General features: G+C 44.3%; 3 protein-coding genes and 1 long non-coding RNA gene across 6 annotated transcripts; 1 reads left to right on the forward strand and 3 right to left on the reverse strand.

Moving 5' to 3' along the window:
* Positions 1-537: 537 nt before the first annotated feature.
* On the reverse strand, positions 538-11800 carry LOC136505699 (uncharacterized). Of its 2 annotated transcripts, XR_010771281.1 has the most exons (5): positions 11738-11800; positions 11497-11663; positions 10888-10936; positions 1492-1769; positions 538-729 (listed from the first exon to the last, which is right to left on the reverse strand). It is a non-coding gene; the product is annotated as an uncharacterized lncRNA (long non-coding RNA). The 2 variants fall into 2 exon arrangements; XR_010771282.1 differs by lacking the exons at positions 538-729; positions 1492-1769 and adding an exon at positions 10210-10615 and having other exon boundaries at positions 10847-10936.
* On the reverse strand, positions 4573-10081 carry LOC136506077 (E3 SUMO-protein ligase SIZ1-like). Its single transcript, XM_066501204.1, has 9 exons — positions 8936-10081; positions 8726-8813; positions 8267-8474; positions 7988-8120; positions 7247-7334; positions 6760-6835; positions 6524-6597; positions 5252-5359; positions 4573-4785 (listed from the first exon to the last, which is right to left on the reverse strand). The coding sequence occupies exons 6-9, from the start codon at positions 6794-6796 to the stop codon at positions 4768-4770; spliced, it is 237 nt and encodes a 78-aa protein (XP_066357301.1). The 5' UTR covers positions 6797-6835; positions 7247-7334; positions 7988-8120; positions 8267-8474; positions 8726-8813; positions 8936-10081; the 3' UTR covers positions 4573-4767.
* Positions 11801-11984: 184 nt separating the features above from the next.
* LOC136505698 (probable alpha-galactosidase B) lies at positions 11985-19679 on the forward strand. 2 transcript variants are annotated; one of them, XM_066500848.1, is made up of 14 exons: positions 11985-12258; positions 12741-12888; positions 13002-13252; positions 14457-14631; positions 14768-14829; positions 14913-15076; positions 16123-16220; positions 16867-16925; positions 17014-17148; positions 17234-17481; positions 17556-17715; positions 18072-18153; positions 18220-18261; positions 19204-19679. In XM_066500848.1, the coding sequence occupies exons 2-14, from the start codon at positions 12813-12815 to the stop codon at positions 19419-19421; spliced, it is 1770 nt and encodes a 589-aa protein (XP_066356945.1). In that variant the 5' UTR covers positions 11985-12258; positions 12741-12812; the 3' UTR covers positions 19422-19679. The 2 variants fall into 2 exon arrangements, with proteins under 2 accessions (XP_066356945.1, XP_066356946.1); XM_066500849.1 differs by having other exon boundaries at positions 11988-12258; positions 12995-13252.
* Positions 19680-38290: 18611 nt separating this feature from the next.
* On the reverse strand, positions 38291-40722 carry LOC136505978 (zinc finger BED domain-containing protein RICESLEEPER 2-like). The gene has a single exon (XM_066501106.1). The coding sequence runs from the start codon at positions 40720-40722 to the stop codon at positions 38476-38478; it is 2247 nt and encodes a 748-aa protein (XP_066357203.1). The 3' UTR covers positions 38291-38475.
* Between the last annotated feature and the right edge of the window lie 31367 nt (positions 40723-72089).

A 72089-nucleotide genomic window follows, 5' to 3' on the forward strand; every position in this document is an offset into this window, starting at 1 on the left:
AACATGTCTATTGGGCTGTTGTGCAGGGGCCCAGGAAACACAGCGCTGGACGTTCTGACACCTGCACTGTAGCATTCCCTATTTTTATCTAGCTACTAAGGCAGTTTTGTCTCCTCTTTGTGTGTAGCTTGGTGCAACTTTTATACTTGGCGCTTGCCACTAACAAATAAGTACCCTTATTTTTTTTCTTAATTTAATAACAGAGCTTTTGTTTTTTTCGAAAACAGGTACATTTACAATTTACGATTTTTTCATAGTGGATTTCACACAAAATTATTTGGTATTTATTTATTTTTATATGCTTTTGGTGTACCTAATTTTAATCTGTTCTGTTGATATTCAGACTAGATCGAGTAAAGCACACACATAAAGTAAACTAGCAGGAACCCCGCGCGTTGCAGCGGGCGCCATACAGCAAGTTCAAAAGAAAAGAACCCAGTTATGTGTTAGAATTGACAATGGGCTGAACAACATGATTGAAGTAACGGCATGCTGGTGTCCAAAGTTTATAAATATATAAAGAGCAAGAGTGGGCATTACACATAGTGAAATTGTCCTGATAAAGTGCTGCATGATTTGCTTTCATAACATGCGTGCAAATTGTATGACGAACTGAAGCTTACACCAAAGCATACAGTAAGATCTGGGGATAAACAACAATCTTGAAGACTTGCCTCTATTCTTTATCTCATTCGTTGGCCGCCACCAGAATTCACTAGTCCCTAGTATCTGAATGTATGAAAAGACAAATTATATTGAATATGTATGCACTAAATATGAGGAATATAAGAAAAGATAATCGCTAAGGATAACATGTTTGTAGTAAGAAAAAAACAAAGCGGACTAAAAGAAAAGAGTAGAGCTACAACAACAGAGCCAGACCATTCCATCCACCCAGGTGGCAAGCTTAAAAGGTCATACAATGTCTGGTAGGCGAATTAAGCCCCTATAGAACCTATATTTATATTTTTAAAAATGGCATTTGTTATTATGGGTTCAGTACTGCAGCATAAGGGGTCCATGGCATTATATTACAGAGTCACATGAAGTGTCCAGGCATAGGTACTTGTTGGGATAAGGAAAAAATACAAAGAAAGATAAATAGGCTGCATTTGGCATGGGTTCAGTGTTGCAGTTGTTTGGGAAATGAGCCCAAGGAGCGTGAACTGACTGAAAATAATGTGATCAGTAACCCAATGGGAACTAAATAGTAAGTAACGAAAGAAAATAAAAATAATACAGTATACACAAAGATTACTTGGCCCATTTCCCAAACAATCAAGACTCAAGTTTTAATGTTGGGAGTGCATTAGGATGTGAGCACATGGAAACGGCAAGTAGATCATACAAAGCAACAATACGTATGTAGAATTCTTTCTCAAATGAAAGGCATATGCTGATCCCTATGCCTGCTGGGTTATATGTAGAATAATTAATCAAGGTACATCTGATTAGGTTGACTAAGAAAAAAAGCAACCGCTATAGGTTTACCTTTGGAACAGGTTGCAAAAGAATGCCACTGACAAGGAAGTTGGCATCGTTGCTGCCAAGATTACTCCCATTTTCAATGCACTCCTTCATAAATATCTTGATTATCATATTAATCACTGCAGTGCACTAATAATAAGGAAGTTGGCATCCTTGCTGGCAAGGTTATTCTGACTTTCAATGAACTCCTTAGCAAATATGTTGATTATTGTATTTATCACTTCTCTGTAAGCTTTGGTCTTGAACATGAGACGAAAATCGTGTTGTTGGTACCCTATTCCCTGCAAGCATATTAGGAACTGCTGTTGTAAATAGGAGTGTATGGAGCAAAAAATATAACACAAAATCCTATCCTTGTAGCAGAAGAAAAATACCTATTACCAGGCACACAATCGTAGTGTAAGATTAATGGTGGCATTTAATGATTGCATTAGAAACTGACATGATTTTGAATTGGTTCAACTATGAATAATCGCAGGTTTTGTTGCTGCTAAAACACTAAATTGAATCCAACAAAAAGGAGACTAAATTTCAATAGGAATGTCAGCTTTACCATCAAGTTCATATTTCTCACTTCCTGCAGTGCTGTCTTTCCTGGCAAGCACTCCAGTGCTCTCTCTCAGAAATAAGAATGAAACGTTGGTCCCCTAACCAGCCCCCGCGTCGCCCCCACGCAGGCGACACGGGAGGCGACCCAAACCCTAGCCACCTCTCTCCCTTCCCTCCCTCTCTCCAGCCGCGCCGTCGCCGGAGCAGGCCGCCGGCATGGCCATGCAGCTTGTCGTGAGGGCGGCGGCGAGGCTCTTCTTCGCAGTGGTGGCTGCGACGGTCGGGGACGGGCTCGCGTCCTGGGGCTCGGCGTGGTCATTGGGGCAGGGGGGCGCCGGCGTCTCCAGCGGCCAGCCTCCTCGCTTCAGCGTCCGGATCCGGCGGTCCGTCGGCCGGATTCGCGCGGATCTCCGGCGGGCCGTGCCTGGGCGCGCGCTGGGCGGCGGTGGCGGCGGCTCCTCCAAGAGCGCCCGTGGTGGCGGCTGCGTCACCCAGGGCCGGGCTTCTTCCTCTTCCTCGCGCTTGGTGGCGGCGTGCGCAGTGGCGGGGCGTGCCCTCGCGCGAGCCGCGTGGGGCTCGGCGGGGCCGCCTGCTGCGGCTGCGGCGCTGTCCAGTGCCCGTGCAGGCGCCGGGCGGTGGCGGGGGCCCTTTCTTCCTCCTCCACTTCCCCCCTTTCCTCCTCGGCCTTGGCGTGGAGGTGGCGGGGCCAGCCGGGGTCACTGGGTCTGCCGCCCTGATGGCCAGATCCGGTGCCCCTAGGGCAGGGGGCGGGGCCCGAGGTGGGGCATGCGCCTGTCGGTGGCTGGCAGAGGTCGGCAGCGTCGACGGCGGGTGCTTGTGCTGGCGACGACAGCTGGCGACGGCTTCGGCGTGCGGCAGGGTGACGCGCGTGGCAGGGTAAGTCCACCTCTGCATGTTGCCCGGTCGGAGGGGGTGGCGGCCGACGCAGCTGTGCGACTGCTGTGAGCAGCCGGCGTGTCGATGCCCCTCTGGAGGGGCTTCTACGGGATGGTGGTGACGACGACGGTGGCGACAGGCTACGGTACGGCATCTTGGCTCGACGTTTGTGCTACGGGCACCTCGGGCGAAAGCCTTGGCGACGGCGACGCCTGTGGGCGCCGTTTTCCTTGTTGGGGGCGTCGTGGTTTTGTGCCCCCAGCCATGTCTTCCACGGGTGGAAACCCGGTCCATTCCTGGACAAGCGACGACGGCGCTATCTGCGTCGTACCCTTCCTGAAGGCGTCGCTGTGGAAATTCGTCTCGGCCATGATGTCTCCTTCGGCGGTTGTCCTCTGCCTCTTCGGCGCCCGGTTGACGCGAGACAACGAGTTCTGCATCGGGAAGTCGGAGCTGCTGCATCAGGGGATGTAGCTCGGCAACGACGACGCGGGTCGAACCCTCCTTCTCCGACGGCTGGGTTTCAGCTTTAGCGGCTCGGCAATCACCGCGGGCGAGGTGTGGGATCAAAGCAGGAAGTCGGAGCTGCTCTTCGTGGAGCCGTTGAGCTCGGCAACGATGACCTGTTGCAGCCTCCTGCTTCGGGCCTGTTGGTCTGTCATCTTAGGATGGGTCGTCGGTGTTTTGGCATGGGAAGTCGGAGCTGCTGGCTGCTTTGCAGCCACGTTCGGCAACGATGACCCATGGTAGTTAATGGGGACGAGGGTCCCGATCTTCCGTCAAGTTCAAGATAAACAACGATTTGTTCGGAGAGCGACACACCGATCCGGCTTCAGATCACAAAGACCCAAACCCTACAACCTTAGCACCATGTCTCCTCTGGTTATCAATCGTGTCACAATCTGGTTGACCTCGCCAAGAAGGCTAATCCCTGCTGCGAATCGAAGAACACAAGCAAGAACAAGGTAAAACGCAACTCAATTGAAGTGACAATTGTAGATGAATGATTAAGCACTCGAAGTTGGGGTCTTGCAAACCGATAACGGCGACTGTTCAATGATAGATTGATCTAAAACAAAACCCAAAACCTAATGTAGGTGGTGGCTACTGATTATATAGCCTAAGGGACGTCCAAGGATCCCTCTTCACGTCCTAAAGGTGTCCCAACATGTTACAAGGCCACTACACCACAGCCCCAGACTAGGGACGTACCGTCGGTCGGTATAGGTCGATATAGCGATGCTCCGTCGGTCGGTATAGATCTATGCCGACACTTACTTGCAGCCGCTGAAAGTGGCGTTGGTATAGCCTACGCCGACCGACAAGTTTTTAGCGACCGACAGTCTGACGCCTTAGGGGCTACATACACCGACACATAGTTTGAAGCTATAAATACTTTTAGCAACTAACAATCCAACGCGAATCATTCACATAGAGACAATATATATGTTGCTAATCAGCAGTACATAATAACCCAAAAATAATATATTATCAATGCACACGCATTCATTACAAGATATATTAACCATAACTGATTCATTCATATATGAGTAGCCCAATGTAAGGTCGGTCAGATTCAAGTTCATAAGTACAAAATAGATTAGAAGCTCGCAAACATGAAGTTTGTGCACCCATCAACATCCCTACATCTACCTCATGTGACCAAAAGTCATACATCCACCACTTGTAACCAAAAGCTTAGCTCACTAACACCTAAAGCTCACTACTCAAATTTCACTAACAGTGAGCTCAGAGTCTTGTCTCTAATAGGTTCAAAACAAAACACAGCTTCGATGAGCCCTTTTAACTTGTCGACACCATCAGGTACGCTGCCTAGGCCTTGCAGGATGGCTGAAATGCAATATGAATATCCAATTAGCGACAATTTTTACCAAAGTTGGAGAAAGACAGCCAATAAGATCAACTCCAAGAGGTTCTCTAAAATTAATAGCCAAATTTCATAAAAAGGAAAGTTCAATGTCGCAAACCATTGTAAATGAAATAAATAAGTAAACTGATAGTACCTAACTCAAAGCAATATACAGATTTAGTATATGGGCTGGCACCGGAGGTTAACATATAAGATGATGAATTAAACATAGCCTATACATGCTGATATAACTAATAAAATAACCATTAGCGTGTAAATACTAAATATGCAGTGGCAACACAAAATATTGTTGTCTAGATGATATTTAACATGAAACAAGCTAAAAGTTGGCAATACATTCTTTATACACCATTTACAGAATAGGAAATCATGTGATCCTATAGTCATTTCAACCACATGATATGTAGAAAGCCAAAGGAACAAAACCTGAGGAACGGTCCTCCTCCTAACAATTCGAACTCCAAAGTAAAAGGTTCGGGCATCAACTCTTGACAAGCTAATTTTATTGATCCCTTCTCTACTGCATGTGGTTACCTGCAAAAACATACAAGAATGACAAATTTAACCCATGAACAGAACTTGAAAAAAGAATTTCAGAGTAATACAACATTGCGATCAAATTATCATATCAACTACAAAACTGAAACTAGGTCTCCATATGCTAGAAATGTGCACCCAATTGCTTTATATCTCTGAATGTACAGATAGAAGAGTATAACTTGAATTTTGCCTCATAGCATGTTTCATATCAGCACTAGAAATCTCTTGATAAAACCTGACAATGGCTATTGCATCATAGACTTGCCTCAAATCAACTACAGGGCTATGTGCTAATGTATTATTCAATTTTTTGGGGGAAATGATCTATTAATATAATGCCATTCTGTATGCTCATGGTTTATTTCATATTATTTTTATGTTATTTTGCTTTTTTCCAATGGCATTCTTTAGCCTTACAATCCTACTACTCCTATGATGCAGATTGCAGGCTAGCATCATTGAATATAAACTTGTGTGTTCAGCCAATTTAAGGCAAGACGCTTTCTACCAAAAAAGAGAAAATAGTATCCATGGATCCTCACATACACCACATCGCAAGAATGACATGATACATGCCACAATCCAGCTCGATGTAGAAGTAAACCATGCGCTTCACTAGCTAAAGAATGACATGATACATGTACAAAAAAAATGTCAAATTGCTAATGTGCTCAGATCTTGTTAAGAGTGTCATATAGTGATAAAGAATGCTACTAACTTCAGTCATATATAGGTTGACATTATAGACAAAAAAACAAGGAACAATCGAGCTTGGTTTCCCTGTCTGAGCATCAAGTACAAACAACTGGAGGGAGTATAAACCATAAGAGTAACCTCAAGTGAATGGAAGGAGTATAAGCCGCAAGAGTGAAGACCTCAAAACAAGCTTAACGTAGACATACTTAATGTTACTAACCCCTTCATATACTTCACACAAAAACGGATGAAAAACAAGCCTGTACTGTGTTCTAATGGAGTTCAGTTAAAAGGTACAACTGACCCAAAAGAACATGCCCAAAAGATAATGAAAACGCTTGTTAGACCCCCCACCTAAAAAAACACCACCACCACCACCAAATGAAATAAAGAGGTGGTACCAAATGTCCGTCCAACAATCATCCGGATCCTACCAGCGGGACAAAGTAAGAATAAACTCACCAGTGGTCCATCATCCCGTCCATTTATCCCTAGTAACTGAGAACCGGGCCTGGTCATTACTCGTACATGAATACCTGAACAAACAGAACTAAATATCACACTGGCAATCACTTAATTTCGCAAAAATATCAATGTAAATTAAACCTATATGGCTCAGTATACAACATATAAGCCAAGATTTGAGCCCAAATGCATTTTAATAAATCCAATTTATACAATAAAATTTTATGCATTACCATTCACTTGCAATTCTACATATTGAGGCCATTGCATCCTGAACTGGACTTTGTCATTTATAAGAATGCACCAAACCTGTCCACAAACCAACAACACAATCGGTAGTTAACAGGACTGTGCAATAGAACCAGTCGCTTTTTCTTTGTTGGATAGGACATGAGAAATCTTAATACATCAAATCAAGACGTTTTTGACAGAAGCTCTCAATGTGCAATACTCAAGTCTCTATTGCACACACAATTTGCAAATGATTTACGTAGATAACTCATAAGTCGGGTAGACATGAGAAATCAAAGATATTTGATGTTAGAGAAAGGTCATAATCATACATAGCTATTTTCCATCAGCATAATCACCAATGTACCATGCATGCACAGCTAAAATATTTATTTATGGCATAGCAGCATCATGTCATTAATAAAGTGTGCAACATTTTTTATCAGGATTGAGGCAAATGAAACTTAGGTTGTGGAGGAGAGAGCAAACCTGGAGATCATATTCTGGTCTCTGGACTATTTCTCTATCTGCTCGGGAAAGTTGGAAGGTCTTCTCCACAATTTGAGGTACACTTGCTCTAGAGATATGAAGGTTTCACAAGGAAACATTTATGCATCAGAAACACAGTAACATCAATGTAGATAGTATACAAACTAAAATAGCAGAATAGTTTAACCACATATATCATACGTTGGATGATGTGTCAGACTAATAATGCATCTTTTAAGAACAGACCAATGAACATTGTATGGCACTACATGCAAATGAGTACTAGTGTTATACATTCATATCAATGAGCAAAAGCTTGTATTACCAATCAACAAGACTGCGAGGATTATCATGTCAAATCTAACAGAGGAATTTAATTACTAACCAAAGATCCTAAACTGAAGTATATATGACTGTTGTTGAAGATATTAGTGTTTGTTGATTGGGTAACAAGGATATATTTATGTATAGCACAACATCAATGGCATAATATAGATATCCATATGGCTAAAATAATAATTCTTGACAACAATGGAGCGTCAATTTCCCCTCAAACCTAAAATTGACATTAACTATGACACGTGTAATGTACTTGTATTGACAACCCCCCCAAAAGAAACAATTAAAGAAATGCACATTAGGTAAGGGAATGATTATTGTTGTACGGTAAACTATTGCCACTCTTGAAAAAGAAAAAAAAAGTGAAACAAAGAAAGCCAAACAGATTGTAGCAGAACATACGGGCTGCCCGGCTAAGTCGGCACAATTCACAATAAAAATGAGGTGGAATATCAGGGCCAGCACCCTCCGTGGGCTTATCTGGAATGAGTACGTAGGTAATATGCTGCCAAACCTGGCATTTGCCATCTTCGCACTGCAGGAAACAAGATGCAAGAAAAAAGATTAACAAGGCGCATGACACCAAAACAAACAGGTTGTCGTTAAGATAAATTGTTTCACGTCCTATGTGCTTTTCAAATGAAAACAAAATACATGCACATATATAAAAGGGTAAGATACCTTGATCATATTGTCATTTAGCATTGTGCTATTGCAAAGGCAGCGGACCTTAGCCTCTACATGGTAGAAGTCAGAAGATTCCTCTTTGGGCCTGAAATGATTGAAATCTGATCGACTGTGGCTCCTGGAGGGAATTTTTTTGGAGAACCAGCGGACCTTAGCAGTCAGAAGATTACTTCAAAAGCATTTATTTGGAGGTTGACAAGAACTGCAATGTTGGAGTAAATCAGCAGTTCAGCACCATGGCTATAATGAGGAAGGGGCTCCTAAAAGCATAAAAGAACTACAATACTGACACAAATCAAATTAACAGGAACAGAAGATAAGTTGTGCATCTAAATCACATAGCATCCGAACTCAGATGCTTTTTAAAAAAATATTTTGCTGAACAAGCATCGTGGGCTCGTGGCATATGACCAAATACAAAATAATTTACAAAAGTAATGAGCAACATAGCACCTTGCCAGGCACTGTATTATCAGAGGAGTCGAGCTTCACCAGTACTTGCCAGCCCAATGTGTAACGTGTCGTCTTCCTCCAGCGTTTCCTACAACGAGCTGAACATCAGCCATGGCGGACGGTCAAACAATGATTCAGAGGGGGTATTCACATGCCAGGGAAGAACATAAGCAAATTGTTGAAGACAAGGACAAGCAACATCTTAATTACCTCGTCAATCAACCGGACCGGCGTGACTCTCGGAGGTCCAAGCAGGCAGGCGGCGTTCTCTACATCTTGGGTCATGAGGCGCTGCTGGTTGGGGACAGGGGAAGGGGAAGGGGAAGGAGGCTGGCGTTGCTCCCTCCTTCTGCACCTTGATCTGGGGTCACGAGGTGCTGCTGCTTGGGTACAGAGAAAGGGGGCTGGCATGGAAGGGAAGGCTCGGCAAGGAAGTGGAGGATGATGGAGGATTTGGTTGCACGTCGCACGACTGCGGATCTAGGCAGCCGTGCAGGGTTGGCGAGCGATGCTAATCATGCAGCGGCGGAGTGGGGCGGCGGCGGCAACGAAGTTGGAAGGCGATGGTGGAGGCGGATTTGGGCGGGCGTGTAGGGATTTGGTGGGCGCGAGACTGCGATGGAGGTGGCGGCGATGACAGCAGACTGAAGCAACGAAGAGTTAGGGTTAGGACTAGAGAGGGTAGAGAGTGGTATTTGGGCCAAAAAATTACCGTGAACGGGCCTTTTTCCTTTTCATTTTCCCGCGAATGAGTTTTCTCTCGTTTTGAGCCAGCGCGCCAGAGGCACGGACCTATACCAACCGAAGGTTGGTCGTCTTTGCTTATCTATCGCGACTCATGGTTCGACTCTACAGGCAAATATCTATACCGACCGATAGTCCATTGCAAAAAGCATATTTATCGACATTTGATCTGTTGGCTAGCTATACCGACCAACGGTTCAACGTTATTAGTATATTTATAACGACACACGTGTGACGCTATATTAGTGTTGTGGTGTAGTGGGCCCAACGGCCCAAAAGACGACGACGCAACGCCGTGACAGATTCTGGACGTCAACTTGTTTTGATGATTCCCATTGATTCTGATGGAATTTTGATATGGGACCACTTCCATTGGTTTTCTTATGAAATTATCTTTCTATCCATACGTGGATCATAAAAAATGGAGTTCAGATGCGTCCTGGGCATCCGTTTTATTGCAGACTGGTCCTGACGGCCGAGGCAGACTCAAACTCGGATTGGACTGGGCCTCTGGCTTGGCTTGGACGTCCTTGCTGGCCTCCTAAGGTGGTGGCCAAGGAGGAGGACGTCCAAGGCCATCTCTTAGGCGTTCTCCATCTTCTTGGGGCGTGCTCCAACTTGGGCCTGGGTCCCAAGGATGGCTAACAAGCCCATGACGACAGTGTAGCTCCCGCCAGAAATAGCGACATAATATATTGGTGATTTGAAGGCCTTACCGACGTGATATTGAGATGGGACCAGATCTATTTGAAAGCTTATCAAACAAGCTTTCCATCAAGTGCTCATTGACCTCGATCGCACTCCGGATGGATGAGTTATGGCCTTCCCAATGAGGCACTGTCGGGTTACCGACGAACCGAAAGTTCAACTTTGATGAACTTCCATTATGAAACACATTTGAACCTACAATCAAATAGTGACATGCACATGTGGAACCAAGTGAATTATAACCAAAGCCACTATGCAAATGTAGGAACAAGTGCACCTTATAATCATTGTTTGTATCCGAAGGTGCCATGTCCTCATCAGTAGTGTGTACTCTACCGCATTGCGTGAGTGGGCTAACCTTTCGCGGTGTTTGTCACCACGCTTGGTTACCTTTGCTTATATATAAACTTTATTTGTCTTAATTAAAAGGCAGAGCTCCTGCCATTGTTTCAAAAAAAAAAAGAAATAAGAATGAAACCCATGACCATTTGCTTCATTCTATATAAGGTTAGGATCACCTAGTGAGCAAGAATAACTGTAGATGGCAAGGCTGCATGTGTAAAATATCCTTTTGTGAACAATAGCAAATTGAAAGGTGATATCTGGAAGCGTTAGTTACTATTATTTTAGCAATTAGGGATAAAAGAGAATGTTCAAACATTGAAGTACCTATCTGTGGAACACATGATGAAGCTGGTCAGGGACTTGACCAAAGAACTGACATATCTGGCATCTTGAGAAGAGGCATAATGAGAGCGCCTGCAGCAAGCACAGATGCAGTCAAATTTTACTACGAGGATGAAACGCTAAATGATCTGCAGCAAGCACAGATGTAGGCCTTGTTCACTTTGTAAATTTTTTGAACTCGATGAATAATACCACTTTCGTCTTATTTGGTAAATATTGTCTAATCGTGGACCAACTAGGATCAAAAGATTCATCTCGTGATTTCTAACTAAACTGTGTAATTAGTTATTTTTTTACCTACATTTAATACTCCATGCAAACGGCTAAAAATTGATGTGATAGAGAGAGTGAAAAAACTTAAAATTTGGATGGCATCTAAACAAGGCCGTAGTCAAATTTGACTATGAGGATCAAACGCTAAACGACAAGCAACTCCTTTTAGCTGTGCAAGACACGATTCATAACACAAAAGAAAACAAACAATATACGAAAGGAAAACAAAATTGCCTCCATCCTCCATATGCAGCCGAACAATACTGTAGCAAAAATTCTTTCAGGCCATTTCATTCGGGAGGAAATTGCATCGATCCGGCAGCGAGAGGCAAGGGGAGAGGAAGAGGGAGGGAGCAAACCAGCAAGCGGAGGCGCCGTCGCCAGGGCTCGCCTGCGCTGCGCCGTGGCGGGGGCCCGCTCCTGCGGCTGCGCCACACAGTGGAGGCGCCGTCGCTCGAAAATCAAATCGAGCACAGGAGAAGACGGAAAACCAGGGGAAGCCCCTGTTCTTCCCCAAATCCGAACCCTAGTGGAAATTAAAATCCCCAAATCTTACGGCATTCATAACCCTAAGGCAAAGAAATAAGGCCATTTACTTACCTTAAGACGACGACGAACTCGACCTTGGCCTCCTACTCCTACTCACGTACGCATGTCCACGGGTCGAATATAATAATGAACACAGATGCCTGTATCCGCGGATAGAATTGAATCATCCAAAACCCAACCAAGAAACCGGTTTCAGCGTCTCATCACTTCATCAGTCATCATCAGGTCAGGCCTCGAGCCCTCGATGGCCTGCCTACACGTGTAGTAGAACCGGCGTGCCGCCAAACAGATGCCACCCGTCGTGATCTCCTCGGGAGTCGACACGCAGCCGGCAGCACAGCAGACGCACTCCCAGAGTCACTCTCCTCCCCAACAACCCAGTGCCGCCTGCTCTCGACCTCTCTCTCCCAGCTCGCCTCAGCTCTGTTCTGCTCCCGTCACAGCAGTCCAGCACACCCCAGAGGCAGCGAGTCCTGTTCGGTGGCCGGCGGCGGGAAGGCCATGGGCGGGGCTACCTCCCCTCCGCCATGGAGGCGTCACTGCGCCCTCCACTTCCTCGTTCTCTTGCTCTGGTCAGTACGCACTTCTTGCCGGTTCTTGTGGTTCTACTTTATGTACTTTGGGTGGATTTTTTTTCTCTGTTTGCTTGCAGCGATTCAGTTAGTTTCCGAACTAGGTGCCACTACTTTCGCTCCAGCGATTCAGTTAGTTTTTTTTTTGTTTTTTTTTGGAGTTGTGCTATTTTGCATCTTATTACGAGCAAGCCTATAAGACTGAGTTATTTTCGGCTAAATGCTGGAAATCTCTAGACCAATGAATTGTTTCAGGAAATTTTGAGAGACATTTTCCCAATCATTGATTAACCTGATTTGTATGAGAATAGGAATATGATGATCCGTGTTGTGATGCAATGCTAGAAAAAACTACAGTTAGGCTCTGTATAATGAAGAAATTTACTTACAGAGCTCCAAGATTTGATCTACTGTAATCAAGGATACACATTACTAAACAAAAATGACTATTACTTCGATTTTTTCGTACGTGTAAATTTCAGGGGTACTTCCGAGGCAAACGAAGAGCAAGCCATGTTACCTCCAAGAGGGTGGAACTCATATGATTCTTTTTCATGGACTGTAGACGAAAATGCATACCTGCAAAATGCACAGATCATGGCAGAGAAGTTACTCCCACATGGATATCAGGTTATTTGCCTAACTCTTTAATTTGGTTATAGATAAGAGCATAAGAAATGCGAGCGAGTAAAATCCTGACGACTCGATTAACTTTTTATTCTGTCTCTATGGATAGTATGCAGTTATTGATTTCCTCTGGTACCGGAAATATGTTGAGGGTGCATACACAGATTTATATGGATTTGACAACATTGATGAATGGGGTCGACCTTTTCCGGACCTTGAAAGATTTCCATCATCTAGAGTCGATAGAGGGTTCAGTCAAATTGCCAGTAAGGTTCATGGATTGGGCTTGAAATTTGGCATCCATTTGATGAAAGGGATAAGTGTGCAGGCTGTTAATGCAAACACGCCTATCTTGGACATTAAGACGGTACAGTTCTTCCTTTTAATATGCTACTACATGACAACTAGTAGTGTTCAAAATTAGCATTTTACTGGGAAGTCTTGTTATGTTCATTCTGTCAGGGTTGTCCAACTCTGCTATTAATCCTTGTCATCTCCAATAGTTCCCAAAAAATCAATTGGTAAATCAATGAGTTTTCCAAGTGGCTAAAAAAAGTTGGGAGTATATTGGTTGAACTTCTCCAACAGTTTCCAAAATCCCACTCCTAAAACATAAACGACAACTTTGCATCAGGAATCTTTGACTATTTCCAAATCACCCTAACTGCTTCAATACTTTCTTTCTCTTTTGTACATTTACATTGAGAACCCTATCCTGCTTCTTATTCTTCCCCACATCCTTCCACCTCAAGATTGGCCGATCGATACGCGCATGCATATTTCCGCGCGACTTGGTCGATTTTCCCAAGTGCAAAAAGATTGGGAGTTAAGATAGGGAATTGTTGGAGAGCAGTTTTTCAATCTTGCCAAAAAAGTCAAGATTGGGAGTGGGTTTTGGAAACTCTTGGAGATGCTCTTAACATCATGTTGTATACCCAAAAACCAATAATCATTGTTAAAGTTAACTTGTATACACAGGAACCATTGTTAATTCCTTTTTGAATTTCGATATGAAAGATGATTTTAAAATTTAAGTTTTACAGGATTACCTTATGTGTAGGATAAATTGTGTCTGAAACATTATCCTTTCTTGAGTTTTTTTTTAAACATTGCAAAATGTTGGATAAACTGTATCTTTGCTCATCGGAACGCTGGTTCCCCTGGGCACCAACAAATTTCTGATTTACTTATCTGCTCCATTATTCCTTAATGTTGTGTGAAATGTTCTTTCCCATAGTATTTTTTAATTATCTACATGATATTTATGTGGTTTCATATCATCTGATGTTTTGAATAACTTAGCCACTGTGCTTTCTAAATTCTTGAGTGTGTGGGTGTGTGTGTTGTAAGGGTTATTACCCCTTTTTTCTTCTTAGTACAAATATGCACAGCTCTCCTGCATGTTTGACAAAAAAACTGTTTTTTTTACTGCGAAATTTGAACTTCTATCTACAATTGAACAAGTGACTCTTGGAAACAGGACATCACACTTAGCCAATACTGAAATGCATATAGAAGTTGCTGTACTCTAGTTTACAACTCTTAGAATGGTCTCTTGTGATTCCTTTCAGGGAAAGCCGTATCTAGAGGATGGCCGTCAGTGGACAGCACGAGATATAGGTCTCAGTCAAAGAACTTGTGCATGGATGACGCATGGATTTATGAGTGTTAATACGGATATTGGAGCTGGACGGGCCTTCTTAAGATCTCTTTATCGACAGTATGCTGATTGGGGTGTTGATTTTGGTATGCTTATTCTTTAGGTGCATGGTTTTGTGGATAGCATACAGATATCTCAACTCTTAGTTGAACCTTTCCATCTGCTGCCAAAACTGAGGATTGAATAAATTCTTCCATATTGACCATTCTGTTTTGTTTGCAGTAAAGGTTGATTGTATCTTCGGCACAGATTATAGCCCAGAAGAAATCATCACTATTTCAGAGGTATAACTCCCTATCCTATAATTAATTACACTAGTTCATTGAAATCAGTGCACTTTTGGAATCAGCTAATACCTATATTGCAGCTATTGCAAGAAATTGATCGTCCGATCATCCTGTCAATCTCACCAGGAACTTCAGTTACTCCAGCATTAGCTGAGAATATTAGTGATCATGTTAACATGTATAGGATAACTGGAGATGATTGGGACAACTGGAAGGATGTGAGCTCACATTTTGGTGTGTCAAGGTAAATTGAACAGATATTTTCTTCTTCTGTTTCATTGCATGTATACTCATTAGTTTTCATACCTTGTATATGTATGTTGTCTTGGTAATGGATGAGGTTACCAGGAACATACAACGGGATATCCCTTGTGTATGTTGTTCGCTGATGATGTAGTGTTAGTGGACGAAAGTCAGGCGGGAGTAAATAGGAAACTAGAGTTATGGCGGCAGACCCTTGAGTCTAAAGGTTTTAGATTGAGCAGAACTAAAACCGAATACAAGAGATGCGACTTTGGCGGAGTTGTACAGGAGGAGGGAGATGTGAGTTTGGAAGGTCAAGTAGTGCCTAAGAAGGATACCTTTCGGTATCTGAGATCGATGCTACAGAGGGATGGAGATATTGATGCGGACGTTAGCCATAGAATCAAAGCAGGGTGGATCAAGTGGCGACAAGCTTCTGGCATTCTCTGTGACAAGAGGGTACCACAAAAGCTAAAAGGCAAGTTCTATAGAACGGCGATTAGACCGGCTATGTTGTATGGAGCAGAATGTTGGCCTACAAAGATTCTACATGTTCAACAACTGAGTGTTGCAGAAATGCGTATGTTGCAATGGATTTGCGGTCACACAAGAATGGACCGAGTTCGGAACGATGATATACGTGATCGCCTAGAGGTAGCACCAATTGAAGAAAAGTTTGTTCAACATCGGTTGAGGTGGTTTGGCCATGTCCAAAGGAGACCTCCAGAGGCACTAGTGCATTGTGGAGTCCTAAGCCAAGTTAATAATATGAAGAGAGGTAGAGGAAGACCGAAATTGACATGGGAGAGGCAATAAAAAGATATTTGAAAGCTTGGGATATACCTAGAGATCTATATTTGAATATGAGTACATGAAAAGCAGCTATTGAAGTGCCTGAACCGTGACTTGGGGCTCTTAGTGGGTTTCAACTCTAGCCTATCCCAACTTGCTTGGGACTGAAAGGCTATGTTGTTGTTGTATATGTATGTTGTCTAGTAAATAAAAACTTATTTCTTACTTTTATTTCCCTTTGCATATTGTATGCAGTTCCTTCGCTGCTGCTAAGAAGATTGGTGCCACTGGGTTGCGAGGAAGATCTTGGCCAGACTTAGACATGCTTCCATTTGGATGGCTTACTGATCCAAGTATGATTTAACTCTGCGTTAAGAAATAAAATTAATCTTGATTGTTGTCCGGCTCTAATGACTTTTAACAATGAAGCAAATTCACAATATTCAGGTGGTGAAAATGAATCATAATTCTCTATTAAATGCTTGTTAGTAATTTGTATCAGTAAACAGAGTAAATTTCAAAGATAAACTAACAAACAATATGAATGCATTCCATCATTCAAATATATTCTTTGTGGCAACGGAAGTTCCATTAAGGCACTGTGGACAATGTCTGTCCCAACTTGGTAATTTTTAATAATTGGGGTTGGTGTATGAAATATCTGAAATCTGCATAGGAAATGTGGAAAATCTACACTTTTATGGCATTAATTATTCTCTTTTATAAGTATTAATTTATTTTAGCCAAAAGAGAGAAACTGGCCTAGCACAGTTGGTAGCAGGTGTGGGTGTATTAATTTATTCAACCACATTTAACTCATCAATTTATTTAACTACATTTAACTCATCTTCTTGAAAGTTTTCTTGAATTGTTTGAGCACATCATATCTTATCTCTGTTTTTCTTTTCACCCCCTTATTCTTTTTCCAAGAATATCTTGAATGAAATAATATACATGCAGCTGTATCAGAAACAGACCCTTTTTCTTCTGTTAATGCAGGTGTAAATCAGGGCCCTCACAGGAAATGTAACCTTACTCTTGATGAACAGAAAGCACAGGTTGTTGTTGGTGATCACTTCAAATTTAAGTGTTCTGTATCTATTTTTGTGTAGTAATGAACTATTTTTTCTTTACATGACCTTACAGATGGCACTTTGGTCAATGGCTAAATCACCTCTCATGTATGGAGGAGATTTAAGGAATCTTGATGATAGTACATTAAACATAATTACCAATCCTGCTTTGTTGAAGATAAACCACTATAGTAGAAATAACATGGAGGTACCTGCATTGGAGGCTTCCTATTAGAATGGTGTCTGCTTCGTAAGCACAAATGAATTGTAAACTGACCTGTAGATATTTTCAGTTCCATTATGTGTACAGTGAAAGGACATCAAATGAAGAACATTCTGGTCACTTTAGGTCTCATCCTATTCACCTTACCAAGAATGATGGCATGTTTGTCAGTCTCACTGCTTGCAACAACGATGCAGCTAACGGATGGTATATGTTTCCACAAGATGGGAAACCAGATCATATTTGCAGGAACTTTGAAATACTGAATGATAAAAATGTCTCATTTTGCCTGGGAAAAACAAAACGTCTTCTTGCATCGTAAGATCCACCCTATTCATAAACAGAGAAGTGCTCACTCAATAATTTGTATTAATACATTTTATACATTGTAGGGATGTCATTATCATGGACAACAAGGAACACCGCTCAAAGTTTCATATTTCAGTTACAAACTCTGATGACACTTGTTTGGATGCATCTGCTGGTCGAAGGCGGACTGCCTCAGAGATCAGGTTTCCTATGTTCTCTGCATGCAGGTGGCATGCAAAACAGGTAAGATCTCTACTGTCACCACCACCTTCCCAATCTTTTCAACAGAGGTGCACTCAAAACCTAACACATTACTAGTTATGAATTTCTGGGAGTGAGTACTATCTAGTTCAACCCAAAAGCTTCCTCATACCTCAGACATTGAATAGGCCTCAGACATCGAATAGGGGCGAGCAACAATTATTGTTTATTCAATTGTGCTAGGCAGGATTCGAACTTGAGACCTCTGGTTTCAGCCAGTTCAACCCAAAAGCTTAAGCTATTAGGGAAAGACGGGCAATTCACTTTATTTCAACTAGTAATTATACTGTTTGGCAACTGAACATATGTCATTTGTTACACATGAATGATGAATGCAGATGTGGGAGTTAAATGCGAATGGAAATCTTGTGAGCAGCTATTCCGGATTATGTGCCACAGTGGAATCAAGGGACGAAGGAGGTATATATTACATAACTTTCTTTGTTTTGAATTGATGGACATCACTACAGTTCCTATGAAATATAGGTACTAGTGGAGGTTGTGCATGGGTTGCAACTGGAAGTAAAGGTTAGTTATCTTACAGGGCATCCTGTGAATTGGTTTACTCCTGTGAGAAATCTACATATATGTCGATTAGTAACATACACAACTCTTTGAATTGGCTCCTCTGCGATATATGAAAACTTGCAACCAGAATTACAATATTTCCATGTGGTACATGTGCTTCTTCTGTGTTAACAAAAGGTCTTTTGTTTGCGAGGATAACAAAAGGTCTTATTGGTAGACTGATATTCTTAGACTGACCACATGACACACAACCAAGGCTGAAGGATAGAGATATTACAAGATAGAGACCCTTTTTTGTTGAGAATTGGATAATAGAGACCTTAAGAGGTTGCCTGGAAAGTGGAAACCATATTTTATTTTTTAAACAGAGAACGCAGAAACTGATTTTCATAGTTTGAACTTTAAGGGGAGAAGTCCGACTATAGTCTCTATGTGCCTACCTCTAGATGTAGTTCTTCCCCTCAACTATGACTGATTTCCAACTCACCAATCCTGTTAAGTCCAAAGTTTCAACCTTAGACACATGACCAGTAGACCACCATGGCTGTTCCTGCATTTCTTCTTTTTACAAATATGCATGAATATAAGGGTTACGATCAACTATTGACCCTTTTCTAGGCAGACAAACCTTGGCCTGGATGATATGGGAACAGAACCTTTTTGCACATATTAGACTTGATGTGGATAAGCTTTTGTGCTTTATCATCACAAGGAATATACTACTTTACTGATAGTTTTCCTAACTCCTTTTCATATTTTGCACATACATAAACCTAAAATATCTACATAACTTTAATAAATATTTAGCAGTCTGATATATTTTGTATTCCCTATCGAGATAGTTTCAGCTTCAAATGATGACAATTTCATCTTGTTTCTATTTTTGGGTAATGCTAATGCATGAGAAAATATGTTCTTTCTGAGCTATCTTCTATGGCGCAGGAGAAATCTATCTCGCGTTCTTCAACCTCGACTCCGTGAGCAGGAAGATGACCGTACAGATATCAGATCTGGGAAAGGTTCTCAAAAGAACTTTTTTGAAAGAACACCTATGTAGCTGCACTGAAGTTTGGAGCGGAAAGAATTTCGGCCCCGTGAAGGAAGAGATTTCAGCAGTGGTTAATTCGCATGGCTCCATGGTGTTCGAAATCATATGTTGAGATTGCAGTACTGGGTGAGTAGTTCGAGGACCTTGCCGTGATAATATGCTGTGAGCTCCATACCTATTGATCCTTGTAGGGAGAGGTAGAATGGATACGTTGATAAACCATTAACTAGATGGCTGCTGGATTTGACTGAATGAATAACAAAAGGAACATGGGGAGAACAAGATGTTGAACTGATCTGAATACTTTTGCTTGATGTCCTAATGGACTCGACGACTTGTATTTAGTGGTACAAAGTCAAGCTATTCATGATTATCAGAGGAACATTTAACACAATTTGGAGGTTCAAATCACAAATCACTCAGACATGGCTATTTGTTCAACCAGCAAAATAACGGAGTCATTTGCCTTTTTAAATACTATAGGAACAGAATTATCTGGTGATCCTAATTAACAGACAGATAAACATAGTACTACTGGGCTGGGATGGGACGGGACGAGCAGACTTCACAAGCAGCAGCATCCCTGAACGTTGTCATCCTTTTGTTACGCCAGAGAATGGATATGGAAACCTGAAGCTCGTAACAGAACAAATGCATTAATGCAAGCATGGCACCAGGCCAAGAACACAGAAAATTAAAAGCATTAAATAACCTGCAACTAATTAAATTCACCGAATCAAGGGGATAGAGATCACGCATGCAGCCAACGATGTAACCCACCGGTAAAACATTCCTAACGACCATCTTATAGGGATGCCTGCTACTTCGACATGCAAAGATCAGCTACCACTAGAACTACTTCAAAACCCTCTTCGGCTATGGAGCAGGAGAGGAATGCCGAAGCCAGTCTTGTGCGCAGAACAGTGCCTCCAAGGTTTCAGGGTGCAGTGAGCTCTCTGGTAGTCGCCAAGCATCTTGGCTTCAGTCCCAGCTGCAAACACAGAGCTGCCGCGACCGACGGTGGACACCGGTATGCCAAGGACATCTTGGGCCAGCCTCAACAATCCTGTAAGTCCAAAATTTCGACACATGACCAGTAGACCACCCTGGCTGTTCTCCTATTTTTCAAATATGTCTGAATATAGGGGTTACGATCAACTATTGACCTTTTCTAGGCAGACAAAGCCTTGAGCGCCTGACTGATATGGGAACAGAACCTTTTGCACTTGAGGTAGATAAGCTTTTGTGGTTTATTATTTGCATCACAAGGAATATACTACTTTACTGATAGTTTTCCTAACTCTTCTTCGTCTATATGTTACAAACACAAACCTACAATTACGATAAAGATTAAGCCTGGGGAATATGGTGATAAAAAACACCTATTATGTGGGCTCAAAACTATTTCTTGCAAACACTAATCCTATTCTGTTTGGTGTACGCTGAATTAGCCTTAGTACACCTGTTATTTAATCACACACCAATTTATGTGGTACACCGATTCCTTAGCAAACACACAATATTCTGGTAGAAATACACTGATTTTGAAATATGGGCGCCTGTTATGTGCAGTGGGCTCACACCTATTTCCTAGAAACACCAATACTCATGTGAACACCTGGTTTCTTTGGTGTACGCTGAAATACCCTTGTCTAGTTGGCCCATGAGCACGGGGAAAGGGTCCGGTCGTCTCCGCCAGGAGTTGGCCGATCTTAACTACGATGGGCCAGTCAGATCTGTGTGGGTCTACACACGTCCCTTCGCATGGATTCCCCCATCTTCTATTCACGTTCCCCTTTAGTATCCTTCAACTGCACATGTCATTAGATGAACGCTTCGGTTCCTTCCACGGTCGCCGATCGGTTTGGGGGAGGCGAACTGCTAACTGATCCAGAGAGCATCAGCTTCCACACGGTTCCCCTTCGCCATTGGCTTCCACGCGGTTTGGGGGAGGGTGAACCGCTACTCATAGGATCTATATACTTCGCGCGTGCAAGGTTCCCCTCTGCCATTGGATTCAAACCTCCACTATGTACCCTTGCCTTCTCCAAACCTCAGATACGCACCTGCATCTTTACTCTTAGCCACCGCCATGAGATCCCTGGCAAGCCTTCTCCGAAGCGCGCACGGGATGGGGATGACGCCGTGGGTGAGCCTTCTCCGAAGCGCGCATGAGATGGGGCTGATGCTGTGCCCGTGGTAGAGGCAGCTCAAGTGGACGATGACTCTTTTGCCGTTAGAGTCATGCATCCCGCTTTCAACAAGATTAGTAGTCTGGTAAAAGAACTCGATCTGGGCACCGTCAACTCGCCGCTAGTGGAAGAAGTGCCCGATTACACCTTTAAATTTTACCTAATCGCCGATGCCTTAGAAAAACTGCCAGCCAACCTGAAGGCCTGTTCAAAGGAGCCACGCGGCTACTGCAGAGTACATCATGGCCCATGCTCATCACCAAGACCAACTACAACGTGTGGAGCTTGGTGATGAAGGTGAAGATTAAGGCGAGGCAAATTTGGGACGCGATGGAGCTCGGCAACATCAAGTTCCATGAGGATTGGAGAGCGATGGAGGCTCTCCTCGCCGCTGTTCCACCGGAGATGGTGAAAGGAGATGCCGCCTAGAGGGGGGGGGGGGGGGTGAATAGGCATTTCTGAAAATTAACACCTTTAAATGCGGAAACAATTAGAAAAGGGAGTTTCCAAAATGGAAACTCCAAATTAAGAATAATACCACCCCTCATAAGTTAGCCACATAATAAACAAGGTATAAAGAATATATCTAGAAGCTACAACCCTGCAACACAAAGTTAGAACATAAAATAAATATTTTCAGTACTGAGCTCTAATACCGGACGTGTTCGGTATACACGATTTCTGCAGATCAGCCCCGAACTTGCTCCTTTCGATTTCTATCTTCAAACCAAACTGCAAGCACCTACTAGAGATGATAATATACACAGAGAGCCTGCACAAGAGCTGGAGCAACACAAATATCAAATGAAATACGAATTGAGACACAATATTTGTTTTACCGAAGTTCGGACTCGTTTGAGTCCTACTCTTCATTGAGGGGGCTGCGGGCGACCCAGCGAAGGTCAGCCCTAGAGTGTACCACAAAGGTCACTCTAGCCAGAGCCTCCTTCCACTAGTTGATTCCGAGGCGGCGAAATCGACCGTTACAAACTTTTCGAGGCACACCACAATCTCTCGGGTGCTCTCCGGTGACGCCTAGCCATCTAGGACCGAAGAGTCCAAGAGTAACAAATGTAAATCACGAGATTGACAATATGCACTAGTGCTCAAGTGGTTGGATTTCTCTCTTTTTGAATTTCACTCAACCCATAATTTGATTTGGCAAATTTGATCAATCACTCACTAAGAGAGGGTTGGGAGAGTTGGCAAGGCTCAAAAATGTGTGTGTATATCAGCAGAATCAGCAGCCTCCAAAGGTGGAGGCTTGACGGTATTTATAGCCCCCTTGAAAAAACTTGCCATTTTATAGCCGTTGCCATACCGGCATACCGGACACGTCCGGTATGACTTACACTACGCCAACGGTAACTAAGTTACAGTAATATTGTGAGGCGTCGGAACTCCCGACGAATGCCGGAACTTCCGACCGTCGGAACTCCCGGCTCATGTCGGAACTCCTGGCCCTCAGCATATTTGAAAACTAAGTAACTGATGTTGAAGTTTGTGAGGTGTCGGAACTCCCGACTTATGCCGGAACTTCCGACCGTCGGAACTCCCGACCAACAAGGTATTTGAAAACTAGCCGTTGGCCTCTGGTCGTCCATATGAACCACGTCCGGTATTGACCAGGACAGTGAACCCTCTAAGTCAGTTAAGCGCGAAACGTCAGAACTCCCGACCTATGCCGGAACTCCCGACCGTCAGAACTTCCGACTCACGTCGGAACTCCCGATGAACCAACCCAAGAACAATAAGATTTTTATCGTGGCTTGGCACATACCGAACACGTCCGGTATTGCCAGACCAGCAAAACACAAGTTAACTCTTTTGTCTCTCAAACACTCAAAACTCACATGGGTTGATTTGAGCACTTATGAAACATTATCTATCAACATGATGCATCCCTCTTAATAGTACGGCATTCCTATTAACTCAAATTTAAAAGTATAACGAATTTAAACCTTTTGAGTTGATCTCTTTCAACCGAAGCCGTGTATTCCAATCTTCATCAAGTGAGGGTGCTAACACGTCAACTTTGATCTTTTTCACTTGAGCATAGCCATCTTGAGCACGTGACTTGATTCCATTCATCAAATATGAATAACTCCAAATGCATCAAGTCACTTCAAACACTTTGTTCAATATAGATTTGATCATCCACATCAATATGACCATCGTAGCTTGATTAGTACCTCAACTAAATGCAAGTACTTCCTTCTTGACCCTAGCTAGGTTCTTCGGCCGTCAAGCCGTCGCTTGCCCTTCACCCTTGCTTAGTACCTCGAAGCCTTTCCTTGCTATCTTCACCATCTCAAGCCATCAAGTCACATCTTGTGTTGAATCATCCATTCATTTGTATTGTTATCTTTTTCATTTTAATTTAGCAAGCTTCAAATATGAGACCATTCCATATGCAATCCCTCATGTCTCATTAATTAATTCTTACGAGCTTGCTTTCACATAGTACAAGGAAATCCCACAATAAATAAGCCTTTGTATGAATTCCATTTGCATTGTTGTCTTGTGCTTGAACTAGATTGTTTATACAACAACACATCATTTTGGCTTTCATTAAGTACCGGTGAGATAACCTATTACCTGTCCACACTTAGCAAACAGGTTAGTCCTTTAATCACGTTGTCATTCAATCATCCAAAACCCACTAAAGGGCTAGATGCACTTTCAGATGGCGCCCACCCTCGCGGACAAGGATACCGCCATGGATGCTTGGGACGCCATCGCCGGAGCACACACTGACAGCGACTGCGCCCGCAAGGCCAAGCAACAGAAGTGGCGCCAAGAGTTGGATCGCCTCGTGTTTCGGCCCAGGGAGGACATCGGCGACTTCGCTCTTCGCCTCCCATGAAACGGCTCATGTCCGGATGAAAACGGGTAAAGGGAGGCAAAAATGGCAGGGCCAAACCGTGGGTGAATATGGATAAGTCAGTCTGGAAATGGGTCGTGGAGAAAACTCACGAAAACAGGCAAAAACGGGCCACGGGATCTAGTCCCACCGGGGCAGCCCGTGGGCCCTAGGGATCCACCCATGGGGTCCCACATGAAAAGTCAAAGGTTCGGTCCATCCATGGCCATAAACGACTCCCATGCGACTCAGTTCTCCAAAATCTCAGTTTTCTGAGCAAAAACCTAGCAAAACTGCATATCATATGGATTTCATGTGGTCTTCCAAAACTGTGTGGTTTTGTGAAGGGAAAACTCCTAGAATTTCTAGGAGGGGTGGATGCCCCTCAGGTGTAGTAGGGGGAGAGGGTTCGGTGGTTGAGACCTGGGTAAACTCTTGCAAAACCACTTTTTTTTGTGTGTACGCCCTATCACCCATGCACAGCTGTGCACAGACCTCATGGGTGAATTTCTGTTTTTCAGCACAGGTGCCAGGGCGAACTGCTGCTTTTGCCCCACGGGCACCGTAGGACTGTCAGCCTTGGGACTTGGCCCATTCCTTGCCTGGGTGGCACATGCACCTAGGCAGGGGGCTGTTTTAGCACCATGCACGCGTGGGCGAACTGCTGTTTTCGCAACGCGGGCAACTTAGGACCCATGGACTTGGGTTGTCCATGGACCGCGCGAGTGAATTGCTATTTTTTAGCACGGATGCTTGGGCGAACTACTGTTTTTGCCCCACGGTCACCTTAGGATGCCAGAGCATGGTGACTTAGCCAATTTCTGGGTTGGCCTACTGTTGGAGACCGGCGGCATGCCATTCAAAAGAGTTGGCCTCGATTAAGTCAGCGTGAAGCCTGAACGGGCCTACGGGAGTGGAGGAACGATGACATCAACGAGCAGAAAATCATCAAGAAGTTCCTTCATGTCGTGGCTAAGGAATACACTCAGATCGCCTTGGCGATGGAGACGCTCCTAGACTTCTCCACGCTGACGATTGAGGAGGTGACGGGGAGGCTCAAGGCCATTGACGATCGCAATGAGCTGCGCCTGCTGAGCCGATTACCATCGGTGGCAAACTCCTCTTCACCGAGGAGCAGTCGCTCGTCCGCTAGAAGGAGCAGAAGAAGGGGAGTCCATAGGCTCATATAGTGGCCACCGGTGCCATCCATGCAAGAAGGAGAAGGGCGCCCGCCCGCGTGCAGGCGCGGATACGGTGCCACCAGGGAACATAGAGTGACCCGGGATGACACTTGTCTCAAATGCGGCAAGACAGGCCACTGGGCCAAGGATAGCCGACATTCCAAGCACGGCGGCCAGGCCCACGTGGCGCAGGTGGAAGAGGAAGATGAGCCAACTCTATTCCTACTCCATGGGAGCATTGAGCCACGGCCAAAAGCAGACGAGGAGAAAAAAGTTCAAAATTTCCCCTTTCCTCACGGTTGGCCACCACCGTCCTCCACCTCGACGAGCTGCGCGCAGCCTTCCTCGATAACAGTTTGAGCAACGACAAGATCGATGGCTGGTACCTCGACAGCGGCGCTACACACCACATGACCGGGTGGCAGCAGTTCTTATCTGACCTGGACTACGGCATGTGTGGCTCTGTCAAGTTTGGAGACGCCTCCGCCGTAGAGTCCAAAGCATCGGCTCTGTTGTCTTCACGCCCAAGACCAGCGAGCACCGGCTCCTCACCAGCGTCTACTACATCCCCGCGCTAAGGAACTCCATCATCAGCCTTGAGCAGCTCGATGAGAGTGGCTTGCAAGTGGAGATTGATCCCGTGGTGCTTGGCATCGAGGACCGTTGCCGCCTCCTCCTCACCAAGGTGAATCAAGGAAAGAGTTGTACGTTCTACACATGTAGGTAGCTCAGCCTCTCTGCCTAGCTGCCCACCACGACGAGGCTTGGCGTTGGCATGAGCGCTTCGGGCACCTTCACTTCGAAGCCCTGAAGAAGCTCGGCAGCGAGGAGATGGTGCGGGGCATATTGCGCGTGGAACACGTGGAGCAGATCCGCGACACCTGCGTCTTGACAAAGATGAAGCGGTGTCCCTTCCCACACCAGGCGATCTATCGAGCCTAGGAGCAGCTGGAACTTGTACATGGCGACTTGTTCCCATTGTTTACGGGAAATAGGTGTGATCCCACATAACATGAGTTTTTCCTACAATAGGTGCCAATTTCAAAATTAGTGTATTTATCCCCGAGCAACAGAACAAGTCTTCCTGTAAGGATTTGTGTTTCCAGGAAATAGAAGTGAGCTCACATAACTGGTACTTTTACCTAGAATAGGTGTACCTCCCATATTTCAAAATAGGTGTTCTAACACCTCCCGTATTTCAAAATAGGTGTTCTAATGGCGAGTGAGATTGATGATACTTTGCGGTAAGTAATACAAAAGGCTGCATGGTAATTCAAACTCTAAGGTTATGATTCACTAATTTTACCAATGCACTATGCTGCGGCACTGTATTGTCTTGTTCGTTGGAGGAGAGTTCATGTCGAAGGTGGACTGCACTCATGGTAAAACAATTATGGGACTGAGCAAAATCATTATGCTACACAAGTTGATGTGGAAAACTTACTAGGTCAGATGCCAGCAAAATTCCCCTAAATCTGTTACTTGCATCACAATCAGAGAGAAAAAGCAATTCGTTACTGTTCTGCTGTTCTGAACAACTCTGTGGTCATGAGGCCACCATTCAAGAAGCCATTGCATTCCTCCAATGTCATGGACATTGTCATGGACTTGGACTGTGATTCTGTGAAGAAATAGATATCACCAGGCTCCTGTCATTTTGCCAATATGGGTATAAATAACACCTTTCACTTTGCTACCGAAGACTGCCCTTGATCACCCCATATTCTGTGCTTTGCAGTAAACACATTACAGGCGTCTTCCAATACTGGGCTGGGCATGCTATCTGATCAAGAAGGCAATAATCTAGAAAAAATAATAAGCATAGTACCTAACAAACTACTGGTTAAATGATAGATCGGGTTTCATTAATCTTTTTGGATGAAAAAAAACTAATGAAACCCGATTTAATAAACAACGTTTGTGTCATGGATTAATAATTCCAATACTCTATTACCAGCCCATAAGAAAGCACAACACAAAACTACGGTTATTTTGCTATTGCCTCAACAACTAATGAATACGGCCAGTAGGTAATGGTGAATTGGTGGCTGCAAATAGCTTAATTTCAAAGTAAAGATAAGTCACTTATCATACTGACACGTGTCATTGCATAACAAAACGCATGAGTCAAACAAAACAGATTAAAACAGGAGCAAAAACTACAGCTACTTGCTGTGATGGCAACCAGAAATCACCAACCTAGGCAAAGATAAGTTAATTGACAACACTTCTAGGCATTTAAGGTTTTTATAGTCAGGTCCTTTTAAAGCAAAAAAATCTAATCCTTTGTTGCACCAACAAAACCATTGCTACAGTCACAAAATAGAAGCTATGAGCTAACTATTGAATCAAAGGATCAAAACACACCAGCATTCGGTTTGAGTTGTAAATTATCATGCAGGAAGAATTTGCCGCGGTTAACAACAGAACCCAAGAACACATGAGTTTCAGTTGTAAACAGACCAAAGTCTTATAGACAGACATGAGTTTCATTCAGTTTGAGGTAACTTATGAAATCGAAAACATTATTCGGAATAGCTAAATATATGGAATTGAAAACACTAAAATAGAATAAAAGTCGACACTCATACAGATAGCCAATAATTTCTAAAATGAACCGAACTAAAAAGAACTACAGGCTGCCGTACAGAGAAGATAAAGAGATAAACAAAAGAACTTTAGACTGCATCGACCACCCTAATCCTCTACTCTTCATCGTCGTTATCACTGTCTTCGTCAGCGGCGAGGAGCTTGGCCACCCCGTGAGCATCGACACGAACCATCCTGTGCCAATGATCCTCGTCTCTGTCGCTGGTGGTGCTGATTCCATGCATCGCGACATCACCCCTATCCCGCGCACGCTTCGGAGAAGGCTTGCTCACGAGTAGAGGTTTGGAGAAGGCAAGGGTACGTAGTAGAGGTTTGAATCCAATGGCGTAAGGGAAACTTGCGTGCACAAAGTATATAGTTCCTATGAGTAGCGGTTCACCCTCCCCCAAACCGCATGGAAGCCAATGGTGAAGGGGAACTGCGTGGAAGCCGATGCTCTCTGGGCCAGTTAGTGGTTCGCCTCCCCCAGACCGATTGGCAACCGTGGAAGGAACCGAAGCGTTCGTCTAGGGACGTGTGTAGTTGAAGGATACTGAAGGGGAACATAAAAAGAAGATGGGGGAATCCATGCAAAGGGATGTGTGTAATTTCTCACCCACACGGATCTGACTGGCCCATCATAGTTAAGATCGGCCAACTCCTAGCCCAACTACCGGTAGAGATGACCAGACCCTTCCCCCGTGCTCATGGGCCAACTAGATGAGGCTATATTTCAGTGTACACCAAACAAAACAGGTGTTCAAATGAGTATTGGTGTTTCCAAGAAAATAGGTGAGCCCACATAACTGATGCCCATGCATATTTCAAAATCAATGTATTTATGCCAGAATATGGTGTGTTTGTTAAGGAATCGGTGTATAGCAGAAATTGATGTGTGATAAAATAACAGGTGTACTAAGGCTAATTCAACATACACCAAACAGAACAGGATTGGAGTTTCATGGAAATAATTGTGAGCTCACATAACATCTGTTTTTTGATAGAATAGGTGTGCGGCCCATATTTCAATATCGATCACATAATGCAGTGTGTTTGCTAAGGAATCTGTGTATCACATAAATTATGGGTGGCTGAATAGCCAATAAAAATTTCTTCAAAAACTCAAACACTAGAGCAAAGTAGTTACTCTACACAAGACTAAAACGACTAAAAACTCTAGCCACCACTTGAAAAACTAACAAACTTATTATCAATTCATCAATCAAACCAATTTCTAGCGACAAACACACAAGCAAGAGAGATACCACGGTAGACCCATTCAGTATTTCTCTGATGACCACAACAACTCCAAACCGTTAGCTAAATACTGTTAAATACTAGAAAACAATAATGCTATATACAAACAGTCCACAAAAGCATTTGTCCAACAAAACCACTTGTTTGTTTTTCAGTTGTCACGTTGAAACATTGTTTTTCTAGATCTTTTACTTCTTTCGCTCCTCTTTCAACGTTCCATATTCTTGGAATTTGCTTCTTGCTCGGACTTCTTTTCCTCCTCCACTTTCACCACTTCACTTTTCTACATCTTGTTTGCTTTGCTATGGAAAAGGTATGACAGAATGTGACACCTGTAGTTTCTTAAGAAGACCTATAAATTAAAATAACAAAGAGGTTATGGAAAGTATTTCATTGGTTAGCAGGTTTAAAAATGGGCGATACACTCACCACACTGGTATCTGGGGCCCGAACTCCCTGCCATTATAGTTCTCCACAAAAGACATGGCTAATAAGCTAGTGTCATGTGGAGGGATCTCAATCTCACTGTTCAAATTATTAACAGCTTCATGCTCCCAACCAACAATGTTTTGGAAAAGAAGATCTACTACCTGAACTGCCTGAAATATTGTTGGTTGGGAGCATGAAGCTGTTAATTTGAACAATGAGTTTGAGATCCCTCCAAATGACAATGGCTTAATAGCCATGTCTTTGTGGAGAACTACAATGGCAGGGAGTTCGGCCCTCAGTACCAGTGTTGTGAGTGTATCACCCTTTTTTAAACCCGTTGACCAATGCAATATTGTCTGTAACCTCTTTGTTATTTTAATTTACAGGACTCCTTAAGAAATTGTAGGTATCACATTCTGTTGTACCTTTCCTTAGCAAAGAAAATGAGATGCAGAAAAGTGAAGTGGTGAAAGCGGTGGGGGAAAAGAAGACTGAGCAAGAAGCAAATTCCAAGAATATGGAACATTGAAAGAGGCGAAAGAAGTCCAAGATATAGAAAAAAACAATGTTTCAACTTGGCAACTGAAAAACGAACAAATGGTTTTGTCAGACAAATGGTTTTGTGGACTGTTTGTATATAGCATTACTGTTTTCTAGTATTTAACAGTACTTAACTGACAGATTGGAGTTGCTATGGTCATCAGACAAATATTGAATGAGTCTACTGTGGTATCTCTCTTGCTTGTGTGTTGGTTGCTAGAAATTTGTTTGATTGATGAATTGATAGTAAGTTTGTTAGTTTTTTGAAGTGGTAGCTAGATTTTTTTAGTTGTTTTAGTGTTGTGTAGAGTAACTACTTTTCTCTAGTGTTTATGAGTTTGTGCAGAAAATTTTGTAGGCTATTTAGCTGCCTATAATTTCTGTGATACATCGATTCCTTGGCAAACACACCGTATTTTGTGATAACTATTGAAATATGGGTCGTACACCTATTTTATCAAAAAACACCTGTTATGTGGGCTCAACTATTTCCTGGAAACATCAATCCAATTATGTTTGATGTATGCTCAATTAGCCTCGGTACACCTGTTATATAATCACCACACCAATTTCTGTGATACATCAATTCCTTAGCAAAACACCATATTCTGGCAGAAATACACTGATTTTGAAATATGGGCACTTGTTATGTGAGCTCACACCTATTTCCTAGAAACACCAATACTCATGTGAACACATGTTTTCTTTGGTGTACGCTGAAATAGCCTCATCTAGTTGTCCCATGAGCACAAGGAAAGGGTCAGGTCATCTCTGCCTAGATTTGGCCGATCTTAACTACGATGGGTCAGTCAAATATGTGTGGGTGAGAAGCTGCACACATCCCTTCGCATGGATTCCCCCATCTTCCATTCACATTCCCCTTTAGTATCCTTTAAAGGCACACGTCCTTAGATGAACGCTTCGGTTCCTTCCATAGCCGCCGATCAGTTTGGAGCAGGCGAACCGCTAACCAACCCAGAGAGCTTCGGCTTCCACATGGTTCCCCTTCGCCATTGGTTTTCCATGCGGTTTAGGGGAGGGCGAACCGCTACTCATAGGAACTATATACTTGGCGTGCGTAAGGTTCCGCTTCGCCATTGACTTCAACCCTCCACTACGTACCCTTGTCTTCTCCAAACCTCAGATATGCACCTACATCTTCACTCTTCGCCACCACCATGAGTGGGGAAGCATTCTCTGAAGCGCGCAAGGGATTGGGGTGATGCTATGGGCGAGCCTTTTCCAAAGCGTGCACAGGATAGGGTGACGCCATGCCCGTGGTTGAGGCAGCTCCGGTGGACGATGACTCTTTTGTCATTAGAGTCATGCGATCCGCTTTCAACAAGATTAGTATGCTGGCGATCAGTTCAACAATGACTCTTTTGTCGCTGGTGGTGGTGGTGCGAGGTGAGCTGTTGATGATGAATATGCCGGGATGTAGCGCCGCCTAACTTGGATGGAAGACGACCAGTCGTAAAATTTGGGAGCAGTCGCGCGAAGAGCGCTTCCAAAAAACCTTATTCGTCCTCTCTCGGTGTAGGATTGCAAGGACGAAATGATAAGGATCGACTCGTGGAAGGGTATATGGTGGTGGATAAGATAAAAACTAGAATCACTTGGAGATCACTCAACAAGATCAACTAGCACCGGAGATTACTCGACAGGTTTCTCAATGAAGAGCTATGCTCAATTCTCAAATCATATCAATACCAACTCCCTTCAAATGACGGATTGGATTACATGGTTTATTGATACTAGGAACATCCCTCCTAGTTGGTTGTGAACATAAGTACAAATAAAAGCAAGTGGAAGATCATCTTGGTGGAGAAATTGAAGAGTCTTCCTTCATTCTCACGCAGCCACCAACAGCCTGTGCAGCCTCCACTAAAATGGCCATAACTCCTAGCTTGGAAGTCCAAAAGATACACCGTTTGTTGTGTTGGAAAATAGACTCGTATAGCTTTCCAACAATGTAGCATATGAATGCTGAAACCATATATATTAATACCAGCAAGCCAAGAAATATAGTGGTAATTCTGCATGCTTCCATGGCCTTATCATCCTCCCCTATTGAAAAAGAACTGGCCCTCGAGTTCAGATTGATTGGAGGTTTTATGATAGTGATGTCGACCTTTGTTAAGTTAGGAGTCCCATTATGGTAAGATCCTTTACACGTAATATATCGGTGGTGTAACCTAACTAATATTGCTGCATGCCAACTCCATCTTGGAATTCTTGCAAGTCCACTCCAATCACCTTTTTCATTTCTTTTTCTTTCTTGCCTTGTACCTAGTTCTTGCACAACCGTGGCTCCATAATGGAATCACAAATGAAATATCCTCTACATGATTACTGAAGGCAAGATGACAATCATAAATCCTATGACTGTTGATGTTCACGTAGGGAACATAACCATGATCACAAACCTCGCGTTCTCTCTGCAAGATAGGTATGATAGGACCATGATGACAAGTTGTACCATCTTGAATCAAAGAATCAACTAAAAGGCCATCAACTTGATATATAATTCCTTCATGATCAGCACAAGACGAATGAAGCATAGACTCAGAGATCACCATGCTCTAAATTATATATGCTTCACTTGAGAGATCATCTAGTTCATCATAAACCGATGGAATGCAATAGCACCATCGCTTGAATTTACCATATGAATCAATAATTCCATGACCACATTGATTGCAACAATCATAATCAAAAGAGTTCTCTCTATGATGCAAACCATCAACATGGAAAAGAGTTGCATAAAAAAGGCTGTGTTTGTTTCCCCCTCCTAAATTTTAGTCCTTATCACATCGAATGTTTAGACACATGCATGAAGTATTAAATACAGACTAATTACGAAACTAAATGCACAAATTGAGACTAATTTGCGAGAGGAAAATTTTAAGCCAAATTAGTTCATGATTTGACAACGCGGTGCTACAGTAACATGTGCTAATAATGGATTAATTAGGCTTAATAAATTCGTCTCACGGATTACTGAGGACTTCTGTAATTTGTTTTATTATTACTATTCGAATACTCGATGTGACATCCCCATGTGACACCCCTAAACTTTAGCCCATGGATTCAAACACCCCCAAGAGTAGGATCATGACGAGCAACATGTTGACCATAAATTTCACGGGTAGTAGCATCATGACAACCAACCTCTTGTTAAAGTGCTTCATGATGACCAGCAAACTCAAGACACTCTAGGCGTTCTTGCACTTGGTGAATTTGTTCTCCCAAAGCTTTGAGGATCACATCATGGTGATCACGCTCACTGTCGGAGTTTGCTCAATGACATTGACAACCATCCATCACCTTAAGCTCTGATACCAAATGATAAGGATTGGCTCGTGGAAGGGTATGTGGTTGTGGATAGGATAAAAACTAGAATCACTCGGAGATCACTAAACAAGATCAACTAGCACTGGAGATTACTCGACGGGTTTCTCAATGAAGAGCCATGCTCAATTCTCAAATCATATTAATATCATCTCCCTTCAAATGATGGATTGGATTACATGGTTTATTTATACTAGGAACATCACTCCTAGTTAAGGATGGCAACAGGGCAGGTTCGGGGCGGGTGGAGCCTTCGCGGACCCGCACCTGAGACCCAACAACGAAACCCGAACCCGCCCTGAATCTGGTTTTGGGGGAAGATCTGTTCCCGGGCCCGAACCCGCTGGGTCCCCGAAACCCGACGAGTTCCCCAAAACCTGGGGACAGACGGATGGCCGGATGGGATGCGAGAGGAGACGACTGGCGAGCTTCCACCTGTGACTGCTCTCTTCGACTCAGTAGCGGTGGGGTTGAGGGTCGTGTGCCCGCGCCGCGCGCCCGGCCACCTGCGCAAGCTGCGCCACGCCGCAACGCGCCTGGCCGCCTACGCGAGCCACGCCGTGCCATAGCATGCCTTGCCGCCGCAGCTGCCTACGACGCCCGCGCCTGGCCTCTACCACGCCGTGCGCCAGCACCCTGGCCTCCTGCGCGCTGGGCTGCTGGCTGATGCAGTGCTGCGGACAATTGGGAAGGGTCGGGGCTGGTGCGGGCGGCTGGGAAGGGATCGGGGCAGGTGTTCGAATGGTTGGCTGGCTGCTTATATACCTAGGTTATAGGTTACATGGGCCATGTATGGTGGGCTTTTTTTACTGGATTGCTTATAATTTTGGGTCCCCGACGGACACCCACGGGGGAGATTCGAAACCCGCCCCCGACCCGCCACGTTTTGGGTCCCCGAACCCGCAAACCTGTCCCTGCCCCTACCAGGTCTGGAACCCACGGGTTTCGGGTCCAGACCCGCCCCACTGCCATCCTTACTCCTAGTTGGTTGTGAACATAAGTACAAATAAAAGCAAGTGAAAGATCATCTTGGTGGAGAAATTGAAGAGTCTTCCTTCATTCTCGCGTAGCCACCAACAACCTGTGCAGCCTCCACTAAAATGGCCATAACTCCTAGCTCGAAAGTCGAAAAGATGCACTATTTGTTCCGTTGGAAAAAGACTCATATAACTTTTCAACAATGTAGCATATGAATGCTGAAACCATATATATATATATATATATATATATATATATATATTATATACTAGCAAGCCATAAAATATAATGGTAATTCTGCATGCTTCCATGGCCTTTTCACGAAAGGTTCCTAAGACCTACTCTCCTAATCACCAGTGCACGCAGGTGGCCCGGCGAGGCGAGGCGAGCGAGCATGCGTGTGGGCTTCCTTTCTTCTCCTCACACTATACATGAGGAAGTGGAACAGACTTCTATATTTAAGTATGGCTACCTCCACTTCGACAAGCAAGGTGGGATTAAAGAGTTTCCACTTCCCCTCTTTGCATATATGAATGGGCCGCTGAAATTTCTTCATAGGAATTTCTGAATTTATATTAGGCCAAGCCTATTTGTTCCAACACCATCTCCAGCCAACAGCAAGCAACACACAGTGGCATACGCCACATCATTGGAGGATGACAAGGACGGTGTAAATGTCACGCACGACGACATGCCTCTGCACTATTGCACCATCAACAATACCCTCGGCGAGCAGCCGGTACTAGGATTCATGCAACACGACGTCAGGGCGGAGCTGCACCTGACGCACGATGGTGAGACCTACTCTTTCATCGAGGTAGATGGCGATGTGGCGTGGTGCACCGTGATGAAGCTAGAATCTGGAGATGGACGCCGTGGAAAAGAACCACACCTAGGGGCTCGTAGATCTCTCAGTTAGCCACCGTCCGATCACCCTAAAGTGGGTCTTCAAGCTCAAGAAAAACGAAGAAGGGGTGGCCATCAAGCACAAGGCAAGGCTAGTGGCACGCGGTTTCGTCCAACAAGAGGGGATTGACTACGATGATGCCTTCGCGTCCGTCACACGGATGGAGTCTGTCCGCATTCTCACGCTAGCGACAGGAAGGCTAGCGCGTGCACCACATGGACGTCAAGTCCTCCTTCTTCAATGGCGACTTGTAGGAGGAGGTCTACGTTCGTCGTCGCCGGCCAAGAAGGAATGGTTCTGTGCCTGCGCAAGGCGCTCTATGGCCTGCGCTAAGCTCTACGCGCGTGGAACACTAAGCTGGATGGCACGCTCAGAGAAATAGGTTTCCAGCAGAGCACGCACAAAGCTGCCGTGTACCGGCGTGGCAGTGGCTGCTCCCTCCTACTCGTTGGCGTCTATGTCGATGACTTGGTGATTGCCGACGCTGATGAAGACGAAGTGGAGGTGTTCAAGGTGCAGATGAAGGCCGTCTTCCAGATGAGCGACCTAGGTCTCCTCTGCTTCTACCTCGACATCGAGGTTCATGAAGACTGTGCCGACATCTTCCATCGCCAAACCCCCTATGCCAAGCACATTGTCGAGCTGGGCGGGCTCATCGACTGCAACCCAACCCACACTCCTACGGTGGAGGCTGAAGCTGAGCCGCGGTAGCACGACCGACGAGGTGGATGCCATGCAATACCGACGCAGCGTCGGCAGCCTGCGCTATCTCGTCTACACCCGGCTGGACCTGCTGTTTGCCGTCGGCTACGTCAGTCGGTTCATGCAGCGGCCAATAGTGGAGCATCCACAGGCTGTCGAGAGGATCCTACGTTACGTCGCGGGTACTCTCGATTACGGTCTGCACTACCCAAGGTTTCCTGGATCAACTTGCTGACTTCCTAACCATGTCACTTAGACGGGTCAAGTTCCAAGAGTTTTGCGCCAGAATTGGGATGGTTCAAATCACTTCAAAGGCGCCACACAAGGCTCAGGGGGAGAATTGAAAGTTTAAGCCTAGTGTCCTAGATATTTTGGAGCTCCATGTCTAGGATAAGTAGTAGTAGTTAGTGCCTATGTCATGGCATCTTATCTTTACTTTAGCATCTTATCTCTACTTTAGTTGTTGCAAGTTTGTTTTACTTTCTAGCTGTAGAAGCAGACCTCTGGTTCTATATATGAACCAAGAAGCAGCCATGGTTAATGTGGCCTAAGTAATATACAAAATTCTCAAACCTGTGTCTTTGCCACCAACAGCGATCCATATTTGAGTTATTGGTTTTAGGTCTCGAGAAGTTCTCATACAGACTGCATTCTCACTAATATTTTTGGCACTCTGCAGTAAAGTAAAAGTCTTAAAACTATTGTTATTGGTTTCTGGGCAAGTTGCCCCGTTCGCTTGTTGGTTTCAGCCAGCCCAAACCAACCAGCCAACAGTGTTTTCCTCTCACAACAAACCAGCACCAGCCAGCCCAAACCAGTTCAAAAACCAACCAGCGAACAAGCCGCTCGCTTAAATCAAATTGAAGTATGTGGTCACCAAAGACGGGCTTTCATAACATGTGTAAAATGCACACATAATTTGTCAGAACTTCATTTTAATGCTTCATATAAGCCTAGGAAAAGCAGTACATTCTCATCATTTTCCTCCTTTCATTCATAGCTTATGAATTGCACTGCAAACTAAAGATTTAGTGGTCTGATATATTTTGTATTCCCAATCGAGACAGTTTCACCTTCAAATGATGACAATTTCATATTGTTTCTGTTTTTGGGTAATGCATGAGAAAACATGTTCTTTCTGAGCTATCTTCAATGGTGCAGGAGAAATCTATCTCGCGTTCTTCAACATCGACTCCGTGAGCAGAAAGATGACCGTACAAATATCAGATCTTGGAAAAGGTTCTCAGAAGAACTTTTTTGAAAGAACACCTTTGTAGCTGCATTGAAGTTTGGAGTGGAAAGAATTTTGGCCCAGTGAAGATATTTCAGTAGTGGTCAATTCGCAAGGCTCCATGGTGTTCGAAATGATATGTTGAGATTGAAGTGCTGACTCCTGAGCCAGTAGTTCGAGAAGTTTGCAGTGATAATTTGCTGTAAGCTCCATTCCTATTGATCCTTTAGTTGTAGGCAGAGGTGGAATGGATACGTTGCTAAACCATTAACTAGATGGCTGCTGGATTTGACTGAATGAATCGATGAATAACAAAAGAAACATGGGGAGAAAAAGATGTCGAACTGATCTGTATATTTTTGCTTGATGTCCTAATGGACTCGGCGACTTCTATTTAGTGGTACAAAGTTAAGCTATTCATGATTAACAGAAGATTCATCACAATTTGGAGGTTCAAATCACTAAGACATGCTATTTGTTCAACCAGCTGAAGAACTGAATCATTTGCCTTTTAAATACTAGGAACAGAATTATATGGTGATCCTAATTAACAGACAGATAAACATAGCACTACTGGGCTGGGATGGGACAGGACGAGCATAATTTACAAGCAGCAGCATCCCTGAATGTTGCGATTCTTTTTGTTATGTACGCCAGAGATGGAATGGATATGATATGAAAACCTGAAGAACGTAACAGAACAAATGCAAGCATGGCACCAGGCCAAGAACACAGAAAATTAAAAGCTACCGGCAACTAATTGAATTCACCGAGTCAAGGGGATAGAGATCACGCATGCAGCCAACGATATAACCCGCCGGTAAAACATTCCTAACGACCATCTTACAGAGATGCCTGCTACTTCGACATGCAAAGATCAGCTACCACTAGAACTACTTGAAAACCCTCTTCGTCTTCGCTTCTTCACCGACACAAAACTGGGTGTCTATGGAGCAGCAGGAGAGGAATGCTGTAACCAGTCTTTTGCGCAGAATAGTGCCTCCAAGGTTTCAGGGTGCAGTGAGCTCTGGTAGTCGTCAAGCATCTTGGCTTCAGTGCCAGCTGCGAACACAGAGCTGCCACGACCAACCGTGGACATGGGTATGGCAAGGACATCTTGGGCCATCCTCGAGAGTGTTGGGTACCTGACGGCATTAAGCTTCCACCACTTCAGAATGTCAAACTCCAGCATGCGTGGGGCCAGGGCTTCTTCCAAGTACTGATCTAGCTCTGACTTTGGGATCTGGCTAAGGGCTACCTCTGAAAGGTAGATGTCGAAGCCTGACAGTAGATTGCCAGTGGAAGTAGGATCTGTTGGAATGCTGTTCTTATTGTTAGGCAGAGCGCCAGTGACCTCCTGCTCAACATGGGCTGGCGTCGACGGAAGTGGCTGTCTAATATACTCTTTGTAAAGCTCATGTACAGCATCATCCACCAACTTGACGTACTTAGCGCCCTTCATCAGACCATAGATTTTGGAGTAACTGAACTCAACAATCTTCATCTTGAAACGGGGATCCAACACAACAGCAATGGCCAGCATAACATTGCAATCTTTCCAATACTCGTCAAACATCTCATTCATGCCTTTTGCGATTGTACTGGAAATAGAATCTTGATGATCTGTGGCATTTGAAATCTCTCTCTGAATTGTCCAAGCCTCATGGAAAAATATGTTGGCAGTTGGATCTTCTGTTGCCATAATGCTGTTCGCAGAGTCATACAACAGCTTCAAATACCTGCAAGCAAACTCGACTTTCTCCCAATCCACTGCCGAAGGTGCTTGATTATAGTTATCGTTACATTTCTCCAGCATGGTGAATGCCTGCTTATAATCCAGAGCTGCCAGCAGCATAAGATAGGTGGTGTTCCACTGGGCTTTAATGTCTAGACATAGGGTCTGATTACTAGGAATTTGCAGTTGCAAAATGATGTGAGCAAACATCTCCTCATGGCTAACACAAGATTTTATGAACTTTATACTTTCACGGATTTTGTAGATGACACTTTGAACCGAAGCAGTGACATCACTTGCAGCAGCATTCAGTATATGGGCATAGCACCTCACAACAAAAAATTGCCCCCCAAGCATCGGAATATTCTTTCTGGAGAGTTCCTCTCTCAAATTCAAACTGTAGATATCATGTGAGGAGGAATCATAATCTCCAGTAACGGTGAAGAGTTTGTCAGTCATGTTCCACTGAGGAAGGCTTCTGCTGATAGCTTCAGAAACTGCATTCTCTGAACAACCAGGCCAAGGGACCATCACAAAGTTGAGCATTCTTCGGTGCAGCTTCCACTCAGAATCAATGAATTGCCCTGCAAGCGAAACATATCCAAGAGTTTGGCTAGTGGTCCAAGACTGTACTGTGAGATTTATCCTTCCAGGAATATTTCCAACTTGCTTCAGCACGCTCTCTCTTTCCTTCAGATAAACTGCATAAACCTCTGCCTCTATTGCGTCTGTATTAACCACCTTGAAACTAGGCTGCAGGCCCTCAACAAAGGATATGAAGGTTGGCTGTTGTACAATTTGCAGTGGGTAGTCATGCAGAATGATCATCTTCGCCAGGTATGATTTACTGCGGTCCGGATTGAATGGAGCATTTGCGTAACCAGTACGTGTGCGGCGGCGCCTCTTAGAAGGCTTCTCCTCAGTACCCTGACAATCATTTACTGTCCCTCCTGCTGTAGGTTCTTGAACTTTAATCTCAGGGCAATGACCCTGGGTAATATGCCTCTTCAGATGGCTAGTGCCAGACATTTTTGATCCAGAACTGTATGCAAATACTCCGTTACAATGCTTGCAGCACGCTCGTGTGCATCCCTCAGAATCTTCGGTAGTGAAATGCTCCCAGACCATGGACGTCTTTCTTCGGCGTTTTGATGAGGTTGGTGGTTTCACCCCAGTGGTAACATTGCCACTAGCTATCTCACTACCTTGAACCGTCTGATTACAATGGAGGACTGTTTGGTCATACGGGACCATCTCACCACCAGGATCCACCTTGCTATCATGGATGTCGACCATCTTGTAATCAAGGATCATTTCGGCATCATGACCCATCTTGTCACTGATAATCGCCTCACAGCCATCAACCATCTCATTGCCACCAAGGAAAATCTCGCAATCTTCGAACACGGTCTCAGTGCCATGCACCATGGAAGAGTCATTGCTGTTTGGATCACCCATGCTTTGCTGAGAATAATAGCTAAAATGGTTGGAAGAAATACAATCATGTCAGATATAGTGTAGTCAAACCATAACACAGACAACGGTTTAGATAAAAGCTATGAAATGCAATATATCTATCTATCTAGTGAAAACGTCACAGATATTTGCACAAGTTGAATATACATTGAGCATTGACATCACGTTTTTCTTTCAGAGCATCAGTATCACAGAACTCAGTCGTTGTATGAAATAACAATGGTTTCAGGAAGTGGATCCAAATCACAAATTCATGTTTGCAAGCTAGCTATTTAAATATGACAGACTTTATAGTCGGGAAGCAAGCATGGGCAGACCTACAGTTGTGCCCGGGTATTCCCGGGCATACCCAACATTTTTGGGAAAAATTTTAGTAGTTCTTAGAGGTATATACATGTACAATATAGTTAAGGTCTCAAAATTGCGACTCTTCACTATTTTCTGCCTGTAATTCGCATCTAACTGAAAAGCAGCCCACAGACCACACCTAACTGGACGGCCCAATGGCCAGTCTGGCCTTCCCACTCCCTAATCTCCAATTCCCCACTCCCCAAACCCATCAGGAGGCTGCCGTAGGGGTAGGGCAGCCAGTAGCTTGGAACGTTCGAGTTCGACGGACGCGGAATCGCGCCGCGCCGCCGCCAGGCCGCCCGCCCGCGCTGCCGCTTGCGGCGCCGGCGCCCCCCGTCCCCCCCCCCTGCCGCCCCGCTCCCCCCGGCAGCTGCGGAGCCAGAGCTGCTCGCTCGGCACAACCCGAGCCGCAGGAGCCGGCGAGCCCGACTGCTCCAGTACCTCGATTTGATTTTTTCGTTCAGAGGTAATCAAAATTCAAATCCCTTTGGCCTTTGCTATGTTCAGAGGTAATCAAAATTCAAATGTCTTGGCTCTTGTGAGCTTTTTATGTTGTTCATCCAAATATTTTCTTGCCATGGGCATACCCTACTCTAAAATCCTGGGTCCGCCACTGGAAGCAAGCAGTGTACTTGTCAACAAAAGAGGACGATGCAGAAAAAAAAAGAGAGGATTGAACTGCTAGCAGAAAGCAATATGCCAATATCCCATCCCAAATGTGCTTCTTCGCCAAGCACATATATATATGACATTATTTAGTTGCACCGCCCTACAAATGCTTGATCAACTCTAACCGCGGCCCGTGGCAATAACAACTCACACTTGTTGAGTACACACAGAGCAAGCAGATCGGATAGCATGGGATGGAAATTCTGGCAGTAAGTTTACACGAAACAGATTCAAAGAATTTCAGAAATCACCGTATTAAAATTATTGCATGTTCTTCGGTTCGAGAACAAATTGCATACTGTTTCATCTGATGATGTTGTTCTCCAACCACATAGCGTTGGTTATACCAGGCGCAAAACATAAACTGGAAACCGATCGAAACTAAACCTCAGGATCGAGCGAGCTACGACGATCATCGAGCAGCTTCCTTCCTACCACGGCAATAAGCACGCACACCCTACGGAGAGATACAGCGATTCGGACCAGCCAACCAAATGCAATCAAGCACAGAAAACCCCAACTCACACACCATCGACGATCGATCTACCCGCCCTCCATACAGTTTAAGGCCCAATCCAAGCCAGCGATCACTGTAAACACCCCCAGACCCAGCAATCAATCCGCGCGGAGGAGGAAGAGGGAGGGAAGAAGAGGGCTTGCAGTTGGGTACCTAGGGGGACGAGGAGGTCCAGGAAACCAGTCGGCTCGGCGCGGCGGGGGGGCTACTACTGGATCGGAACGCGGGGGCTTTTATGGGCTCGTTCCGTGTCCCAGCCCATAACGGAGAGAGGGCGTGGCTCGCTCCACTTCCCGCTGACTGGTGGGCTTCCGGATCCGTTCTGGGTTTTGGAAACCTTTTCCATTTGTTTCCGTATATATCCTTTCCCGTGGAACTTAGACAGTCTCCGACGTGATCTAAAATATAAGATCTATTTATTTTTTTGGTAGCGCTACAGGCAAAGGATTCTATATTTATTTTTGGTCTTCTTCAACAACCAGACCCAAAAGACAACCCTTTCTGCAAATAGGTCTCCACGAGAGAGGATACTCAGATTTGAGTTATGCCTCTCCTGACACATAAAATGGGTCTTCCATATAAGTATTCTGTTGGAGACTATAGATATTGTGTTGGAGACCCATTTTAAATTTGGGTTCCACAACAGATCTCCTGTTGGAGACGGCCTTATAATAGCTTTTATATGGAAATGGAGCTAACCGGCTAAACCCAGACCGTCCAAAAATAAAAGCCCCTCTGTGATGTCGTATAAGATATTTTATTAAAGATTATTTTATAGCTACTCTATCCATCTTAAATTATAGCTCTTTTTTTTTACTTTTTAGTTATATAGATTTTACTATATATTTAAATATATGCCTTGTCTAGATAAATGGTACTGTAGAGAAAAATGATTATCCAAAATGGATTAAAATTTAGAACTGATAAATATGAGAAATACATGAATTTTAAAATGACTTATAATTTAGAACGGATGGACTTATAATTTCCAGTTTCTATATATTTCTCTCCTGCATTCATTCTGGAGATAATTATAAGTCATTGTAGATTTTTAGGTACAAAGGTACTATTTATCTCTTGAAATAAATAGAAGGTTTTTCATGCTATAGCTCCTAAATTATAAATAGGATTACAAGTATCCAAAGTGACTTATAATTTATAACCGATGGCCTTAAACTAAGAGCATCTCTAAGAGCGGTTCTAAATTCATTTATTTCTCGTATTTTCACAGCATATATATTCTCTCCCGACAGTTTCATTATCTCAAATAACATATAGGGTGAAAACATATCACACCAAATCTGAAGGAGATGGAGAAGGACTTGGGATATAAAAAAAGAAAATGCATATTTATCGGGGTTATGATACTCCGGATATCTCAAGACATTGATTAGTTAACCGCTTGGACGGCCCACGACGGCCAAGCTAGCAGAAGCCTAGCAACTGTGGCCCATCTAAGCCGCACGGGCCTGAGCCACGCACTAAGGCAGGTGGTTGGCCACGACCTCTCCCTCCTTCCACTGCACGCAACGCACCACCGCACGACCTCTCCTCCGTCTCGACCCCTGCGAAAGAACGGGGAGAGGTTGGGCTCCATCAGGAACGCCAGCCCTGACAAGGACAGGCACGCTCCACTCACTCCCACAGGACCGAGGGGACAGTCACGTCAGGGCAGACGCCGTTCCTGCGCCACGCTGCGCAGACAAGACAACACCGCTAGGTGGTGACGACCGTTACGGCGACCCACCGTCCAAATACGGTCTGACAAGACAATCGTACGACCCTACGTACTACGACATGGGGCGCAAGACCCCTGTCTTGACTTCCAAGACCGGCCAAGCCACTGATGACCTCGACCCCGTGGCTCGGGATCGAGGCCACCGGCACCATGGCCAGCAAAGGCGATCGACGACCTAGGGGCGGCTACCTACCCCCTCACTATCGCCACAACGCCACCTGGAGAACATGAGATGATGACAAAGGACACGACAAGATCACATCGCATAGGACAATTGGTGAACCACCACCATGCCAATAGTGCCGCCACAACTAGCATTGTAGCATCACGCCACGCCATGCTACAATGTGGGCACAAGACCATGACAACAAGCACGCCTGGACGTGCGCTGAAGCTAGGACAAGATGGCCTTCCTTGCAAGCCAAGCTTACTAGTTTCCCCCTCCCTCAGGCTCACGACTACTCGGTCGGGAGAACCTCTCTCTTTGTATGTAGCCTGGCCTCCGGACTCTATATAAGGGTGGCCAGGTCTCCCTTCCATTGGGACGGACTCGCGAGACTTCATTCGGGCAGTCCTTCACCACTCTTCTCCTACCTCTTTCCCTCTTCTTGCACATCCCATTATAAGAACTTCAGAGCATTCAACCGAGGAACACGCACTCGATCTTCTCTAAGACTGGACGTAGAGCTCTGACCTGAATCAGTATAATTCCTTGTGTCTTGGGATGCTACCATCGTCTTCCTAAAGCAGCATGACACACGTATAAATTCACTTGTGGTTGACAAAACACCAACAATACTTGATAGGAGAACAGGTGAAAATGACTTTTGATAGGTTAGGTAGGGAAACTATTGGAGATGCTCTACCTTAGACTGTTCTTCTGCTATCCCTTTCACGTATCCTTTTTTATATCATGATATATGGCACCCACATGTTAGTGAGCCAATTTTTTTTTACTTCTTTTCATATATATCCTTGGTCAGACGTGCCAAGTTGCCAACTGGCCGTGGAGTAGTTGCATGGGGATAGGTGGAAAAATGGGTCGTTTTCTTCATCAGGCTGTCCCTTGGTACCTTTATTAATAGTGAAGGGATTGTAACGTCTAAGAGGGGGTAAATTAGACAACTTAACAATGGCCTCTAATTTTCAACCTTAGCAAAACCTATGCAATAAGTGAACTATCTAAATTTGCAACTACGATTTTGCTAGGCGTGTTGCCATCTCTACCTCAAAAGAGTTATGCAACCTAGTTTCCAATCCTACCAACTAGCGAAGAACTAAGTTAGGCAAGGTAAAGCGCACAATCAAGGTAGCAATGTAAATACAGAAGCTTAATTGAGATAGAGATGCAAACTCCTATCGATGACTCTTGTATTTTTACCGAGGTATCAAGAAGCGTGTAAGCTCCCCCTAGTCCTCATTGGAGGCCCTCGCTAGGATGCCCTCGCAAGGGCCAAACTCCAGATCGGGTAACTCCGTGGATAGCCTCGTTCCTTCCCCACGCGCAAGTGGGTCTCCAATGTGTCTTCCGGCAAGCCTCTCCCTGACCGCACCCCGACATCTTCACTATAAAGCTTTTGGTCGAAACATTGCGGGCCTTGTTCTCTCTGGTACACAGTGACGGCCACACCACAGACACGGTTGGTGTGGTGTCGCAAGACTACAAGCCCTGCCAAGCACAAAACACAGTGCGCGCTGTTGGTATTTCTTAACGCATATAGAAATAATCCACAAGCGCATGAATATACCGTTGTAGCAATTCACCCGAAAATATTTAGGGTATCGTTAATTTATATTTTTCCAAAGAAAGGCATGTCGTAAAAGTCTTTGTAGACGTATACTGTACCATGCTACAGTAACGAACCTAAACACTTCAAGGTCTGGCCCTTGGTTTCCCCTGGTTGCAGGCATAGTAGGAGGAACTGGAGAAGGGAAGACAAGGCTTAGGGCTTGCCGCCACCACCGTCGTCATGCCGTTCTTCTCCGAAAACCCATCTGGATGACAACCCGTTGTAGGACAAAGATAGCCGGAGGCTTGTCATCGTGCTCGTTGTGATTGTCCTAGGTGAGATGCCAAATCATAATCCGCTTCTTTGGATCAAGTTTTGTGTATCGGATCTTCTAGTTAGAAGGGGTTGAGTTAGAGTAATTCCCGAAATTTAATTTCGTCCATATTCTGAAATCCCGTCAGACAATGCAGTTCCTATTCATCGTCATTTTAGGGCATCTTAGTGGCCTCAATAATTTTTTCCATTGTTGAAAAAGTTGTAGAGGACTTGAATATGTTTCTTTTGGCACCAAGGTCACCATCATATCCCCTGTAGTTTTACAGATATGGTCTTTTTAAGATGGCTGTTTTCAGTGATGAGAATTATGACAGTTTTGGATCTAATCTATTTTTTGCCATTTTAATTAATGATTCTGAACTTATGCACTGAACAAAAGTTGTAGTGTTTTTCTTAATCTTTCCAGATTGTTAGATATTATAATTTTTGGACAGTAGAACTGCAGTTATGTGTTTTAGAAGTTTGCTGTCCTGTTTGAATCCTCAGAAAAGTTCAGTTAGATTCAGAGGTTGTTTAAGCCATCTTGGAAACCTCATATGCTAGATCATATTATATCAAAGTTATAGATAATTGTGTTTTCCATCCTCTGTAAAAGTTCCATAATTTTTGTACAAGTAATTTATCCACAATCAAAATGCGAAACTGGGTTGTTGCTGTTGGTTGATTGTTCAATCGCTGTTTTGGGGGAAACGGTAGTGCAGGCCGTAGAAGCGATTTATGTGTCATTTGTGAATGTTTGTATGAGTTTATTTTTCTAAGGTGATGATGTTTGAACAGGTGGTGCACCTTTGGATCATTCTTAGCTCATGTTTTGCATCGTCGTCTTGAGGCAAGTAAATGTAGCGGTGGTTTGCTACAACTTGGCATGTTATTTAATCTACCTATACTAATATATCTAAGTATGAATTCACTTATCCTTTAATGTAACTTATATATGATCTTTATTTGTTGAATCTTTTGTCATTTATTTATCATCATGAGGTAAGTGATATGTTTTATTATTTTGGAGGTATATAACATATGTGGTAAGAATTTGTCTATCATAAGAAGGTAAGTGATATGTTTTCTGGTTGTGGATGTATATGGCAGATGAGGTAAGTATACTTGCAGTTGCATCATATCGTTGCATCATGAGCATTCTTGTCATGAGAATATGCATCGTACCAGGTCAGTGAGAAAGTCATAAAACTATTCTAGAGTGCTCTTGTGGATTATGTCGTTGACCTATGGTCACCACCGTACTGGTACAGCATCATACGTTGCTCGAGGAGGGGTATGATGCAACTTCATACCTTGTTGGGTATGAAGGCAGTGGACATGCATATGCATTGCATTTACACTCTTTGAGGGTTATTGGAATTGAAGTTTTATGTTGCCATGAAGTGGAGATGAGGAGTATTCTTTTTATTATATGATGAGTACTGTTCTATTTGTTTGTGGTGGTGGTTTATTTATTATATATAATGCCCTTTATTTCCTATAGAAATTACATTGGATTAATAATCTTATCACAGACCTTTTATTTATAATAATGACATGTGTATTATTCTATAATTAAATTGATGTCTAATTCAACTGTAGTTTGAATGACATGTTCAGGCAGTTTGCTTACTGACATTTATTCTCACCCTATTATATTTTCAGGTGCTTGATTTCGATGCTTTGCTTGAAGGGAGGGAATTAACGGCACATCTTCACTGTTTCACACACTATAGAAGTAATAACGATGTTTTTGGCTTGCTGTTATAAACTAGTGTATCAGTCATGGAGATCCTTTGTGGTTTAAAAAAACAATAACAACAACAACAACATAGCCTTTTAGTCCCAAGCATATTGGGGTAGGCTAGAGTTGAAACCCACCAAGAGCCCCAAGTCATGGTTCAGGCACTTCAATAGCTGCTTTCCAAGCACTCCTATTCAAACATAGATCTCTAGGTATATCCTAAGCTTTCAAATCTCTTTTTATTGCCTCCCCCCATGTCAATTTTGGTCTTCCACTACCTCTGCTCATATTATTAGCTTGGCTTAGGACTCCACAATGCACTGGTGCCTCTGGAGGTCTCCTTTGGACATATCCAAACCACCTCAACTGATGTTGGACAAGCTTTTCTTCAATTGGTGCTACCCCTAGGCCATCACGCATATCATCGTTCTGAACTCGGTCCATTCTTGTGTGACCACAAATCCATCGCAACATACGTATTTCTGCAACACTCGGTTGTTGAACATGTCAAATCTTTGTAGGCCAACATTCTGCTCCATACAACATAGCCGGTCTAATCACCGTTCTATAAAACTTGCCTTTTAGCCTTTGTGGTACCCTCTTGTCATAGAGAATGCCAGAAGTCGTCACTTGATCCACCCTGCTTTGATTCTATGGCTAACGTCCGCATCAATATCTCCATCCCTCTGTAGCATCTATCCCAGATACCGAAAGGTATCCTTCTTAGGCACTACTTGACCTTCCAAACTCACATGTCCCTCCTCCTATGCAGCTCCACCAAAGTTGCATCTCATATATTCGATTTTAGTTCTGCTCAATCTAAACCTTTAGACTCAAGGGTCTGCCGCCATAACTCTAGTTTTCTATTTACTCCCGCCTGGCTTTTGTCCTCTAACACTACATCATTAGCGAACAACATACACCAAGAGACATCCTCTTGTATGTTCCTGGTAACCTCATCCATCACCAAGGCAAAGAGATACGGTCTTAAGGCTGACCCTTGATGAAGTCTAATTTTAATCGGGAAGTAATCTGTGTTACCATCGTTTTGTTCGAACACTAGTCACAACATTGTTGTACATGTCCTTGATGAGGGTCACAAACTTTGATGGGACTTTATGTTTGTCCAAAGCCCACTACATAACATTTCTTGGTATCTTGTCATAAGCCTTCTCCAAGTCAATGAAAACCATGTGGAGGTCCTTCTGCTCTCTAAACCGCTCCATAACTTGTCTTATTAAGAAGATTGCTTCTTTGGTTGACCTTCTGGGCATGAAACCAAATTGATTTGTTGATATATGCGTCGTTCCTCATAGGCGCTGCTCGATGACTCTATCCCATAGCTCATCAACTTAATTCCCCGATAATTAGTATAACTTTGGATATCTCCCTTATTCTTGTAGATTGGTACCAATATGCTTCTTCTCCACTCCTCAGGCATCTTATTCGATCGAAAGATATTGTTGAACATCTTGGTTAGCCATACTATAGCCAATTCCCTAAGACATCTCCACACCTTGATTGGGATACCATCAGGGCCCATCGTTTTGCCCCCTTTCATCCTTTTCAAAGCTTCTCTGACCTCCAATTCTTGAATCCTTCGCACAAAGCGCCTATTAGTGTCATCAAATGAGTCGTCCAGCTGAATGGTGGTGTTCTCGTTCTCACCATTGAACAATTTATCAAAATACTCTTGCCATCTATGTTTGATCTCATCCTCCTTCACCAAGAGTTGCTCCCTCTCATCCTTTATACACTTGACTTGGTTGAAGTCCCTTGTCTTCCTATCGCGAGCCCTAGCCATCCTATAAATGTCCTTCTCTCCTTCCTGCATACTCAAACATTGGTAAAGCTCCTCATAGGCCCACCCCTTTGCTGCACTCATCGCTCGTTTTGCAGTCTTCTTTGCCACCTTGTACTTCTCTATGTTGTCTGCACATCTATCATGATACAAGCGCTTATAGCACTCCTTCTTTTCCTGAATAGCCTTTTGCACATCTTCATTCCACCACCAAGTGTCTTTCGAGTCGCATCCGCTCCCTTTGGTCACTCCAAGCACCTCTGAAGCAACCTTCCGAATGCATGTTGCCATCTACTCCCACATGCTGTTTGCATCGCCTTCATCCTTCCAAGGGCCCTCTTCAATGACCTTTTCCATAAAGACCTTTGATGCATCCCCTTCTAATTTCCACCACTTCGTTCTAGCAACCCTAGCTTGTTTGTTCCCACGAGCTTGCACTAGAAAGCGGAAGTTATCCACCACCAACTTGTGTTGAGCGATCACACATTCTCTAGGTATCACCTTACAGTCCACGCATGTTCATTTATCCCTCCTTTTTGAAAGGACAAAGTCGATTTGACTAGAGTACTGGCCCCTACTAAATGTCACTAAATGGGACTATCTCCTACGAAAGAAAGTGTTAGCTATCATCAGATCAAAAGCTATAGCGAAGTCTAAGACTTCCTCTCCCTCCTGGTTCCTACTACCATATCTGAAACCCCCATGAACTGCCTCAAAACCTACACCTGTTGTACCTATATGGCCACCTCCTATAAAGAGCTTCTCGCTATTAGGGACAGCTCTAACCAAGTGATCTATATCTTCCCAGAAAAGCCGTTTAGCACTCTCACCATGGCCTACTTGGGGGCATACGCACTAATTACGTTTAAGACCATATCACTAATGATAAGTTTAACTAAGATGATCCTATCCCCTTGCCTTCTCACCACCACCACACCATCCTTGAGGCTCTTATCAATCAAAACTCCTACTCCATTTTTATTTGAAGTTGTCCCTGTGTACTAGAGCTTGAAGCCGGTATTGTCCACCTCCTTCGCCTTCTGCCCCTTCCATTTAGTCTCTTGGACGCATAAGATATTTACATGCCTCCTAACCGCTGTGTCCACTAACTCTCTTAACTTACCCATAAGGGACCCTATATTCCAGCTACCTAAACGGATCCTAGTTGGTTCGACTATCTTCCTTAGCCTTCGCACCCGCCGAGGTAGGTGTGAAGACCCTTGCTCATTTTGCACCACACCCGGGTGCCGATGTGGCGTGCCACTTGTGGTTTAAAAAACATAGCGATGAAATTTACCTCAATCATAGTTTTGTTCTTATTGTTGCTTCTATGTTTTACTTTGATGAAGGGGTTTTGATGCCGTGTTTTCATGCTTTGGCATGTGGAAAAGGATGCTAGTAACCTCTTGGGCTTTTGTGGCTCCTGGGGTGTTACATAATCCCCCACGTCGGGTATTCATGTAGGAGTTAGTAAATTGCCTCATGAGGTTGCTGGCAGACCAGTACTCGGAGGTCTCCCTTTCCATCTTATGCTTAGGTCTAGGTCTAACCATATATTTGTATGATCACTTGCTATTCTTTGCATAACTATATTAGGATATGCCTGCTCATGTTACAAACATTCTTTTATTCTTTATTCTTTCTTTTCCATTTATCCTTGAGGTTGGTCCGAGTGTGTGTCACACTATCTGTTAAAACCTATCATGGCTTACCCCTGCATTGATTATTGGTTTAATATACAGTCACATTGTCTTAATCATGTCCCTACTAGAATCCTTTACACCATGCCTTCCTTTGGGAAAATATAAATAATGATACCCTGAATACTTCTGGGTAAAATGCTACAACGATAATTCCGTACGCTTACGTATTATTTATGTAAATGTTAAGAACTATCATCACGGCGTTTCTGATGTTACTGTCTGGAACTACAAATCCTAGTAGTGATGTTAAGAAATGACAACAAGCATTTTTGGCGTCGTTGCCGGGGACAAAAACCTGGTAACGATGCTAAGAAATGTCAACATGAACGGCCACAGTTCATTGGTTTTTGAGACCCCAATTTGTAGTGCTTAATCATATATCTACTATTCTTCATCATATAGCTTTCTTTTGATTTCTTGCTCGTGTTAATTCTAGATTCGCATGTAGGGATTAGCCTTATAGGCAAGGTCAACCACGTAGTGTTGCGAGGTTTGGATCTTGTGATCTGAAGCCTGATCGTTGTGTCAAGTCTCCCAAATCGACATTTGTTGCCACACGACACAAGATAGGGAAACCCGTTCCCATCAAGTGATATCAAAGCATCAGGTTATACCCTTAGGTTCACACCTTTACCGTATCAGTGTTTTCACATTCATCCCCTAGTCCACCAATACATTTGTTTTCCCCTGTCATCCTACAACCATTCGTGCCATAGATGTGGCTTAATTAAGGTTCGGAGTCCGCCGTGTTGAGTTTTTGTCATAGGACATGGTGTTGTTGCTGGTGTAACTCATGTTTGATTCCAGTTTGTGTGATCCCTCCGCTCTTTTCCACCAACCCTAGGGTCTACCACCAAAAATCTGGTATCTTGTGCCTAAAAAAACCCTTATTCAGAGGCCTTTGGAATACAACCAATTACTTCTACAGACAAACTCGAAACAAGGCAAATTTTAGACTTTCGGAGAATGATAGAAAATTATATAATACAATTAAATACTATCAGTAGTACCCAATAGATATAATGTCTTATCTCCTAGATGCATAATATCTCCAACACACATGCAAAATATTATCTATCTAATAGAAGTTTAATAATACAATTAAATACTATATGTAGTCCCTAGTGGATAGAATTCAATATCTCCTATATGCATGAGGTGTAAGCATTATATCTCTAACAGACATGCAACGTATTATCTATCTAATAGAAGATATATAATAAAGTTAAACTATATGGTGCACCTATTATATAGAATCCAATATCTCTTAGATGCATGAGGACTAAGCATATTATCTCCAGCAGACATGCAACGTATTATCTATCTAATAGAAATTATATAATACAATTAAATATTATATGAAGTACCTAGTGGATAGAATTCGACATCTCTTGCATTATATAGTTGCATCCTCTACAGATAGAGGATCCACATATCATTGCCAACTTTATTTGGTCCAATCGCATCTTCATCGATGTCTATACCTATATATAAGCCTAGCCATCCCCACTGAAAGTTCTCACATGTCACACCTAAACCACACATCTCGCTTTGTCAAAACATTCAATCAGGAGAGGAGAGGGCTTGCTATTAAACCGTAAAACAGAAGCTATAACCATGGCAAAACTACTCTTGGGTTTGCTCCTTGTCCTTGCTATTATAGGGACAGTGTCAGCCGATAACTGTGATAAAGATGCGGAAGCCATGAAGCAGGAGTGCAAGAAGTTCGAGGAGTTCCCCGCGAACCCAAAGTTGGAACCGGCGCCGGCATGCTGCGCTTTGTGGTAGAGGGCGGACATCCCATGCCTATGCAAAAGGGTCACCCCGGAAGCAGAGAAGTTGTGGTGCATGGAGAAGGTTGTGTACGTCACCAACTACTGCAAGAAGCCCTTTACACCCGGCTACAAGTGCGGGAGTAAGTTAACACTCAGCATATATACATACAACTATCCATGTTTGTGCGTATTGTTGTACGATGTACATGACTCTAAGCATGATTGATTTTATATATTGGTTGGTTTTTTGGAGGTTATACGGTTCCTAAAAGCCTCTAAATACAGTGGTTTGGACATGGTACTCTCTCTTGAAGCTTGCATTTGAGATTTGTAACATGTGAAAGACTATGTTGAGAATAATGTGTATCGAGTACTTTGTATGAAAAGCGTTGGAGAATTGATGATGTTTGGCTTTTATCTGACTGCTTCCTTGGTCTTGCTTTTTATGGAAGAATTCTATGTGAAAGAACGCGTGGGGCTGCATTAATATTGTACTACCTCCATCCCAATATTAATAAACTTACAAAGGTGTCCTAAGTCAAACTACTTTAAGTTTAACAAAATTTGTTGAAAACACCAATGTTTATGACACAAATTGCTGTCACTACATACATCATGACCTATATTTTGATAATATATTTATTTGGTGTCATAGATAATGTAACTCTTTCCAATAGAGTTGGTCAAACTTAAGATGGTTTGATTTTAGATGATTCTAGAAATTGATTTATCAAGGGTTGGAGGAAGTATCCAAAAATAAAGAACAATGAATTATATTGGAGCATTTTTCAATTTGGTCCTAATAATGAAGCATATATATATATATATATATATATATATATATATATATATATATATATATATATATATATATATATATATATATATATATATATTCTTATTTCACATAAAAATAAAAACAAATCGTGCTTAGTCGATGTCTGAAAGGTAATCTTGCATGGAAAAAAATCATCAACCTCCTCCCAAAATTGAGTCTATCTCACTGAGATAGCTTGGTTACAGACCTACTACTTTAATAGGAAAACAAAAATAATCAAGTTTAACCTAGGTTGAAGTGCTCTGGAACTCCTCTAAAACATTAACATATATCTCAAAGCATAGAAAATATATTAATTAGGACACATATTATTAGTGATTTTGATTTAATAGAAAATATGATGGTTTTGCAGTAGGACAAAAAACATTAAATCTACTGCACGTTCGGTCATGTGGTTACAGCCACTATAGAAGAAGAGGCGACGCTGGATTAGATGCTTAGGGTATGGTTATGGTTCAGGATCTAGGGTTCTTGGACGTTCTGGTCACTGAGGAACCTCAAAGGGGGTTCGGGGGTGGTGGAAGGAATTTATGCACTAGGATCATACCAGGCCATGGATAACCAAGGAGGTCTCCACTCCATTGCTAGCAACATCATATGCAATCTCCATGCCTGAGTTTCCACATCCAACCACTAAGACTCCCTTTCCGGCATAGTTGTTCTATGACTTGTAGTTTGACGAGTGTGTGACTTCACCAGGGAAATCATGTAGCCCAGGGATGTTTGGAATGATTCCTTCACTGTTCTCACCTGTGGGTACAACTAAGAACCTAGCGCATACTCAATCACTTGGCCATTTACCAGGTCACGTGCTATGATGTCGTGGGACTGAGGGTGGCAAGTCGGCTAAGACGACTAGGCAAGTCAGCTTAGCCGATTGGCCTAGCTCGCGGTGGCTCGCCGCCCCTTTCGCGTGATTTCTTCGTCGTTTTGTCACGCTATTAGGCCACCAACATGTATATGATGTACATAACTTGCTGGAGATGCCTATGATCCACCTTGGGACATTTTTGGATGTCAACATAACTCTTTCCTATAGAGTTGGTCAAACTTAAGATAGTTTGATTTTAGATGATTATATAAATTGATTTCTCTTGGGACAGAGGTTGTATCCATAAATAAAGAACAATGAATTATATTGGAGCGTCTTACAATTTTGTCCTAATAATGAAGTATCTATATCTTCTTATTTCACATAAAAAATACAGAAACAAATCACGCTTAGTCAATGTCTGAAAGGTCAACTTGCAAGGGAAAAAACATCAACCTCCTCCCAAAATTGACTCTACCTCGCTGAGATAGCTTGGTGACACTTAATAGCAAAATGAAAAGGAAACAAGTTTAACTTATTAGGTTGAACTGCTCCGGTACTCCTCTAAAACGTTAACATATATGTTAAAGCATACAAAATTAATTAGGATACATATTATTAGTGAATTTAACTTAATAGCAAATATGATGGTGTTGCAACAGAACAAAAACATAAACTCTACTGCACGTTCGGTCGTGTGGTTACCATTAGATTTGCTGCGTTTGCAAGGAACTGGTGTTGGCATTGTTGAAATCCTTCTTGCAGAGCTGTCGGTGTGTAGGACAATAATGGCCCCTCTCTTCGCATGCGCTGCTGCGTGGCATCAACGGCGATGGGAAAATTGATTTCGTTTGTGAACTCGGCGCCCTTGTCAAGGTACTCGTTGAGCAAGCAAGCAGAGATATATCCTTAGCAATAAGCCAAAAAAGTCTATGCAGAACCTGTCAAATTAAAGCATTGATCGGTGGGGGTATGTGATATCAAGGAGAGGAGGGAGAGCAGCAACTTGGGGAGGAAGATGAACAGCAGGGGGAGAATCTCAGATGAGTGCTTGGTAGAGTTTAGAGTTTACAAATTTCTTGATGTCCCCTTCTCTCTCTCTCTCGTTACATACATGACACTCACACACGCCACTCCTGGCCAAGCACCGCTGGGTTGGGCTTCATGTTCCTCTTGGGCTGGGCTTCGACCGACTGGGCCTGATGCTCTTGATCATTTGTATACGCAGATTCTTCTTCTGATGTAGTAGGCTGTGGGACAACCGGGCTGCTGACATCCCCGCCTCCTTTGGAACCTGCCTGTCCCCAGGCAGGGGCTCTGGGAAAACGGCGACGGAGTTCTTCCAGCGATTCCCAGGTTGCTAGTGACGGCAGCATTTGGGACCACTGGACGAGCACCTGTTGCACTGGGTGGGAGCGAGAGGTCCAGCAGCGCTGAAGTATCTTGGCCGGAACATGAAACTCAACCAAATCATTAGGAAGTGCAGACGAGACCACCTGGTTTCCCGCCGATGCCTTTAGATGCGAGACGTGGAACACGGGATGCACCGCAGCTGATGGAGGAAGTTCCAGCCGGTAGGCCACGGGTCCAATCTTTGCCAGCACGCGATAGGGGCCGAAGAAGCAGAACGCCAACTTCTGGTGGGCACAACGAGCCACCGATGATTGGACATAAGGCTGAAGCTTGACGAAGACCTTATCACCCACAGAAAATGAGCGCTCGGAGCGGTGCTTGTCAGCCTGTCGCTTCATGTGGGTCTGTGCGCAGAGCAGATGTTGGCGCACCAGCTGCAGCATCGATTCATGGTCCTCCAACCATCGAGACAGTTCAGGCAGGGCGGTATCAGCTGATGGAACGCTCAGATGTCTTGGAGGGAAGCCGTACAGAACCTCAAAGACCGCCCCAGCGCCGAGTGACTGCTGGTGTTATACCAGTACTCCGCCAAGGAGAGCCAATGAATCCACTGAGCCGGGGCAAGCGTTGACAAAGCAACGGAGGAATGTTTCCAAACATTGATTGACCATCGCTTTGTGGGTGGTATGCAGAACTCATATGCAGGGAAGTACCAGCCAACTTGAACAAGGTCTGTCAGAACATACTTGTGAATATCCTTTCACAGTCCGAGATGATTGCAGATGGCAGACCATGAAACTTGTACATGTTGTCCATAAAGAGCTTTGCCACTCCAGCCGCCTGGAAGGGATAGCGTAGAGGCACGAAATGTGCGTATTTGGAGTACTTGTCCACAACCACCAGAATTGCATTAGAGGACCCGGACTGTGGCAAGCCTTCGATGAAATCCATGGAGACGACATCCCAAGTAGCAGTAGGAACTGGAATCGGCTGTAACAGACTGGGATAGCTGGACCGATCAGGTTTGGCCTGAATGCACGTGGAGCAGGATTTCACATGTTGAAGAACATCAGACTTCATTGAAGGCCAATAGAACAATTGCTTCATCTTTTGGTAAGTGGCTGGTGCCCTAGAATGTCCCCTAACCAGGCTGTCATGAAAAATAGTGAGAACCGCAACCAGAGCCGGTTTTTGAATTAGATGAGCCCCTGGTGAAGTGTGAATGGTGGCCGGGACGCAGAGTCCAGAGCAAGCTGCGATAGGAGCTTGGATGCCTTAGGATCAGGGGGGTACCAGTCAGTGAGCTGGGAGAACCAAACATGTGTAGGGGCCGAGATGTCCATGAGGTCCTCTGAATGGGGACGGCGAGATAGGGCGTCAGCGACGCCATTCTCATCTCGACGGTGATAAACAATACGATATCAAAGTCCCAAGAGCTTGGTGAAAACCCGCTGTTGCCACAGTGTGTGCAACCGCTGTTCGTTGAGATGGATCAAGCTTTTTTGATCGGTGTGGATGAGAAGAACTCATTCTGCAAGAGATAATGGCGCCATTGATCAACAGCCATGACAATCGCCAAGTACTCTTTTTCGTAAGTGGAGAGACCTTGGTTCCTTGGATCCAATGCTTTGCTTATGTATGCCAATGGGTGACCGTTCTGCTGAAGAACTGCGCCCATGCCAGTGCTAGAGGCGTCTGTCTCAATGTGAAAAGGTAGTGAGAAATCCTAAAGATCCAAAACAGAGAGCTGAACTGTGGGCCTGCTTAAGGGTAGCAAAAGCTAATTCATGATCTGGCAACCAGACAAAGACTGAGTCCTTTTTCAAAAGATTGGTTAATGGTCGTGCAATAATTTCGAATTTGCGAACAAACTTACGGTAGTACCTAGCAAGACCGAGGAAACCGCGCAGTTCACGGACATTGGAGGGAGTCGGCTAACTGACAATAGCATGAATTTTGGCTGGCTCGGTGGACAACCCCTTCTCACTGATAACATGTCCCAAATAAGACACCGAGCGCTTAGCAAACTGGCATTTGGACAACTTGATCTTACACTGGTCGGCAGATAACCACTAAAAGACTTGAGACAAATGGGATAGGTGTTCCTCAAATGTTCTGCTGTATACCAAAGAACACAATGATGAAGCGGCGCAACCCAGGCGCCGAAGTAGCGTTCATTGCGCCTTGAAAAGTCCCGGGGGCACCCATGAGGCCAAAAGCCATGACCTTGAATTCATATTGACAGAGGTGCGTTTGAAAGGCGATCTTAAATTCCTCGTCGGATTCCAGCAGAATGTGATGAAAGTCGGCACGAAGATCCAAGTTGGAGAACCAGCTGGACTGAGACAATTCATCCATCAATTGATCAGATATCGGCACTGGAAGCTTAGACTGGCCGTCAGAGCATTGAGGTGCTGGAAGTCCACGAAGAACCGGTAAGAGTCATCCTTTTTCTTTACAAGAAGCACCGGAGATGAAAAACTGTTGGTACTTGGCTAGATAAGGCCTTGTTGTTAGTTCATCGTGGTGTACCTTTCTGTATAACCGTAGATCTGGGTAAGGCTCCTCGCCTTAGCGTAGTTGGGCCGCAGCAACATAGACGCCAAGTTCGCCCTGGATGCCGCCTCGCGGACGCCGGTGCTCGGCACGGTGGTGAGGAGGCGAGGTGGCGATCCAGTGGACCGGTGGAGACCCTGCAGAGGCGACGGTGGTGTGGTGGGGCATGCCGTCGCTGGCAGCACACTGTAGATCGGATTAGGGTTTCTATCGGTGGGATCATGGCGGCTCAGACCAACCTCGTGACTCGAGCCGTGATCCCCACCTATCTTTATGTGTGTTGTGCGACAGGGGCCCACCAACCCTTTAGGGTTGGGCGCCCCCCATCAGGGCGCAGAGGCAAGGGCCCAATTGGGCCTATTGGTGGAGATCAACTAACATTCTCCCCCTTGATCTCATTCCATCTTTCAATTTCATATCATTTACTTTTGTTCATTCCATTACAGATTAGCGCATAGAGCATGTCTCATCGTCACGGTCCATTGCCGATAGATTTAACAGCTACAACACACTACTCTGTTCTGAAATAGATACTTATCTTTGGGCCTTCTTTTGTCCAGGAATTTTAGGCTTTCCCTTAAACCCATGCTAGCTACATGTTCTCTGAACACGTTGGGTGGTAAGCCTTTTGTAAGCGGATCCGTGAGCATCTTTTCTATACTTATATGCTCAAGACTTATGACTTGATCCCAGACTTTATCTATCACAACATAATACTCTATGTCAATGTGTTTGGCAGCACCACTTGACTTATGTTGTGAGCATACTATACTGCCAGATTATAATCGCAGTATAACTTAAGTGGTCTATAGATGTTGTCAACCACCTTTAAACTGGGTATGAACTTCTTTAGTCAGTTCACCTGCCCCGTTGCCTCATATCACGCTACAAACTGTCATACATTGTGGACGATGTAGTGACGGTTTGCATTTGAGCTTTTCCATGAAATAGCCCCCCTTTTCGAGAGTGAATACTATCCCATCGTGGATTTTCTATCATCTCTCGCATAATCAGAATCTGAATTTCCCACTATGTGGAGTGAATCAGATCTTCTATACATCATCATGAGGCCTTTCGTTCCTTGCAAATAATGCAAGACTTTCTTTACTAATTTCATTGTTCTGTTCCAGAATTGCTCTGGAATCTGCCAAGTAACCCGGTAACAAATGCCAAGTAAGGGCGCGTACATACTTAAGCATATTGTAAGCTTCCCACAACTAAAGCATATGGAACCACTTTCATTTGATTGAGCTCATATTGGTTCCTAGGGCATTGAAAATCCCCATATCTGTCGCCCTTGACTATAGGAGCAGGTGAGGGACTACATTTGTGCATACTGAATTTCTTTAAGATTCTTTCTATGTATGCCTTTTGTGACAGTCCTAATACCCCTTTTCTTCTATCTCAGTGAATCTCGATCCTTAGAACGAACGAGACTTCACCAAGATATTTCATATCAAGTTTTGAGGACAAAACTTCTTGGTCTCCTGTAGTAGACTGACATCACTACTAGCAAGTAAGATATCATCAACATACAGGACAAGGAAGATAAACTTCCCATTCTTAAACTTTGCATAGACACAATTGTCCTCTACATTCTCTTTAAAACCCAAAATTCTTTATTGTCTGATCAAACTTCAAGTACCACTGTCTTGAAGTTTGTTTTAATCCATAAATGGATTTCTTTAGGCGGCATCCCATTTGTTCTTTTCCTTCCATGACAAAACCTTTCGGTTGTGCCACGTAAACATTTTCCTCCAAGTTTCCGTTGAGAAATGCCGGCTTTACATCCATCTAATGTAATTCTAAATCGTAATGTGCCATTAATGCCATTATGATTCTGAAGGAAACTTTACATGAGACTGGAGAAAAAGTCTCATTGTAATCAATCCCTTCTCTTTGCGTAAAGCCTTTTGCCACAAGTCGCGCTTTATATCTCTCTATATTCCCTTGAGAGTCAAGTTTTATTTTGTAGACCCATTTACAGTCTACTGTTTTGCTCCTTTAGGAATTATACCCAAATCCCAAACTTTATTGACATTCATTGATTTCATTTCATCTTCCATGGCCTCAAGACACTTTGATGAATGATCACTACTCATGGCTTCTTCAAACGAGGTGGGATCATCCTCCATTTGAAATTCCTTAGTGTTATAAGAAATTCCTTAGTGTTGTACACTTCATAATCAGCAGGAATAAATAATTTTCTAACTCTTTGTGACCTTCTAGGGGCCTTCACATCTGGCACATCTTCTGTTTGAGGCTGCTGTTGCTTCCCCTCATGTGTGGCAATAGGTTCTATAGGATCCTGAAGAACAGGTTCCTCATCGTCATTCATTGTTGCCATAGGTGGGATAACAACAGGTGCTGGCACCACAGTATCTAGCACTGTCAGTGCAACGACAGCAGGTAGTGAGAAAAATGGCTCATGAATCATTGGAGTGGGCGCATACACCCACTTCACTTCAAGGTTAATTTCTCGAGCTACCATGCTCCCCCTCATCAATTCATCCTCTAGGAAGACAACGTGTCTCGTTTCCACAAACTTTGTATGTCTCTCTGGACAGTAGAAAACAAAAAACTTTTGACTTTTCTGGGTAGCCAAACAAATGACAACTTACTATTTTGGGATCTAACTTTCCAATGTTTGGGTTAAATACTTTAGCCTTGCAGGGCTCCCCCACACACTTAAGTGTTTAGTGAGGGTACTCTTCCTGTCCACAACTCATACGGTGTTTTGGGCACCGACTTACTTTGTACTCTATTGAGAATATGAATGTCGGTTTTTGACGCCTCCATTCACAGGCTCAACTGTAAGGTGGAGTAACTTATCATACTGCCCACCATATCCATCAGGGTATGATTGATTCTTTTAGCTACTCTATTCTGCTAAGGTTCGCCCGGTGTAGAATACTGGGCTACTATGCCATTCTTTTAGGGTATGCCGACCGTAGTACTCCCCCACGGTCAGACCTGACTATCTTAATCTTTAATATCTTAAAATTATCCAATGCTTCTGTTCTTTCTTTGATTGGATAAATGTAGCCATAATGGGAGTAATCATTTGTGAATGTTATGAACGAATCATAACCATCCACATTCTTTACAGGAAAATGACCATAGATGTCTATGTGAATGATCTGTAAAATTCCTGTGCTTCGTTTGGCATCTTTCTTAACTTTCTTTATATACTTTTCTTTTATGCATTCTCTGCATTATTCTAAATCTGAGAGCTCTAATGGAGGAAGAATATTATTCTTAACTAGTCTTTTATTCTCCCCCTCGAAATATGGCCTAAACGATAGTGCCATAATTTTGATGACGCATCATGAGCTCTCTTATACCACAATTTTCAGATTAACTTTCTGTCACCAACTGCTTTATCAGCTGGGTAGCATATGTCTTTGAAGAGCCAGTGAACTAAATCTTTATTCTACCGAGGTACTCGGTGACCGTGTCACACTCTGAGATTGAGCCCATAATTGCAGGCTCAATCGTGTTCTTTATCACAACAAAAAATTTCTTGTTGGCAGTGACCCTCTTCCTATGCTCAAAGTCATAGGACATCTTTTGGGATTAAAAATCCCTCTCTTTAGTTGCCCAAACGGCATCATCCTCGTTTGTCTCCCTCACCGGTGCCACAGGCTCTGTGGAACACGGCGAGGTGACTACCCAGTCCACCTTAGATAAGATGAAAACCAGGTCAAACCTTTTCTTAACATAAAAATAACACCATTTGCATGCCTTGATTCCAACGTTGGTCAAAATCAAAACATACAACTGTTCGTATACACTAATTCTACATCACTGTTGGGCACAAATAGAATTAATGCATAAATCATTAACTTTTACAACTGTTCTCATACACTAATTCTACATCACCGTTGGGCAGAAGTAAATTTAATGCATAAATCATTAAAATTATGATATTGTTATTAACAACATTGGTCAGAAAATAACAACATCATAATCATGTCAAATCTCTTTTTCTCCAATTAAATATCACATTGGTTTAAAATAACTGGAGAATAAACAATTTCTTTAGCAGCAGAAAAACTTTCCTTTTTTTCCAATTAAATATCACGTTGGTACAAATTAACTAGAGAATAAACCATTTCTTTAGCAGTGGAAAACGTATACTCAATTTCTATTTTATTTAAGCCATTAATAAATTTCCAGGAAATAAAACCTTTACTGGAAAATGAAAAACGAAAAATGACTCAAATGCTCACTATTCTTTTGGCCTGGCCATCAAAACAGCCCGGCCCATCTGCCTTGCGCAACGCCCGGCCGCACCCAGGCCGCAACCTGGGCCTGGGCCGGCAAAGCCGCTCGGCCATGCGTGCTCGCCTAGGCCGCATCGCTGGCCCGTTCAATCTCGGCCGTCCGATGGAGATCGACGGCTGCGCGTCGATTTTGCGCGAACAAAACTACGACCGCGGCCTCCGACCGGAAACCCTAGGACATTCGCACTCTCTGCTTCTCTCTCTTCTTCGCCGCTCTCTCCTCTCTCTACCTCAGCGCAACCAGCAGCGACCGAGTGAGACGAGCGGCAAAACGATGGACACAGCGAGCGAGCGGCAGCCATGGCACCGTCGCCGGCCCCCTCGCCGGCGCACGTGCTCCCCAACGGGTGAGCACGCCGCCGTCGAGCGGCCTTGGCCGCGGCGCCCCCTTGGTCGAGCTTGGCAGAAACATCTCCCCCCTGGCTTAGCCCTCTTCTCCCGCGCCAGCGAAGGGTTCGCTCGGTGCACGGCGAGGTCTCTTTCCATTCTCTTCCTTTTCTTCTTCCCCTTCGGATTTGAGTTATTCTTCTCTTTTCCGAACTAGTGTGGGGAATTAGGGTTTGGATCTTCTTTTGATCGGTTCTTTTCTATTTATACCGAATCTTTCTCTTCCCCTTCTTCATGTGAGTTAGGGTTAGGGTTCGGTTGAACCCTATTCATGTTTTCTTTTGGTTTGATTCGAGATCTCCAATTTAGGTTTTCTTTTGGTTTGATTCGAGATCTGCGAGATTATCCCCTTCCCCTCTTCCCCTTCTTTTCTTTTGAATCTGCTTCTTTCTATGGATTCCACCGATTGGGGTACTAGGGTTAGGGTTTCGGGATTTGCACTTTTTTTTTATTTCTTTTCTTTTTGGAGTTCATCCGAATCGCTTCCCTTCCCCTTCTTCATGCGAGTTAGGGTTAGGGTTCGGTTGAACCTTTTCTTTTGATTTCTTTTCATGGTTTTGATTCCAATTGGGATGAGGATGGGTTAGTTCATCCGAATTGGGTTCACTGTTGTTCTTCCCCTTCACCCAGTTACGGTTAGGGTTAGGGAACCACTGTTCTTCTTTCCTTTTACTCCTTTCCTCAGATTCGAACTAGATCTGTTCTGTTCTTGCCGTGCGCCGGTGAGAGCGGCGGTGCGACATCTTTTCCCCGCACGGTGGCGGTGGTGACCGGGGTTCTAGTGACATCTACCACCCTCGATCCCTTTTCTCTTTGCTTTTACCCGGTTAGGGTTAGGGTTACACATTGGTAACCTGGCTCTAATACCATTGTTAGTTCATCGTGGTGTACCTTTTTGTGTAACCGTAGACCTAGGTAAGGCTCCTCACCTTAGCATAGTTGGGCCACAGCAACGTAGACGCCAAGTTCGCCCTGGATGCCACCTCGTGGATGCCGGTGCTCGGCACGGTGGTGAGGAGGCGAGGTGGCGATCCAGTGGACCAGTGGAGACCCTACAGAGGCGACGGCAGTGTGGTGGGGCATCCCGTCGCTGGTAGCACACTGTAGATCGGATTAGGTTTTCTATCGGTGGGATCATGGTGGCTCAGACCAACCTCATGACTTGAGCCGTGATCCCCACCTATCTTTATATGTGTTGTGCGATAGGGGCCCACCAACCTATTAAGGTTGGGCGCCCCCGATCAGGGCGCAGAGGCAAGGGCCCAATAGGCCGTTGGGCCTATTGGTGGAGATCAACTAACACTTGTTTCAACATGTCATACACCTGTCTTTCGATCTCATCCTTTAGACCAGGAGGATAGCGATACAGCCTAATGAACACCGGGCGAGCTCTGGGAATGAGGGGTATAGTGTGATTACAAGCCCGAGAAGGAGGAAGTGATGTTGGAGGCTTAAACAGATGCTTGAATGTATTAACCAATTCATCAATCTTAGGGGGCAACTGTGCCGGCACATCTGCCATGGTGTTGTCATCAGACAGCTGACAGACCTAGAGGTACAAAGAAGCTGGTCTCTATGAAGTCATGCCTTCCAAAATAGAGAACCGCCCATTGTATGGAAGAGCTAACCATTGGCTGGGGCATGGGATAGGGTCACGTGCAACCCCGCCCCAAAATCTCGTGGCGAGGTTGGAACGCGGTGCCCACTAGGCCCATCGGTGTTCTGGCAGAGGCACGCCCGGTTGCCGATGAAGGAACACCGAGTACGCTGGGTCCCACCGCAATAGGATGAAGGCAGAACCCAAGAGGGTGACTTGATGAGGCTAGAGACACGTGTTCCCAAGTCTTCGAGATCTTCTGGACCTCCAGCCTGAGATCATTGACAAGAGCTTCGACCTCCAGACGTCAGGTGCCGAGGTCCGTAGCTGCCACCTCTAGAGTCATGAGCCGGTCAACCGTTTCAGCAAACATGTCGTCGACGTGGATGGACTCGAGGGCGGAGAGGTGTGTGTGAATGGCATTGTACTGGTTGACGTAGACAACCTCTAGATTGGTGAGGTGCGCGGGGACGTCCACCTTGATGAGCTCGGCGCGGTTCGATTTGAGGATGGAAGTCATCGATTCGAGTGTGGCGACACGCTGATTGACATCCTTTGCATGAGCGGAGTGAGCCTACTCGAGATTGGAGAAGCGCGACTCGCACTTCTAGTCTTGGGCATCCATCCGGTGGTTGATCTCATCGAGCACGAGGTTGAGGTTCAGATCCATGGAGCCGTGGGCACGTTGGAGGCGTGTGAAGTGCTCGTGGGGTAAATCAGGATCTAGGACTAGGTAGTCTGATACCAAATGATAGCAAGGAGAGGAGGGAGAGCAGCAACATGGGGAGGAAGATGAACATCGGGTCATCCATCCCCTTCTCTCTCATTACATATATCACTACTAGAAATAGGATCTTTGCCGAGTGCAAACTGCTTTGCCGAGTGTCAAAAATCGGGCACTCGACAAAGACCTTTGCCGAGTACCGCACTTAGCAAAGAATTGCACTCGGCAAAAAAAGGCTCTCAGCAAAGGACTTCTTTGCCGAGTGCCAGGCTCTCGGCAAAAGCGCGGCACTCGGCATAGGCTGCCCCGCATAACGGTATTTGGCCACGTCCTTCTTTGCCGAGTGCCTGCTGTTAGGCACTCAGCAAAGAAGGTTTTTTTTAAAAAAAATTATTTGCCGAGTGTCCCAGATCTGGCACTCGGTAAAGATTTTTTTTAGAAAATACTTTGCCGAGTGCCCCTAACACAGCGCTTAACAAAGAATTTTTTTTTCAAAATGACTTTGCCGAGTTCCCCTATGAAGGCATTCGGCAAAGAGAAAATTTAAAAAAAAATTCAAAACCCTCTTTGCCGAGTGCCTTATTCTTGGCACTTGGCAAAGACCCCCCTTTGCCGAGTGCCATGCCCCGGCACTCGGCAAAGTTTTTTTTTTGTTTTTGGCCTTTTTTGTGCAGCCCTTTTAAAGTATCAGGAACTCCTAGTTAGCATTTGGGGATTTTTTTGGCTTTTTGATATATTTAGTTACTTTATTTCATTTACTTGAATTTTTTTGAAAAATATAAATTTGAACTGCACGTGGTACGAATAATGAAATTTAATGATTCAAAAAATGATAGTTATGTTACTGAGTGTAGTGTGAGGCCATATCCATGAACGTACCCGAAATTTCGGACATCTTGTTCACGAAACGTGACCGCGAACTTGCGTGCGAAGTGTTTTTAAATTTTATAAAAAGCAAACGAAGTCCGAAAATCATGAAACTTGTTGAGATGTCGTGATATCATATGTGGAGGCTATGATAATAATTTCAGAAGATTTGGTCCACGTTGTCACGTACGATGCTTACAAACCAGGACATATCCACTATCACATGTGGAGATGTCCTGGTTTGTAAGCATCGTACGTGACAACGTACACCAAACCTTCTCAAATTTTTATCATAGCCTCCACATACGATATCACGACATCTCAACAAGTTTTATGATTTTTGGACTTTGTTTGCTTTTTATAGAATTTAAAAACACTTCGCACGCAAGTTCGCGGTCATGTTTCGAGAACAAGATGTCCAAAATTTTGGGTCCGTTCCTGAATATGGCCTCACACTACACTCAGTAACATGACTATCATTTTTTGAATCATTTAATTCCATTATTCGTACCACGTGCAGTTCAAATTTATATTTTTCGAAAAATTCAAGTAAACGAAATAAAGTAACTAAATATATCAAAAAGCCACAAAAAATCCCTAAATTCTAACTAGGAGTTTCTGGTACTTTAAAAGGGCTGCACACCGGCACTCGGCAAAGGGGGTCTTTGCCGAGTGCCAAGAATAAGGCACTCGGCAAAGAGGGTTTTGAATTTTTTAAAAAAATTCCTCTTTACCGAGTGCCTTCACAGGGGCACTCGGCAAAGACATTTTGAAAAAAAAATTATTTGGCGAGCGCCGTGTTAGGGGCACTTGTCAAAGTATTTTCAAAAAAAAAATCTTTGCCGTGTGCCTGATCTGGAACACTCGGCAAAGAATGTTTTTTTTAAAAAACCTTCTTTGTCGAGTGCTAGGCCAGGTGACACTCGGCAAAGAGCGGTTAAAAAAATTAAAAAACCCTTCGTCGAGTGCCAGATCTGGGGCACTTGGCAAAGGGGGGAATTTAACCCCTGGGCCAGCCACGCACCCCGCACACACGACACACGCACGCGCCACCGCCCGCTCGCCCGCGCCGCCCGGCCTCCCGCGCCCTGCCCCTGGCCGCGCCCTGCCCCCAACCGCCGATCCTGCCCCCGACCACGCCGGCCCTGCCCCCGACCACGCCGCCTGGCTGCCCGTGCGGCCTGCGCCCTGTCCCCGGCCGTGCCCCATGGACCGCCCGCCCCAACGCCGCCCGTGCCCGACTCCGGTGACCCTGACTCTGACCCCGACGCCGCCCGACCCCAACGCCGCCCAGCCCTACCCCCGGCGCCCATCAGGTATGCCTTCTCTCTTATTGTTGTCGTGGTAGTGATAGTTGTAGTAGTATTAGTTGTACTAGTAGTGCTAGTGGTAGTAGTAGTATTAGAAGTAGTGGTAGTAGTAGTACAACTAGTGGTAGTAGTAGTAGTAGAATTAGTGGTAGTAGTAGTAGAAGTAGTGGTAGTAGTAGTAGTAGAACTAGTGGTAGTAGTTGTAGCAATAGTGGTAGTAGTAGTAGTAGAACTAGTGGTAGTAGTAGTAGCAATAGTGGAAGTAGTAGTAGAAGTAGTGGTACTACTTGGATATATTCTTCTGCATGGATTGATATCCAAACTACATGGCTTCTCTTGAGACATGTGCTTGTCAGCCACTGTGTCATTGTTTTTTGCAGGTTTTGGAAACCTCACCGTGCAGGGGAGGTTCTGCCGAAATTTTTTTAAATGATAGTATTTTGTTCCATTTTTGTAGAGAAGAGCCCGTCGAAGCCGAGTCAGAGTTCCCATCGCCATGCCAGTCTACCTGCACCGCATCGCCTCGCCACTACACCGACCCGCCATGGCCCTACTAGCCTGACTCCGCCGCCACCCTAGGTATAACCCCTCTTTCCGTATCATGGTCGTAGATCGCGTAACCCAGTTAGGCATCTCCCATTCGAAAGAGATACGGTTGGAGGTATGTAGATCTTTGCATATCTATGACCGTATCTGTTTCGGATTGTCCATATTTTTTGGACAGCCCGCGGATGCGTAGATGGGTTAGTTTCCATGGTCTGCTCTGGTCTGAGACAGAGTTTCGGCATCACCTCCCTATTGTTCTCTGGATACGCACTCTTCTTTGGCAAGACGTGTATGTAGAGAACAGCGGGGAGGTGCTGCTGAAATTCTATCTCGGATAGGAGTAGAGCATGGAAACTAACCTCATCTACGCATCCGCGGGTGGGATTAGGACCTATCCTCACCTATTAGATAGTAGGAACACCATGTAGATGCAATTGATGGTTACATTACTCGCTGATACATATGTTAGAGGATGGATGACCATCAGTGGATGTACACGGGCTGGAGAAGTTAGAGTGATTACACCACGGAATGGATGAACAAGACCGATGCTTTCTTGAACAGTGCATTTGGCAAGGCAGCTAAAGGACATTGCCTAGTTTTGTGTCCCTGTAGCAAATGTGGAAATAGGAGAAGGGTAAACAAGGTGGAAATGGGTAAACATCTTGTGAAGAATGGATTTACGCCGGACTACACCTAGTTGGTCCACCATGGTGAAGCCCATCGTATGAGAGAGGAGGTGGTGAGACCACGGGTGGAGGCTTTTGATGCTGATGCTAGGGTAGCAGACATGTTAGATGACTTTCACCAAGGATAGTTCGATGAGGGACGTGAGAAGGAGGAGATGGAGGCAACCGCACAGGCGTTCTACGACATGATGGACTCGGCACATAAACCCTTTCATGATCGGTCAACGGTGTCTCAACTGGATGCCATTGGACGCTTAATGGGTTGAAGTTCGAGTCAAACTTGAGTGGACCTGGCTTCGATAAGATGTTGGCCGTGATTGGCACCCTGCTTCTGGAGGGCCACATTCTGCCAAAGAGCATGTACGAGTCACAGAAACTCCTTCGTGCACTTAAGATGCCGTATGAGCAGATACATGCTTGTCCGAAGGGGTGCGTCCTATTTAGGAAAGAACACGAGCATGCAAAGTTCTATCCAAAGTGTAAATCCTCCAGGTACCTAGAGGTAGACTCTTATGATGGCCAGAAGAGGCAACTTACGATCCCCATGAAAATCCTACGATACCTTCCGTTCCTAACGAGGATCCAACGACTATACATGACCAAGGAATCCGCGAAACAGATGACATGGCACAAAAATGGCAAACGGTATAGATGCAAGGTCCAGCACACCATCAAGGTAGCCGCAGCCTCGCCGGATACAAACAAGCATGGGTACGCGGATTCATTTATCTATTGTGACGCTCAGTTCTGCCTAATTTCTAATCATCGTGCTGTCTTTCTCGCAGTCGGCGTCACATAGTGGCCAGGCTTGCTCGGACTTCTAGGCATGGTGTGTGGCCCATAAGGGCTAGGCAACGTCCGACGTCTCCTTCAACCTAGAGGACCCGCCCGAGGCATACATGAACCCGAGCGTCCACTCCCGCATCAGTGAGTACACTGAGGTGGCGAGGTCGCTCCATGGGTCAGACTATGATCCGAGCACCCAGGACTTCGATGGAGAGGCCATCATGAGGGCGGGGCAAGGCAAGAAGCATGTGCAGTTCTGGCTTGGCAACGGCGTCATCGACAAGGCCTCTACTCTCTCTCTCTCCTAGATCCAAGCACGGAGCACGAGCGAGAGCCTGGCCATTCGCACACGGCCGACCGCTGCACAGCAACAGGTCGACGCACTCGAGGTTATTCCTGTTTTACTCATCATACATTGATCTTTACACACCTTAATTAGCTTTGCATTACTGAAACATTGGAGTGAAATATTGTAGGCCCGGCTGGAACAAGAAATGAGGCAACGTCAGGAGCTGGAGGCTGGGCACCAGAGGATGGTGGCTCAGCTGGAGGCCAAGCGGGCCGAGCGGGAGGCCGAGCGGCAGGCCCAGGCGTAGAGGCTGACGGACATTACGGAGTTCCTACAAGGGCTTGGGCAACATGTGGGCTTCTCTCTGCCAGCTGGGCTGTTGGTTCCACCTCCGCCTCCGCGTCCTGCAGCTACAGCTACTCTTGTGAGTATGAAAGTTTTTTACTTTCACTTGTGCTTTGCTTGTATGGCCTCTACCTTCCTAGATTAGCTATCCAAATAATCTTGTCTCACATGCAATCTTTTCTCCTTTGTGCAGTCTCCATCTGACGGTGGTTTGAATAATCCACCTCATGCACCTCCGAATGGACCTTCACCACAGTCGCAGTGGCCGAGATGAGTGCACATTGTATTTTTTTCATTTGTTGTTCACTTGGTGATGGACTTGTGATATACTTGTGATGCACTTGTGGACTTTGATGGACTTGTGAATTTATTTAGATGGACTTGAGTACTTATTATTATATATGTGATATATATTGTGATGGACGTGATATGTGCGGATGGATGAGATATATATGTGATGGATGAGATATATATGTGATATATGTTTGTATGAATTTATTTGTCATGATGGAATGTAAAAAAAATTAAAAATTGCCATTTTTGGTCACTTTGCCGAGGGTTGCACTCGGCAAAGGACCCCGTTGCTGAGTGCCATGGTCACAGCACTCGGCAAAGCTGGAAAAATGAGTGGTCGGAAAAACATTTTTCCAGCTTTGCCGAGTGCCATGACCATGGCACTCGGCAAAGAATTTAAAAAAAAATCAAACATTGCCGAGTGCCGACGAGAGGGCACTCGGCAAAGAATTAAAAAAAATTCAAACTTTGTCGAGTGCCGGCAAAAGGGCACCCGGCAAAGAATTTTTTTTAAAAAAAATTCAAACTTTGTCGAGTGCCGACCAGAGGGCACTCGGCAAAGATTTTTTTTAAAAAAAATTCAAACTTTGCCGAGTGCCGAAAAGAGGCCACTCGGCAAAGATTTTTTTTAAAAAAATAAAAAAATCTTTGCCAGGTGCCTGCAGGGTTGGCACTCGGCAAAGCCACCATCAACGGGGCCAGCACCATGACGGTCACTTTTCTTTGTCGAGTGCCCCCGGGGCTCTCGGCAAAGCCTTTGCGGAGTGCCCGATAAAAGACACTCGGCAAGGAGGTCTTTGCCTATCAATTTTTTGTCGTGTGTTCTTTGCCGAGTGTTGCACCCGGCACAGGCTTTGCCGAGTGTAATTTGGCCTTTGCCGAGTGCCTCAGGCACTCGGCAAAGAACCTAAATCTAGTAGTGTATGACACTATGTTGGCATTTTCTAATGTCTACAGAAGTTAATCTACAAGTGTACAGAATTATCATTGCAGCTTTCACCAGATGTATTTAGGATATCGTATTTCCACCAGAAACAAAGGTATTTCTTCTAGCTAATTCATCCAAGGACAACACAAGGAGTAAAGTTGAAAAAGGTAGAGACAGATTCCTATGGCTTTTGGGTCTATGAGAAGATAAACTCTACTTCTACTTGCTTACTACGGGCACCGGCTTACACCTAGTCTGCCAAGCAATACTAGCCTATGGCTCTATGTTGTACCCAAACATGGGGGATTACAAGGGATGGATAGGGCTATCACCAACTATCGCCTATCCCTCAACCGGAGGGCATGAGGCAAACGAAGGTAGCCTCTAGCCTAGACACCAC

Source organism: Miscanthus floridulus, chromosome 14, assembly GCF_019320115.1.
Source record: "Miscanthus floridulus cultivar M001 chromosome 14, ASM1932011v1, whole genome shotgun sequence".
In the NCBI taxonomy this organism is placed as follows: domain Eukaryota; kingdom Viridiplantae; phylum Streptophyta; class Magnoliopsida; order Poales; family Poaceae; genus Miscanthus; species Miscanthus floridulus.

What these genes read in the sequence shown, in the direction of transcription:
- LOC136505978 (XM_066501106.1), bottom strand. Translation starts at nt 40,722, where the DNA reads ATGGGTGATCCAAACAGCAATGACTCTTCCATGGTGCATGGCACTGAG.
- LOC136505698 (XM_066500849.1), top strand. Translation starts at nt 12,188, where the DNA reads ATGGGCGGGGCTACCTCCCCTCCGCCATGGAGGCGTCACTGCGCCCTC. An exon ending in TTCCTCGTTCTCTTGCTCTG is followed by an intron (nt 12,259 to 12,740) that starts GTCAGTACGCAC and finishes TGTAAATTTCAG; the next exon opens with GGGTACTTCCGAGGCAAACG. An exon ending in GGAATCAAGGGACGAAGGAG is followed by an intron (nt 18,154 to 18,219) that starts GTATATATTACA and finishes TATGAAATATAG; the next exon opens with GTACTAGTGGAGGTTGTGCA.
- LOC136506077 (XM_066501204.1), bottom strand. Translation starts at nt 6,796, where the DNA reads ATGCAATGGCCTCAATATGTAGAATTGCAAGTGAATG. An exon ending in TGTAGAATTGCAAGTGAATG is followed by an intron (nt 6,598 to 6,759) that starts GTAATGCATAAA and finishes CTGTTTGTTCAG; the next exon opens with GTATTCATGTACGAGTAATG. An exon ending in GACGGGATGATGGACCACTG is followed by an intron (nt 5,360 to 6,523) that starts GTGAGTTTATTC and finishes ATGTTTTTGCAG; the next exon opens with GTAACCACATGCAGTAGAGA.